Below are 60,948 nucleotides of genomic sequence, written 5' to 3'. Positions count from 1 at the left end.
TTGGAATTCTCCTGTATTTGTTATTAAAAAGAAATCTGGTAAATGGAGAATGGTAACAGACCTTAGGGCAATTAACAAAGTAATTCAGCCAATGGGTTCTCTACAATCTGGGATGCCTTTGCCTACTCTGTTACCAAAAGGATGGCCTCTCATAGTTATTGATTTAAAAGACTGTTTCTTTTCAATACCCTTACAAGAAAAAGACAGAGAAAGATTTGCTTTTACAGTGCCTACTTATAATAATTCTCAACCGGTTAAAAGATTTCAATGGAGGGTCCTCCCACAGGGAATGTTGAATAGCCCAACTCTGTGCCAATATTTTGTACAACAGCCATTGGAAGTGATACGTAAAAAATTTCCTAAATCTATAATTTATCATTATATGGACGATATTTTACTAGCTGACTCAAATGCAGATACTTTAGAAATAATGTTTGAAGAAGTAAAGAAAATTTTGCCTCGCTGGGGATTACAAATTGCTCCTGAAAAGATACAAAGAGGAGATTCTATTAATTATTTAGGATATAAAATAGAGCTACAAAAAATTAGACCCCAAAAGGTGCAAATTCGGAGAGATAGACTACAGACTCTTAATGACTTTCAAAGATTATTTGGAGATATTTCTCACCTACGAACTATTGTTGGGGTAAAAAATGATGAACTGACTAATTTGTTCAAAACCTTAGAAGGTGACAAGGACTTAAATAGTCCAAGAGAATTATCACCTGAAGCTGAGAAAGAATTAGCATTGGTAGAAAAGAAAGTGCATGAAGGACACGTGAATCGTATTGATCCAAAGCTGGATTGCATTTTGGTTATCTTACCTTCTAGGCGTTCTCCTACTGGAATATTAATGCAGAGGGAAGATATTATATTGGAATGGATATTTTTACCAAATAAACCAAATAAAAAATTAAAAACTTATGTGGAAAAAATCTCTGACTTGATTTACAAAGGAAAAATGAGACTTCGTCAATTAGCAGGCATAGACCCAGCAGAAATTGTCGTACCATTAACTAAGGAGGACATTGAAAAATTATGGACAGAAAGTGAACCTTGGCAAAGAGCTTGCAGTAATTTTTTGGGAGAAATTAACAGCAAATATCCCAAAAGCAATAGAATTGATCTTATAAAGAGAGCTGAATGGATCTTGCCTCGAATTGTACGGCAAAAACCCATATCTGGAGTTCGTACATTTTATACAGATGCCAACAAAGAAGGAAAGGCAGGTTACAAATCAGAAAATTTAAGTAAAGTGGTTCAAAGTCCGTATAATTCAGTGCAAAAATCAGAATTGTATGCTATTCTGTTGGTATTAATGGATTTTTCAGAACCTCTCAACATAGTAACTGACTCTCAGTATGCTGAAAGAGTGGTGTTACATATTGAGACTGCAGAATTTATCCCTGATGCTTCAGAATTAACTTCACTATTTATTCAATTACAAGATACAATCAGGAAAAGGAATCATCCTTTATATATAACTCACATTCGATCCCATACTGGTCTGCCAGGCCCTCTAGCACAAGGCAATGAAGAGATTGATAAATTATTGATAGGAAATGTGCTGGAGGCCTCAGAATTTCATAAAAAACATCACGTTAATAGTAAAGGTTTAAAAAAGGATTTTTCCATAACCTGGCAACAAGCCAAAGAAATAATAAAGAAATGTCCTACTTGTTCCTTCTACAATCAGACGCCATTACCAGCAGGATGTAACCCAAAGGGTACTCAGAGAAATGAAATCTGGCAGATGGACGTGTTTCACTTTGCAGAATTTGGAAAGTTGAAATATGTACACCACACTATCGATACTTATTCAGGATTTCAATGGGCAACTGCTTTGAGTTCTGAAAAAGCTGATTCTGTAATCACTCATTTGCTAGAAGTTATGGCCATCATGGGTATACCTGCACAAATCAAAACTGACAATGCTCCATCATATGTCTCTGTTAAAATGAAACAGTTTTTTGCTTATTACAATATAAAGCATATTACAGGCATACCACATAATCCTACAGGTCAAGCAGTTATAGAAAGATCAAACAGAACTCTAAAGGATATGCTAAATAAACAGAAATGGGTAACAAAAACCCCCAGAAATAGACTGCATAATGCTCTTCTAACTTTGAATTTTCTGAATGCCAATGAGAAAGGAACAACAGCTGCAGAGAGACATTGGATAATAGAAAAAACTACAGAATTAAATCAGCCTATATACTTTAAGGATGTGCTGACCTCAGAATGGAAACCAGGGTATGTATTACATTGGGGACGTGGTTTTGCTTTTGTTTCTACAGGAGAAGATAAGCTGTGGGTACCATCAAAATTGATAAAGGTTCGATTTGAACAAGAGAGACCTCTTAATTAGAGGAGGTGATAGTTCATCAACCAGCATGAACATCCAATTTAAACTAACTTGTATCAATAACACATGCCTTTTCATTTCATCAGATAATAACTTGCCAAAAAAGGAACATCCCCAAAATTAGTCTTGGGGAAAGGTTTTTGTTTTTGTCTTTTAGGAGAATGAAGGTTAAGGAATCTGAAGAACACTGGACAAATGAGACAACTGAAGAAAAGGGACAAATCATCTATCCCAAGAAACAGAGTGAAACGGTGTATGGGTATATATTATCTAAAAAAAATTTTATGTCTTCCTAAATGTTTGTTTCTGCTTTTCTCTAAAGATTTAACACTATTGGTCTTCTAACAGTCCCAGTTCAATTAAAATTTAAAGCTGACTTTGGAGTTGGAGAATGGCTCTCTCCTTCTTTAAAATCAAGCATGTTGTTAAAAGGAAAATGCAAACTCCCTGTATCATGCCAGAATAAGAGCCATCTTCTGCTATGGTACAGGACAAAAGCAAAATTAATTAAGGGACTATTCTATTACTAATCTCAACTCTTTGATTCTATTCTGATTCTTTAAACTTTTCTCAAAGTATAAATTTTATATCAAAATTTACAAGATTAATATATATATATATACATTTTAAACTTTGTTAAGATATGAATGGTCACATAGAGTACTAACTAATTCTAGAAAAAAGGCTAGCTGCATATATATGTTTTTGTGTTCGAGTCTCTTATCAGTTTTCTGCAGGAAATCACGGCCAGGCCTAACATCAACTGAAGTCTCCAGAAAGAAGATGGGGCCCCACAACAACAACAATTCCACGTGGACAATAATAATATCATTAAGCTGACAAACATCATCCATAGATCAGCTTTGAACTACAAGGTGCTCAGAGCAAATTTGAGATGACTAGCTGAGATGATCCAGTCTCAAAGACTACTTGAATAAGGACTTGAGATAAACCCTGAACTTTGGCATTATACACAGACTGGATAGTGAAGGATATAGTTACCTCTCTTAGAATTTGACAATTAACCTAAAATTTTTCTTTCAGGATAAAGAAAACTTCGCCCATACCCAGCAGGAAGCAATTTTAAGAATACGACGCCCACATTCCCAAAGAGGTGGTGTGGGGCAGGTGGTTTTTTGGTCTTTTTAATGGGTTCTGGGTCTGGGATAATTTTCAGTATTTAGGGGGGTTGGTTACAAGTTATTGTCAAGGGTTAGGAAAAAGGCTAAGCAAAGGAGATTAGATTTAAGGTTCTTGTTTAAAAAAAAAAAGAAAGAAAGAAAGAAAGAAAGAAGGAAAGAAAGAAAAAAAAAGAAAGAAAAGAGAAAGACAATTACTAGTTTTAAATACTTTACATTGGATTGAATTGTTTTATATTGTACACAAATTTGAAACTGATATTGTTAGAAAATGCTATATGTATATTTCTAATTGTATTTATTCCATCCATTTAACAATGTAATGCAAATTTCTGATCCTTGAATGTTATTATTATCAACTATCTGGATATAAAGAAATGAAAGCTAGTAGTTAGACATTATCATAGAACTTGTAGTCATATTAGATATGTTTTAAAAATTGAGCAGAGATGTTTTAGACAGGTCATCTTCAAACCCTTCAGAGATCTACAGAATATGGCATTTAAAATGTTTTAATAACTTAGAAAATTTTTCTTTTTTGAGACATGTCGGCTCCTGGCAGTACCAATCTACTTTAGAGAAAATATGGGCATTGAAGAAACTGCATATGGAGTCAACTTTCATTCTGGCAAAAGTTAGCCACTGGACAACAAAGTATCCTCGAATCAACAGGACAAAATGGACAGACAGATCACGAAACAAGGGACTACTGATTCTTGCCAAAACAAGTGTGGTTATGGCTTTATCAAAAGGCATCTTCTGAGGCCAGGACAATATGGCCCCATCCCTGAAGTGGCCTTCGCATCCGGAAAAGGTACGGTGCCCTTTTCTTCGAAGGCAGCTTAACAGGCAGAGGGCCGATGGATTCTGTTGTACAATGGAACAGCAGCTGAAAGCTCATGCCTCTCAAAAGTAGACTGGCATTTAATAGAGGGATGTGGAGAAGAAGGGGATGCTGAGATGAAGCCATATATACACAGCCAAGAAGAATGGACAGCTGAATTAAAAAACTGTCAACAATTTCCAGAATTTAAAATCCTGAATCATGACAGGACACTAGTGGAATTCAGGTGTTTCTGGTACGTGGACTGCTCTCACCCAATGTGAGGTTGAACTGTTGACCTTGTGTACATCCTACTTCACAAATGAGTCTGTCAGATACACTAAGCCTATAGGCTGAAGATGATGCCCCAACACTGCGGAGAAACCTCAGGTGACTGCCCAGGCAGCTGGCTGTTTCTGTCAACTCACAAAATTTTTTGGAAGTTGCTTGCATGCACTTCCTGTTTTTATTTTTGTTAGCTACTATTATTCCCTTCTTGGGTCTCTGAGGGAGTTGAAGATTAGTTAGTTATGGTTGAAGATTAGTTAGTTATAGTTGAAAATTAATTAGGATAGAAAGTACATTAGATACATCTTGGATTTACCAAAATAGGATAGATAATGGAATTATTTTCTCTGATTTGTCAAATACCTGTTTAGGTATTTATTACTTGTATATATTGTATATAGTTATTGTACTTTTGTATATAGTTTTTCTTTTGTTAGTCATAACCTTTTGCTTTTTTTCTTTTTATTAAAATAGAAAAGGGGAAATGTGGTGGTAATCTAATTGTATTGAAATATTATTTTGATTTGTACTGAAATATTAATTTGATTGTATGTTAATAAATAAAGTTGTCTGGGGGTCAGAGCTATTAGAGCCATAGCAAGAGTGTGGCGGTGGTGGCACACGCCTTTAATCCCATAGATATCTGTGTGTTCAGGGTCAGAGCTATTAGAGCCATAGCAAGAGTGTGGCGGTGGTGGCACACGCCTTTAATCCCATAAGATCTCTGTGTGTTCAGGGATACAGCCAGCATTGGAGACATATGCCTTTAAGACCTAGGGGGCTGTACATTCAGACAGTGACGAGGCAGTCATGTGTTTGAGTTTACAACCAATGAGAAGGCAGAACAACATACTTTAAAAATACGAACCGAGAGGAAGTAGGTCTCTTTTCGCGAAGCTGGGACAGCAGAAGGAAGGGTGAGATTTTAGCTCTGAGCTCTGACCTCTCGGCTTTCTCTTTTACATTGTTTCTGTGTTTCTTATTTAATAAGACGGTTGGTTACATCTACAGGGTTTCTCTGTGTGTAGCCTTGGCTGTCCTAGAACTCACTCTGTAGACTAGGCTGGCCTTGAACTCATAGACATCCACCCACCTCTGTTTCCTGAGTGCTGAGATTAAAGGTGAGTACCACCATACCCGACAACATCCTTATTTTCCATAAGGAAGTAAGAAGCTGCAACTCAGGGAAAGCTAAAGCTCAGTAGGGGTTGGAGACTTTCCATCCCTGCATTTGCTGAAACAGGAGGAGTGACATATCTTCTTGGAATGGGCTTTAGTGCTCAGGGTTGGGCTAAGTTCCTTACTTTCTCACACCGTACTGACAGTAGACAGACACTTGGACACAGTCAGATGCCAGTTACAGAAAAAGAAGTCTCCTCTGTTGAGAATTCTCTGTTTAGTGGAGTTCTTGAAATCATCACATGGAGGGTAAGAGATCCAAACAAATCCTGTGTGGATCTGTATCACATAGGGCATGGTCTTATACTGTGGAAGAAAATAATCAGAAAGGAATTCAGCTCAATCTCTGTGATTAGTGATACTTTAAATAGCCTATTACATATTCTCAATGTCACTTGAGTCCCCACTCCATAAACTAGGAGTCTGTTCTCTGCTCTATCCTCCTCCCATTTCATATCCTCTATCACGTCAAAGTTTTGCCCCATAAAAATGTATCAAATCCTTGGGAAGTATCTTGCGTGAGGCAGAACAAAACAAGACCTGGTTAAAGGGGCTAAGGTAGGAATTATCAGCTAGCTGAGCTCCTCCATGTACTTTATCTCCCACCATACTTACTGGTATCCTAAGCATATCTGTGTCTTCTTCGACCTGTGGGAAGAAAGCAATTTATGAGAGGCTATGGAAGCAGCAGGGCCATTAGGGTGTAGAAAAAAAATCCTAGTCCTGACACCAGGGAATTTCAGAATTCTGACTGTAGATCCAGAGAAGAATGAAGAAGCAAGTGGAGTGATGTGCAGCTGCCCTCCAACAGTCTGTCCTCAGAGGGACCTTCTCTGACCTCTGGCATCTGGGAATCAGGCCCACAATATACATGGTGATAAATCTGTCCTGTATTTTTCTATGTTATTTATGATAGATTGTCTGCACACAAGATCAAGTTTGCACATGCATATGGTGTTGACTTTACATCCCAGTCAGAGATGACCATAATTCTGAAAGACACCACTGAATACCACAAACTCTAATACAAAACATTTATGTATTTTACTTTGTGTGTGTGTGGTGTTTGTGCATGTGCACATGCCTGTGTGAGTTAATGTGCACAATGAGTCTGCAGGGCCTGTGGAGAGAATGGCATTGTATCACCTGGACCTGAAGTTATAGGAGGTTGTGAACCTCCTGGTGTGGGTGCTGGGAAACAAATCACAGACCTCTGCAATAGCAGTAAGCACTCTTAACCAGCTCTTCAGCCCCAATACTAAACATTTTTAAGGTTTTAGAGTTTTATGGGTCTGAAGGAACAGGTGAAGTCTGTGGTTGGTTGGCAAACAAATGTGTGCATAGAAGATGTACTGGCTGTTTTTTTGTGTCAGCTTGACACAAGTTAGAGTCATAGGAGAGGAGAAAACTTCAATTGAGAAAATGCTTTATAAAGTCTGGATGTAGGGCATTTTCTTAATCAGTGATTGATAGGGGATGCTCCAGTCCATTGTGGGTGGTGTCACCCCTGGGCTGGTGGTCTTAGGTGCCATAAGAAAGCTGGCTGAGCAAGCCAGTAAGCAGCACTTATGCATCATCTCTTACCTGCCCTGTTTGAGTTCGTGTCCTTACTGCTTTTGATGATGAACTGTTATATAAAAGTTCAAGAGAAATAAACCCTTTCCTCCCCAAGTTGCTTTTTGGCATGGTGGTTCATCATGGCAATAGAAACCCTAACTAAAACAAAGGATAAGAAAGAACATGCAGAATAACCCTTCCTCCACCCCAGACTCTTTATGCTGACTTGTGGCCTATGTATGCATGCAGAATAGTCCTCTACATATGTAGAAGTGTGGCATAGCAGACTGGTAACTATAACAGGGCATGCTCAGCTCAGGGTCTGTCAATCATACAAGCACTTGAAACTGAGAAAGACCACTTGGAAGTAAATGTGAACATATTCTCTAAGGATAGCCAGATCAAAGAAGAAAAAGCTGCTTTTCATTTCTGTTGGCATGCCCCATGACTAGGTCTTTGAGGATCAAAGGATATTGAAAAGACCTATGTGGGGAACCAGGGGACTTCAGGTATTTGCAAGTAGTAGTGCAAACAAAGCACTTTTCATTTTTATTATCAAAGCAAGCAAAACATGATGTGATGTTTACAGTTAGCTTAAGCAAATTCAAGTACTGTGAGGGACTACATCTAGTGTTATGACTTGTCATCTTTGACCATGTGAAAAGAGACAAGAATATTTCTCCCAGGTCTTTGCCTTTCCCACAGAGATAATGTGGACATATCAGGGCATTTTATTTATGTCTTGCTTTGAAAGATATTCCCTTATCACATTTTATGCAATTCTTTCTAGAAGGCCACTTCGTCAGAAAAACATTCTGCATTCTGTCTGCCTCATCCATAGTTCACAGTAAGTTCACAGCTATTTTACACAGACTTCCACACATTATGATTCAATTCTTCGAAGTATAATTAATCATCGCTAAAGCCCACCAGCTCTATGGATTGTATCCATGAACTGTTACTGATCTAGCCCCGTGATATATTTTTTTTTCCACATCAAGTTTAGTTTTAGTTTTATTTAAAAAACCTCAGGATTAAATTAAAAAATATTGTGTATTCCATTCGTACAGCATTTCTAACAATGGAGGTTTAATTGTATAAAGGTTTTCTAAGGTCTGTAATTCAGTTTACATATTTGGCAAAACTGAGTCTGTGAAGATGCATCACAGTGTGGAGTTTGTGAGCATGGTATAAGTATGCAAGACTGAAATATCTTCAATAAGTGGAGGCATCCTTTTTGTACATCTGCATTGGTATAAGATAAAATTTTTCAAGATCTTAGGTCTTTTGGTGACTGTATATTGGTGATACTCCACTGTGGTTTTTTTTTTTTTTGTTTGTTTTTTGAGACAGGGTTTCTCTGTGTAGCTTTGCGCCTTTCCTGGAGCTCACTTGGTAGCCCAGGCTGGCCTTGAACTCACAGAGATCCACCTGGCTCTGCCTCCTGAGTGCTGGGATTAATGGCGTGTGCCACCACCGCCCGGCTCATTCCACTGTGGGTTTTGATTAATGTTCTAGAAGACTTATATTGTATATCCCAGTATTTCAGACAACTGTAGGTGTACTGTTCCTTACATACAACTGACAACCGTAGGGATATACGTTTACACATTCTGTCTTTGTGAATATGGTTTATCTGCTCACAATGATACATCAATGTGACTTTTATGAGTGTATCTGAAACTATACACATGCAAATGTGTATGCTATTACTGATTTTATTGAGTAAAGTGGTCCCTGTTCTATCATGCTTTTATGTTTTTCATTTGTTTGTTTAGTTTTTAGTAAATATCTTTTAAAATGTAACATTGTTTTTAGCTAAATTAAAATTAATGACAAAAATATTGTATTTTGGGGATTTTGGTCTTTTGAGATTTGGGGTTACAGCATTCAGAATTGAGCCTTTGGGAAGTAATGGGCCACACCCCTTCCTATCAAGGAGGCAGAGAAAACTATCTGGGTCTTGGAATCCCCTAGTTCTTGGAAAGAAAGCCCAGGCTGCCCCTTTCCCTACCTGAGCTCTTCTTCCACATTACAACAGCAGCCACCAAAGCTCCCAGGAGAACCAGGCCAAGGACAACTACTATGATGGGGGTGAAAGACTGGGGAGGCCTGCCTGGAAAGAAATGAAAAATGTAGGATCCTGACCCCAAATCTCAACCTTGACCCTGCTCAAGGTCTCCAGAAGGACTTCTGCTTTCCCTGACAACAGACTCTGTGCCCACACCCTACTTACTCCATCTCAGGGTGAGGGGCTCAGGCAGGCCTTCATGGTGCACAAGGCATGTGTATTTCTGTTCCTCTCCAGAAGACACCACTACAGCTGCCCACTTCTGGAAGGTTCCATCTCCTGAAGGCCTGGTCTCCACAAACTCCATATCTTGAGTCAAGTCTTCCCCATCCTGCTGCCAGGTCAGGGAGATCTCAGCAGGGTAGAAGCCCAGGGCCCAGCACCTCAGGATGATGTCCCCTTCAGGTCTGGGATGATGAGTTACATATCCTTTTGGGGGATCTGAGGGAGAAGAGTTAGAAAATTTGCACATTTACATTTTGGGGTGCAGTGCTCAGTGGTATTCTTGTGACCATTTTGGGAATAGTCAGTAGAATAGGGTGGGAGGGGTGTGTAATCCCACACAGCACTCTGTACTCAGGCATCTGGAATAATAGATAACTTGTTTTCAATTCTAGAATCAAGGTGAATCAGCCTAGGGTAGGAGACTAGGTTATCAGGGAAAAAATACCTCTTGTCCTGACTGAGTGGGGCTGAGAAACTCTATATCACTGAAACCATATTATACCATTGAGTGAGAGCAGAAAATCTAACTTGAGAGAGGCTATGGTTCACAATGGACTGCAGATTGAAGGGAAAGGCAATTAATTTTAGGGATCTCCTCTTCTGTCCTGAGACAGACTCTGAACTGAGACTTTGAGAGAAGAGTGAGCCCTCGGGAGAATCATTCTCTGATGTTGGACCAAGAAATCCAGGATCATGTGTTCCCCCCCCGCCCCCCCCCCCGTGTGTATGTGTGTGTGTAAGACAGAGACAGAGACAAAGAGACAGAGTCAGACACACACACACACACACACACACACACACACACACACACACACACACACACACACAGACACAGAGAGAGAGAGAGACAGAGAGAGAAAATTACAGCTGATCCCATTTTCCTCCCTTCTCAAGTTCATTAGGATGAGTATCTTTGCCCCTAGTACCTGTGCGCAGAAGAGTCTCATTTCCCATCTTCAGGTATTTAAGGAGCCACACCACGCAAGGCCCCTGCAAGTAGACCCTCCAGCCCTCAGCCTCATTAGTTGCCTCCCACTCTTGCTTGGTGATTAGAGCTGCCATGTCTGCCGCGGTCCAGGTGCTCAGATCCTCATTCAGGGTGAGGTAATCTTGCCCATCATAGCCAAACTGACGGTATGCATGAAGTAGGTGCCCGTCTGGTCCAAAGTAGCAGCCAGTCAGTCATCCTTTGGATGGTGTGAGAACCTGGCCCAGTCCCACAAGTCAGTCTCACCCACTTGGCCCAGGTCTTTCATCCTCCCTGCCCACCCAACCAGATTTGGCCCTAAACTGAGAATCATAAAGAGCTCATAGTCCCCTCAGCTCTTCCAGGACGAGGTTCTGTGTGGTCTCATACCCTCAGGCTGAACCTCGGACCTGGTAACATGAGGATGTGAAAGGGGCTTGGCCACTACCTGGGCCCAGGGTCAGTCACTTTTCTCGCTCTGGTTGTAGTAGCCTTGCAGTTTCTGAAAGTATGCTCGAATCTGCAGTTCTGCTGCTTTGCCAATGTGTGTCTGGTCATCCCAGTAATCCTGTCCCACCTGCTCCATCCAGGGCACCCGAGGCTCGAACCTTGGATTCACTGTCCCACTGTTGAAGTGCACGAACTCTGTGTCGTCCACATAGCCAATGGTCATGTAGAGGGTCTCCTCTAAGCTAGGTCTTGACATTGCGATGTCAAAGTACCGCAAAGAGTGGGAACCTGGGGGGAAGCGAGAGTTTGATGTCTGGCTTGACCCTCCTTCTATGGGGACCCAGGGCAAACCGTGGAAGGGGAGCAGGAGGTGCAGGGCTCAAGGGAGTGGGGTATGGGCAGACCCGCTGGGAGCGGCTGGCTGGGCAGGCTTTTCAGGTGTTCTCCCTGTAAAAGACTTCCCCTCAAGACCTGAACTCACCTTTAAAGGTCTGGGTCAGGGCAAGGGAAGCCCCCAGCAGCAGATGGAGAGTGCGGAGTAATGAAGTCTCCATTCTCTGGATTTGGAGAGAGGCAAGTTCCTGTAGGTTCACAGTGACTACATACCCGGAACTACAACAGCAGGGCTCTTGGAACCTGATAGCCAATAGGAATGAGAAATGGAGCCTAGTCATCAGTATTCGTGCAGAAGGTCTTCATTTGGCTTACAAGAAAAGAAGGGAAACTGCAGGGTTGTGAGAAATGCCTTTGCTCCGCTACCCAAGGAGACTCCGGGAGCCTCTCTCTGTGTACCCTGGCCTTTACCCGGACCCCTGACCTGCACCCAGTGCTCATTGTTACATTATTTTTAAGGTTTTAGTGTCTCTGTATGGTTTTAAGAATTAGGGTGAATTCCTAATTGTGGTTCCTCTCTTTCAGTATTTATCACGTTAGAAATAAAACCTTAAAAATAATTCACTTAAGTGATTATACTAGCCTATTATAGGAGTATTGTTTTATGAAAGACAACTATTTTCCAAAATATACTGAGACGAGTGTTTTTTGTTTTTTTTGTTTTGTTTTTAATCACACACTACAATTCTTCATGTCTTTTACTGCTGGATTTTCTTATCTACTTCTGCTTTTAACCTGTTATGTTGGTTGAGTATGTGAAAAAAATCAGCCTGAAAACAGTATGTGTGGAGAATTGTTTTTAGGAATGTGAATGTCCATCTTTGTTGTAACAGTGAAAGGACACCAGTGTTAGCTTCTTCAAGGCTATTTGCAACTCAGAGCCTCAAATTTACTACCCTGTGAATCCATCCAGGAAAGGTGGTGGCTCATAGACACCTGGAGTCTGAAAATGAATGTGAGGTGTGCACGAATAGTGTGGAAATGTAGGGAAGGAAGCAGTGAAAAGGAGGAAGGAAGTGAAATCCAGATATACTGCCCTTAGATTTGTAAAAGAAATTAATGTACCTTGACACCAGGCAGTAGGCAAAAGCAGCAGAGAAGAGGAAGATACCCTTTGGAGAGTCAAAGAGAAAGGCAAAATGTTTCTAAACTCCACAGGTACAGTATTTGGGACTCTGCAAAAATATGGTTTAAGATCTGGGCAGCAAGCAGACACTGGCGAGGGACTCTCTGCAGCTCCTTGCATGTTCACAGGTGGGAATCGTTTTCAAAGAAGACTATAAAGTCAACCCTTTTGGCCATCAAGAGCAGAAGCCCACACATTTTTATGCCTTGAACCATAAATGCCTCCCATCTACAGTCAATAAGCAAGTGAGCACCCCTCCTCCAAGAAGCACTGTGTCCACTGATTTGGACTCAGATTCACAGACACATCAGGGGGAGTAGGCAGTGCTGCGGCTGAAGCTAAGGATGCGGCCATATGGGAAAGGCTGAGGTACCCCTGGGAAAAAATTACTAGCTGTATTTGAAGAGTGACAGAGGCAGCTTCAGGCAGGTAAATTCAGAGTGTATACTTTGTGAACCAGGAGAGATTACCTTGGTTTCATTGCTTTCTGTACTCTCAGAGTCCTAGAAAATATTTAGTGGAAATGTACCACTGTTGGGGAATTTCCCAAGCCCACACTCTTAATGTCATGTTCCTGTTAGTATGTGGGTGTGGAAAGTGGGTGATTCATGGGAGAAGGGGGAGGGTGACTTCTGAAGTTGTAGCATTGCTGAAAGAGGAGCTGGCAGGAATTCAACCCAATAATAGTAACCTGTCACCTGCATCAGACAGTACACTGGGCAGAAAAGTGAGAAAAATGTCCCTAGAGCCCTTTCTGATCCAACCTGTTAAGTCATCAGAGGGAAAATAACTCCATCAGGGTTAGGGTGAGGGTGAGGGTGAGGGTTAGGGTTAGGGTTAGGGTTAGGGTTAGGGTTAGGGTTAGGGTTAGGGTTAGGGTTAGGGTATGTTAGCCCATGTAAAAGTAAGCTATAATAAAGGTTACATATGACAAATGTATAGCCAACATTATACTAAATGAGAAAAAATGAAAGCATTTCTTCTAAAATCGAGCACAAGACAAGGTGTCTCCCTATGTTTATTTGACATAGAACCTGAGGTTGTAGCTAGGTCAATAAGGCAAGAGAAAAGAAGGAATTACAAATAGGAAAAGAAGTCAAATTATCGTAATTTGTAGATGACATGAGCCCATGCATAGACGGTCCTAACAATTTTGCCAGAACACTCTTATAAACGCTTTTTTAAAAAAAAGTAGCAGAACGAAAATGAACTAGCTGACAAATAAATCATGAAAAATATCTCATTTACACTGGTTTCCTAAAGATGAAACATGTAGGAATGAACCTAATGAAGGAAGGGAAAGACGTTTAAAAAGAAAAATTTAAGATACTAAAGTAAGAAACTGAAGGAGATGCTAGGAAATAGAATGCTCATATTTTGGCAGAATTAATGTAGTAAAATGAACATATTACCAAAATTGTAATGATGTTTTTAACCAAACTATAAAAACATTCCCAAGGTTCATATGGATATGCTAAATACTCAGAGAGCCAAAGGAATTCTAAGCAGAAAGACAATTCTGGAGGCATTACAACACTTGATCTCAGTTTATATTACAGAGCCATAATTGCAGACACAGAACGGAACTAGCAAAAATGCGTTTGGGACATGAAATAGAACTGAGGATCCAGAAGTTTACTGACATAGCTAGAGTCATATAATTTTTCACAAAGGTATAAAATATATAAAAACATATTGAAGAAAACTTTTTAACATATGAACTATAGGAAATTGGATTTCTTCACATAAAAACTACAAAATCCATATCTCATATTCTTGATGGAAATCATTTCAGAATGGAACAATGATCTTAATATAAGATCTAAAACTTTGAAACTGGTAGAGGAAAAAAAGCTTCAAGTTTTCTGAAAAAGACTGTACTATTACAAAAAGAAATCCCAAGAATTGATAAATGCAATTACATGAAATAATAGAGCTTCAGTATAGCAACAGTAACTATCACAGAATGAAGAAACAGCCTATAAATGGAAACTTTTATCAATTCTGTATTAGATAGAGAATGATACATAGCATATATAAGGAACTGCAAAGAAAAACATTCCCTTCCAATTGTGCAATCAATAAACAAGTGAGCCAAAAGAAGAAACAAAAGTGGACTGGCCAACAATAATTGAAATAGTATTTCACATCCGTATCCTGGGAAATTACCAGTTAGAATTGTTTTGAGATTCCATTTTGCCCCAGTCAGAATAGTTATCATAAAATATATGACAACAAATGCTGCTGGTGGTATTGTAAACTGTTGCAGACACTATGGAAATTGTTATAGAACTTTATCAAAAATCCAAAAATAGAACTACTATATGACCCAACTGTATGTCTCTTAGGTATATGTCAGGAGAATTTAAGGTGTCATACCAGATATTTGCATCTTTTGTTTGTCTTTTTGCTGCACTTAAAAAAAATAGCCATGAAGTAGAAACCTCTTAAATTCCATCAACAGATGAATGAGTAGTGTAAATGTGATGCATATACATGGTGGACTTTTTACTTGAAAAAGAAATTAGATCACAGCATTTGTAGAAATGTGGTTAGAACCAGAAATCACCATGTTAAGTGGAATCAGACAGACTTAGAAAAACAAAAGTTTTGTCTCATATGCATAATATCTCTCCATATTTTGTATGTATGTATGCATGCATGCATGTATTGTATGGCCATAGATACACATGGGTCATGAAACTAGAAATGAGTCTATGAGAAACAAGAACATTTTCTTAGAGGAGAAGGAAAGGAGCGGGGAAGGAGGGGAGAGTTGGTAAGTTGGTAATGGATTGCATGTGACATAAATATGGAAGATGGGACTATTTTGTGGAGAGGAAGTAGATCAGCAGGCTTTGGGTATGAGGGAAGGGAGTATAGGAGGGATGATAAGGTGGAACAAATGTGATACTTATGTCTCAAAAATGTAAGAATGCATAAATAATTCTCCATGCTATCATAAAACATTAATAAAAAAAGAACAAAAACTAGGGTCAATAGGGAGACCAAAAGGGAAAAAGAAAAAAGAAAAACTAAGGAAATAGAGGATCTTCTTTCTAGGTCTCTAACATTGGTATTTACCTGGGCAGCTTCAGTAGTAAAGGGTCACATTTGGACCGCACTGTGCTCCCTCTGCTCTCATTATACAGTGAATGCTGTTTGAAGGCTGACGGTAGATGGTCAAAAGCATGTTAGTGTCAGGACTGCATTTTCTTTATACCAATGACTACCGCTTGTTACCAGTGGGTTTTGCAGCCCACAGGTTAGGCAAATTTTACCTGCTCTAAGGTCCCCCCTTACACACCCAGTGGGAACAAATGTCCAAACCAAGGCTATATAAAATAGGAGATCTTTTATGCATGTATTTTAGGGGGATAAAACTGGAACACTGAACCTGGTATTGGATGGAAAGATAAAAGATCTGGGCACTATGTTAAATTTTAAATATCTTGTAAATTAACCCTTTAACCATACTTTAAATGTAAACAAACCCATACCCATATCTTTATTTTCAACAAGGAACATTTCATCAGAGTGGCAGCTGGGGAAGAGAAAAAGGGAAATGTGCAGAGGGGGATCAGTGCTCAGTGTTGGCCTGGTTTTCTCACTTTCTCACATTGTACTGAAAAGAGACATATACTGGGCACAGTCAAGATATCAGTTTCAGAAAGAAGTCAGGAGCTCTTGAAGTCACAGTAAGGAAGAAGGAAACTAGAACAAATTCTGTGCTGCTCAGATCCACATAAGGCAACTGCCTCATCCTGTGGAAGAAAATAGGAAAAACAAAACAAAAGCAGGATGTGAGCTCTTCTGTGTCTGGAGGGCACTGTCACATGAACTGGCCTGCAGAGACTGGGGCTGCTCTCCACACTCTAGGACTCTCTAGGGATATTACTCTGCACTCTTAAAAGCACTTCTACACCATCTCTTGGAGTCTGTGTGGTGATCCCTGCTGAGTGCTTTTGATCATAGCTAAGTAAGTAGTTTTTATTTGCTTAGTTATAACTCCATTATTCTCAGAGATAGACTTTTTTGCCTTGATCTTTTGATGAAAGACTGAGTCCTGGGAGAGGAAAGTGTAAGGACCAGAGGGCTTCTAAGGTGAAGAATCCAAACATTCTGTCCCAGAATGAGAGGGGCTGGAATGGGTTGAGTGTGCAAACTGGGGAGATTCTTTAATGTTGGTTAATTTCTATGTAATGGGTCTTTGCTGGCCTGCTGATTCCTTATTCAATAAACGGCACTAAACTACTGATTGGATTGCAGAGAATAGTCAGGAAGATACTTTGAGTTTCTTACAAGAATCATCTAATACTCTTGCATCTAGCTCTTATTGATTGTTGGGCTTTTGTATGACAATTTTATATGATTGTTATGTGCTCTCAATTATAAGTAACAGATGATACACCCCCCCAGTGCTCTGCAGAAGATATAGTTTTGATGATCTGTGCTATATAAAGATTCTGCATTTCTAAGGTTGTTTTCTTGAGTACACTCTATAAGGAGAGATATTAGATCCCTTAGAAATGAAAGTTCCCAGAGAGGCAGTTTTTTCCCCATGAATATTTTTAAAAACTGTCCCCATGGGTGCTTAGAAACCATTCTTGAGTTCTTAGCATGTAAGATTCCTAAAAAATTTCTGTTTTTTTTTCTTGTGTTATATTGTTTCCTAGTTTTGCAAGAGAAATAGGTCATTTCCCACGTATCTCTGAGTGAATATTTGCTCTTTGATTATTGAGCACAGATTGCTTGGTGGTGAGCTAACCTACTTCATTTGGGACCACTTACAGGATTTGGTTCTATTTGAAAATGGAAAGACTGTTTTTCTGGTTTTAGTGTGAATTTGTTAACTGTGTGACCTTAGTACTTCTTTATAATAATACATTTCTTAACTCCTTTGATTTCTATGAGAATAGTGATATGTTTGTTAGGAACTTTTCCCTAAGTGCATCAGCATTCTGACCAGGTATAAGAGAAGTACATTTCTTTCTTTCTTTCTTTCTTTCTTTCTTTCTTTCTTTCTTTCTTTCTTTCTTTCTTTCTTTCTTTCTTTCTTTCTTTCTTTTTAGCCTTTTTTTGGGGGGGGATTTACTAAGATTTGACATTCTAACAGGTTTGGGCTATTGTTGAATGTTTTAAGACATATGTTCATTATTCTATTAGAAAATACACAAGACAGAGTATCTATTCTGAAAATATTAATGGTCAGAATAGGTGATAAAAGTAAAAAATAAACAAATTGTGTTTAAATTTTGTAGATGATATTGAAACAAAGGTCCCTAGAGTTTCCAGGATGGGAGTAACATCTTTTGTAATTAAAGAGAAAGGTGACATTTAAACTGAGGTTTGAACAAATAAAGATTGGCAGACAGAAAGTGGGTCAGGAAGAAACATACAAGTTGAGTATCTATAAATACTAAACTTATGAAGCCTAGCCTGAGAAAACTTTATTGTTTCAAGGCAAGTAACCCTAGAGAGAAACATTCATGGTTTTAGTTATTCTATACAGCTACTTTACCACCTGAGAGCTGATGGTCTGGAACAAATAAGGATAGGAGAAAAGATCTCAGGGCACAGGAGTCTTGGGTGTTTTCCTAGGAGTCAAAATATGTGCCTTGGGGCCTTACTTGGAGAAAGCAGTTTGTTCTTGAGTGTGAAGCTGACACTGAAGTGGGAGGTGGAACGGTGACCCAGCTGCTTTCTCTGTCACTCATCTGTAGGTAGATTGCTGATGTCATGTCATCAGGCCTGTCCAAGAAGAGACAGTCATCAACAGGAAAAGTACCTCATGAGAAACAGTCAAGAGAGATAACTAGGGCTTTTCCTGTATTTACAAACAGCTTCTGTGTTCCAGGCTTTATACTCCAACTTCAATTCAGTGCTTCCCTGGATTTCTTCATTCGATTATTTTTTCCTTGTCAGTCTTTTTGTTTACTTAATCAGTGTGGCAAATTAATTGAGTCCTTAAAAAATGTTCAACTCCATGTTACTTTTTTTCTCTACTCATCCTCTCCCATGCACATGCATGTTGGTGTATTACAATTTATCTCTCCAGTACATACATTTTTTCTGAAGTTCAAGTACCAATTCTCTCAAGAAATATTTTCGTGGATATCTTAAAGATGCCTCCAGTTTAACATGGCCACAACTGAACCATGATCTACCCCATCTCTAGAATGCTTCCTGATGTCTTTGTTTCAGTGAGCAATTCCACAGAGCATTTGTAAAACCAGGAGCACAGTACACTCATTATGGCTTCAAACTGATAAAATGCACCTCTCAATATTGTCATTTTTATCAATATCATTTTAAGAAAATTATTTAATCCCTGTAATTTATTTAACTTTTTTCTTTTAACCTGGCATATCCTTTTATATTTACTTTTGTGTGTGTGTATGTCAGAATGAGATGCCATGAGACTCATCACATGACTCTTTTAAAAAGTATTTAACATATGTCAGTTATTATCCTAAACTTGTCTTTCTTGCTCATTTTGAATTTTAAAGACTGCATCCCCTGATGTCACCCAGCTACTCCATTTCTTTCCAACCCAATTATTTTATGCAAGACAACCTTCAATATACTGTTTTAGTGCATGATAAAATGTTGTCTTATTTGTCATCTTTAGTAAACATGCCCATATGCAGCAGGCAAAAAGTTATGAAAACATGTTTGCTAAATAAAATGAACAGAAAACATGAACCTCCAGAATTGGCTTAAATTTTCTGTAGAAGTACAAAAACTTTTTAAAAAATAACTTGAAAGCAGAGGCAGTGATAAGTACTGGGATAAGATATGGACCAGAGAATAGAATTTAGACATTTTTCTGTTGTGGAATGAATCTTGTAGCATTAAATTCATTTATTTTTATGAGAGATATTACATTATGAAAATGAAGATCTTTATCCAATTTGCCTTCCCCACCACTGAAAATCTTCACAGTAGTTCACAAGAAGTGAAGGAAACAATTAAAAATACAAACTGCTTTTCAAACTTGTAAAATTTTTTTTAATTTATTTATTAAATTTAATTTTACATATCAGCCATGGATTCCCTTGTTCTCCACCCCCCCCCCCCCCCCCCCCCGCGCACCTTCCCCCCAGCCCACCCCCCATTCCCATCTCCTCCAGGGCAAAGACTCCCCTGAGGATTGAGTTCAACCTGGTAGATTCAGTCCAGGCAGGTCGAGTGCCCTCCTCCCAGGCTGAGCCAAGTGTCCCTGTATAAGCCCCAAGTTCCAAACTGCCAGTTCATGCACCAAGGACAGGACCTGGTCCCACTGTCTGGATGCCTCCCAAGCAGATCAAGCTAATCAACTGTCTTATTTATCCGGAGGGCCTGATCCAGTTGGGGGCTCCTCAGCTATTGGTTCATAGTTCATGTGTTTCCTTTCGTTTGGATATTTGTCCCTGTGCTTTTTCCAACCTTGGTCTCAACAATTCTCGCTCATACAAACCCTCCTCTTTCTCACCAATTGGACTCCTGGAGCTCCACCTGGGGCCTGACCGGTTCCCTCAGTCTTTGGATGGTGTTTCTAGCATGACAATTAGGATGTTTGGCCAGGTGGCCTTCGAATACTTCAGAGATCTATTCAGAGGGCTGATCCAGTTGGGGGCCCCTCAGACTTGTAAAATGTGTAAAACTGTGTATAGGTCAGGGTAATCAACAAAATACATAGTTTGAATAAATACAAAATATTATCTTTTATTTAAAATGACATAAAATAAAATTACATTTTACTTATCTTATTTATATAATTTATGTGATAAACATCATAAACACACATATATGGTATAATTTGGTAATTGGGTTGTTATGTAGTAATTTTCCTTATAATTAAAAATATTTTCATTAATTGACTTAGCCTAGACTCTGGAAGAGTATCTTTTACCAACACAAACATAAAATTTGAAATAATTTTCAGCTTGGCCAAGAATTGCACAAACACACTAGGATTTGATTTTTTAAAATAAGTGTTCAAGTAGAAGAAGACTGGATGTTTGGTAACAATTAGGCTTTAATTGTTGATTCAGTGGGGCTGGACACAGCACATTAATAAGTAAAAGAATAAACTATAAAATTGTAATGGTGTAGTTAAAATATCCAATTGTATGATCTTTAATTGTCTTAAAAACAAAACAATGTATTTTTAAAGAACATTCTGCGGTCACTAAGTAAAACAAATTAAAATTTCTGCCACCAATTTTATGTACATCCTTGTGGGAGAAAGAAAAATGTCTTTTCATCTGCTATGTTTGTTAGTTATTTAGCTGCGTTGTGTTCTTACCCTGCAAGGAAATGTCACGAAACACGACAGGATCCGCTTATAGAGTTTATTAGAAATAAAGGGTCAGGGAGTGCTCAGGCCTGTGGGAGAGACACGTGCGTGGAGAAGAAGAGGGACTGGGAAGCATGGTGCTCCACTTTAAAACCGGCTGGGGTCGTGGCCAGGTCATGTCACTACTCCACGCGTGTGCGTAGATCACGTGGTCATGTTGTGCGCTTACGTGGCCATGTAACGTCACGAATCCTGGTCACGTGAGACGCCTTGACCCGGAACTTGCTAGGTGGAGGTGTCCGGGTCCGCTGGGTATCCTGGTTACGAGAGACGCCCTGACCCGGAAATGCCTATCCTGACCTGGAATTGGCTAGGCGGAAGTGTCCGCCTGGTATATGCGACCGTGGGGGCGTGTTGTGAACCCTTCATTCCCGACTCTTTTATTTTTTAAAAAAGAAAAAATTGTGGTTGACTGGGTACGGGGGCGACGTTTCTCTCAAAGACTGCTTCCAGCTGAATAGTGGGCATTGGTTGGCTCTTGGGGGGATGAGGGGTATCTTGTGAAGTCCGGGGATGATGGTGGAGGTCCTGGAATGACGTTCTGCCGTCTCCTCGTGCTGCTGCTGGGGACCTTCCGTTTAACAAGATACTGTTGACATAGAAAGAGCTTAGAGAGAAAGAATCATTATTATTTTATTTTGGAGTTGGCATTTGTCTGAGGTAGATTTGGCCTGTCCAGATAGAGGCATGTGACATTTGGAGGAGAAGTAGGAGAGCTCCTGGCGTGTCTGGGAGAAGGCGAATGTGTGGAGCAAGAGAAATGGATGCTCCTACCTTAGCTAGGAGATCCCTCCCCATTAAAGGTACAGGGCAACTTGGCACCACTAAGAATGTATGTGTGAGAGGGATGCCTCTGAAAATACAATTAAATGGCAGTGTCTGCTGAGGTAGATAAGGCTGTTCCCCAACCCCGACAAAAAAGGAGGTGGCATCCCAAAACTCCCAGGACTGAGTCAATGGCTCTGGTGTCCAGAAGGAAAGAAACAGATCGCTTCCCTGCTGTGTTCTGGGTTCCCTGCCATGTCTGTAGCCAAGCCTAGGTCTGTTGGAGGTCTTAGCTTGATGTACCCATGCATCTTGGTGCCTGGGGGCAGTCAGCTGACTCTATCTTTCTAGGCGGCACTTTTAACAAGGCTGTTGATGGCCTGGCAGGGCATTTGCTAGCCTGTGGCCGTTTCCTCACTTAAAACAGGGACCCAACAGCTTTTGGAAGTCAGCGAGTGCCAGCACTTGGCAATTCTGTTTTCGGGCTTTTTTTCTTTTCCCTGGCACACCTTAAATGCCACAGATGACTCTTTTGCCTGTGGGGTCAGGAGCCTTGCTTAAGTTTTAGTCGGGGAGGTTTGGGGAACAAGAGACGGATTTTCGTCCTTATCCTGAATTATTTACTGGTTTTAGGGCAGCCTTACGGAGACCTGTCAGGAGACAGGTAATAAACCTATCTCTGGCTAGACAGCCACTCTGGGTGTTGTAGTCCCAGTGTGGCTCTTGGTCAGGAACCGCCTCAGCTCCTGGGGGGTGTGAAAGGTTAGTTTGATGAATTTCGTCTGCAGAGTCCTAGCTTGCTCCCATACACACCTGAGCTCCTCAGGAAGTCATGAAAGGTGAAACTATAAGATTGAGTTATATATTGAAACTGTTTAATAAAGGAAACAGAATTAGATGTATAAGAACCCAGCTTACTTTCTACCTGAGAGAGTTCTGTTAGAGAGAGGATGGAGCATGAATTTTAATTATTGGTTCCTTAGCAAGATCTAGAGTCAGAGATTCCGGAGTCAGAGAATCCTCTTGTTTACGTATAGCTAGGAGCATATGAGCAGGAGAGAAGGAAACGAGAAGAGATAGTTTAGCATTGAGAAAGAAGAAAGCAACTCTTTCCATTTGCCTGAACGCCGACAGTGATTAGAGAGCTCCCATGAAATATCGGGATCTAAGGAGCTGCTCGGCGGCCCTTTGTTATTTTTTAAAGCATACTTTGGCCACTTTTTTGAACATAAACGAGTTAGCTTAGAAATCTTTATGTAAGGCATTAAACTGAGAGGTTTTAAAGCTTCAACAAGACAGCCTAACGGAGAGGAAGGACTAACAGGGTTGGAAGCCTTGTTTCCCATGTCTGCAGCGGAGGCAGAAAAATAATAAAAAAAATAAAAAATAAACGTGATCCAGAGCCAAGACCTCAGGCGTCCCCAGGGTCAAGGGCAGATACCGAGCACGACCTGCTTCTCCACTCGTCAGCGAGAGGCAGTGGCCCCCTCCACGGTGAGGGAATGGAATTTCTGAGAATCCGGACGGCGTTTGCCTCCCTGTTGGGAGGATGAACCAGTCGACATCACGTGGCTCCCCGGGGCGCACCCCGACGGTGGCCCCAACGTGAGAAATATCTCAGGCTGCAGACGTGGGAGATGGCTAGAAAAGTTAGGCCTGCGATAGGGGCTGATCGTAGCCAATGAAGACCGTGGTCGGGGGCACCCCCAGTCTCAAGAACACGTGTGAGGCGCCGGACGATCAACGGTCATTCTCACAGATTCAGGAAACCGTTTACGCTGGCCGAAAAATGGGGGAACTCACCAATCAAAGAAAGCGGTGTTGGATGCAATTTGGATGTGATTCAGGCGAATGGAGAGCGGTCTGTCGCGTACGGAGCAGATTATCCGATTTGCGGACTTCCAGGCGCAGGACGCCGGGAAGTGCCCGCTCGGTTTCGGCACCAAAACGTTAGTTATTTAGCTGCGTTGTGTTCTTACCCTGCAAGGAAATGTCACGAAACACGACAGGATCCGCTTATAGAGTTTATTAGAGTTAAAGGGATAGAGTGCGCAGGCCTGTGGGAGAGACACATGCGTGGAGAAGAAGAGAAACTGGGAAGCATGGCGCTCCACTTTAAAACTGGCTGGGGGCGTGGCCAGGTCATGTCACTACTCCATGCGTGTGCGTAGACCACATGGTCATGTTGCGCGCTTACGTGGCCATGTAACGTCACGAATCCTGGCCACGCGAGACGCCTTGACCAGGAACTTGCTAGGCGGAGGTGTCCAGGTCTGCCGGGTATCCTGGTTACAAGATGCTTTGACCCGGAAATGCCTATCCTGACCTGGAATTGGCTAGGCGGAAGTGTCTGCCTGGTATATGCGACCGTGGGGGCGTGTTGTGAACCCTTCAATGTTACTTCTGCTGATTCTGTGATTCATAGAAAATGAGAGAGATAATGCTGTTGCATTCCACTGGGTTTGTGAACCAGTAGCTGAAGCCAGGTGTGATGGCACATGCCCTTAATGGTTTGGGAGCCAAAGGCAGGCTGATCTGTACAAATGCAAGGCCAGTCTAGTTTGCGTAGTGAGTAGTAATGCCAGCCAGTGCTACAGGGTGAGACCCTATCTCAAAACCAAACCAAATCAACCAACCAACCAGCCATCCAAATGAACAAGTAAAAAGATAGTGGCAGAAAACTCTATATGGTACTTAAAATGGTTCGCCAAACAGAAGGAATCTTGAATCAGCCAATGGCTCTTGAATTTCCAAGATTGGTATCATCTTGGTTAGTTTATTGTCAGCTTGACACAAGCTAGAATCATTTGGGAAGAGGGAGCCTCATTTGGCAAAATACCCCCACCAGATTGTGAGAAAGTTTCTAGAGCATTTTGTTTTTCTTAGTGATTGTTGTGGTAGGGTCCCGCTCACTGTGGGTGGCTCCACCTCTAGGCAGGTGGTTCTGGGTTGTAAGAAAACAAGCTGAACAAACCCTGGATAGCAAGCCAGTAAGCAGCACTTTTTCATGGCTTCTGTTTCATTTCCTACCTCCAGGTTCCTGCCTTGAGTTCCTGCCCTGATTTCCCTCAGTGATGGACAAAGCTCAAACAAACTCTTTTCCTCCCCAAGTTTCTTTTGGTTATGGTGTTTATCATAGCAATAGAAATGTAACTAAAACAGGCATCCATCTTTGAAAAATTTATAAAAGTACAAGTGACAAGATCCCAAACTCAGATAATCTAATTTAGCATGCTCACTATTGAAATTTATCAGGTACCAAGTAAATGAAATAATGTTATTAATTAATAAGAATGGGAAATAAAAAAGTTTGCCATATTTTTAATCACTTCTAAGACTGAACAATGGTTTTCAGTAGAATCAGAAAAATAGGTAACAACAGGATAAAAATAACCTGTACTTTTTACTATTTATTTAGTTACTTGTTTATTTATCATGTGTTTGGTGTTCTGTGGTGCACATGTGTGTGTAGGTCAAAGGATAACTTGAGGCAGCTGAACCTTTCCTTTTACCAGACGGGTCCTGAAGCCTGAACTCAAGTCCTCAGCCTTGTCTGCAATCTCCTTTACTTGCTGAGCCATCTCTCTGGCCTGGTACTTACTTTGTAAAACCACTTTCCTTAAATGACTCTAGCTATTTGCTGTATCTAATGTCAGACCAGCATTATTGATTTATGTCTAATTCAGGATTAAAGCATTTATATGGAATAATATTAACTGATTATTTACCATAAAATTTCATTGCATATATATATATATATATATATATATAATCACACTTAAAAAAATCCAATCATCAATCATCTGTTGGCAGATATTTAGGTTTGTTCCATTTGTAGTTATTGTGACAAGTACAGAAACAAACATGGATGTACAAATACCTATGTGGTATATTGACTTGAATCTTTCTGCAAACACATTAATTTTAATGAGAAAAAGACACATATTGTATGTTCTTATGCAATGATAGGAAGGAGGAGCAGAGATCGCTGTACTGTAGGATCTGAAGCCCAGGCATTCTATAAACTATACCATGCAATGTGTCTACACATTACCAAGAAAATGCAGAAGAGCTTGACCTAGCCATTATCAAGACAGTACCCTTCAATGACAGAGAGTCCTGCTGTGGTTTATTTTCAATTAAAAATAGTAGTACTGTGTATTTCATAGGGACTGGATTACTGGGTGAAACACTGGGAGTATGTATATATGTCATGAGTGGCAGGTATGGGTTGTGTCTTGCAAAGAAGTGTTCCACTTGTGGTTTGGTATCCAATGTAGTTGGTGGTGACATTATTGATAACAGCCCTTGTTTTCTTGGTTTGCAGGCTATTATCTATGCATCTTTTTGTAAAATTTACAAAGAGAAAGCAGCTGACATCATGGAAGGAAAGAATCAAACAGCTCCATCTGAATTCATCATCTTGGGGTTCTCCAACCTGAATGAACTGCAATTTTTACTCTTCACCATTTTCTTTCTGACTTACATATGCACTTTAGGAGGGAATATTTTTATCATCTTGGTGACCATGGCTGATTCCCACCTACATACACCCATGTATTATTTCCTAGGAAACCTCGCCTTTATTGACATCTGCTACACCACTACTAACGTCCCCCAGATGATGGTGCACCTTTTGTCAGAGAAGAAAACCATTTCCTATGGAGGCTGTGTGGTCCAACTCTTTGCATTCATTTTCTTTGTAGGCTCAGAATGTCTACTCCTGGCAGCAATGGCATATGACCGATACATTGCTATCTGCAAACCTTTAAGGTATTCATTTATCATGAACAAGGCCCTGTGCAGCTGGTTAGCAGCCTCGTGCTGGACAGGTGGGTTTCTCAACTCAGTGGTGCACACAGTTCTGACCTTCCACCTGCCCTTCTGTGGTAACAATCGGATCAATTATTTCTTCTGTGACATACCCCCTTTGCTGATCTTGTCTTGTGGGGATACTTCCATCAATGAACTGGCTTTGTTGTCCATTGGGATCTTCATAGGTTGGACTCCTTTCCTGTGCATCATCCTTTCCTACCTTTACATTATCTCAACCATCCTGAGGATCCGCTCCTCTGAGGGGAGGCACAAAGCATTTTCCACCTGTGCCTCCCACCTGCTTATTGTTCTTCTCTATTACGGCAGTGCCATCTTCACATATGTGCGGCCCATCTCATCTTATTCACTAGAGAAAGACAGATTGATCTCAGTGCTGTATAGTGTCGTCACCCCCATGCTGAATCCTGTAATTTATACACTGAGAAATAAGGACATCAAAGAGGCTGTGAAGACCATAGGAAGAAAATGGCAGCCACCAGTTTTCTCCTCTGATATGTAACCTCTCTTACCTGTAGTCAATAGTCTTACATTAGAAAGTTAACTTTTATACCACTCAGCTGTTGCTAGTCATGTTTCACTTGAAACCTGATTGCGATATTTGGACACAGATTGCAAGAGTTGGCACACTCAACCCTAAGTGTACATATCTGAGCTTTTGTTAGTCTCTTAAGTAGTTACTTCTTTTAGTTTTATCCTTTTTATTCGTCTTTTCCATTTTGGAATCTTCATCAAAAGATGATTCCCCTCTTATGCCATATTTACTGGGCAGATTTTATGGTTTACTACTTACCACAAATGACTGTCCTCCAAGCCAAGTAACTGCCATCTTTTGACATTCAACTGCAATTCCTTACAAAAGATCATACCATCTGAGATTGTTTACTGTTCATACCCTCTTATGGAGGGTTGAGAAGTTACAACATCCTAACTGAGTTTCCAGGTGCTCCCTACCACCTGTTGTATGGACTCAGGGAGGGGCTAGAGTATATAGGCCAGGGGAGGAGTCTCCATCTATGGGGCTCTGGAGGAGTCCTAATCCCCACTTGGTAATGCTTTTCAGATGCAGCCTATTGGAGGAGGAGCATCCACACTCTTGTAAGTTACCTTTCACCTATGCTCTGTAAGTAAGCTCAAAAAACTCATTCCCAGAGTGAACTTCGGCACAGTTGTGCCTTTGTTTGCCCTTCGGACTTAGGAGAAGGGGTAGATACTATTTACATCTCCCTGTGGCTAGGAATTTTAGCAACAGTACTATATTTCCTATGTCTAAAAGAATGAGCCTATGAAGTGGCTCAACAGGTAAAGGTCTCAAATGGTAACCTACAATTTATTCTCTGGCCTTCATTCACACACCAGGGCACATATGTGGACACACACACACACACACACACACACACACACACACACACACACTCACACACACACACAAGCACACACAATGAAAAAATAAAAAAAAATGTGAATGGCACTCCTTAATTGTTTGTCATACATTTATTCTTTTCTTTGTAAGTAATGCTTTCAAAATTTATTTTTTAAAATAAGGATAGCTTAGAATATAGAAGAAATTGTAGCTATTTTATTTCATCAAATAAGAATGTACTAATTTATGCACTGTATACCACACCACATTAGGTAAAATGAATAGCAAAGACATTCAACATTTAGTTTCTACCTTTCTCTCCTTTTTTAATTAAACATTTTCATGTAATATATTTTGATCATGTTTTTTTACTTCCCTCAACTCCTCCCAGATACTTCCCACTGCCCACCTACCCAATTTTATGTTTTCTTTCTTTCTTAAAAGCAGAGACAAACATCAAAATAAACAAACAGTGAGATTAAAAGGCCAAAAAAGAAAAGAAACAGACACACATACAGAGAGAGAGAGAGAGAGAGAGAGAGAGAGAGAGAGAGAGAAGAGAGAGAGGAGAGAAGAGAGAGAGAGAGAGAGAGAGAGAGAGAGAGAGAGAGAGAGAGAGAGAGAGAGACAGAGAGACAGAGAGAGAAAGAGAAACATGTAATTGGCTTTTTGTTGGCCAACAACTCCTGGTCATGGGGCCTGACCTAGAGTGTAGTTGATACACCCAACGTCACTCCATTGGGGAAAACTGATTTTCCCTTTGCAGGTAGCTCCTTGGTATGGGTGGGACGTTGTGTCTACATCCTCTTCTCTATACTGGGATTTTGTCTGGTTTGAATCTGTGCAGGTCTTCTGTACGCTGCCACAGTATCTATGGATTCATATGCTTATCTAAATATGAATACCACTAGATTATATTCAGCTTTTTCTTTGATTTTGACAGAGAAATGTAACTGTGATGATATGTTATTTCACTTCCAGATAATTGGGTAATTAATTTTAGTTTTGTCATCTGCTACATGGGCCAAATTGAACACCATCATGTTGGAAAGACAGTCAAGTATTTCAGATCATATTCCTAACTCTATCAAAATATGGAATATCCCAATGGGATTTTTTTAGGTTCACATAGCTATTATATAGACTTTCTTAAGCTTAGGAAAATTTTTCTAGAAATGTAGAAAACCATGATAAAATTAAAATATGTAGAAAATGAAGTAGGAATTTTGAGAGGGAGTAAAATTTTTTAGTAATATAACAACTGGTAAGGAAAGGTATTAAAATACTGTTTTTATATTTTATTACCAAGCAAGTAAGAACTACAGACTAGTTTTCTGGTGCACATAGACTCAAAAAGGCTATAAAATACTTGCGATCTGAACTCAAGATTAAATTAAATCACATTAAAATCATACCTTGTGTTCAAAGTTGTTTTTATCTGTGGGAGACAAGTTGTGGCAATTTGGCCTTTAAAACTAATAATCACAATGTGTAAATCAAACATGTAATATACAATATGAATAAAAGTAATGGCAAAAAATCATATAATCATAAGAGATGTAAAAAAAGCATCTGCCGGTGTGCAACAGCTTCATAATAAGTTGCCTTGAAGAAAATAGGAATTGATGGAACATACCTCAAAATAACTTTTATTAAATACAGCAAATTTGCTGTTTGACCACTAAAATAAAAGAGAGATACAACATAGATAAAAATTAGAAAGTAAGAAGTTAACTTTGCTTATTTGTAAATGACATGTAAATGACACTTGAAATACCCCACAGAGCCAACCAGAAAAATTAAATATGATAAACACTTTCAATAAAGTTGCCTGATAATCAATACATAGAGTCAATAGTTGTATATACACCAATAACAAACTTGGTGAGAAAATATTGGGAAAGATAACTTATTTATAATAGCTTAGGAATAATATAACTAGGAAAAAAACCTAACCAAGGAGGTAGATGATCTCTATCAAAGAAAGTTTTAAGCCACTATAAAAAGAAATTGAAAAAAAAAAAAAAACACTAGATGATGAAAAGATCTTCCACACCGAGAGACTGGCAGAAATAATATTGTAAAAACGGCTATACTCCCCAAAGCGATTTACAGAGTCAATGCAATTCTTTTATTTTGTGGAACAATTTGAGGAAGTGATGGTGTTAACTCTTCTTTGTTGATCTCATAGAATCCAGCAGTGAGTCCACTTTGTTTTGGGCTTTGAGATGGATCTTGTTATGTAGGTTAGCTCCAACTTACAGCATTTTTCTTGCCTCTGCCTACATAGTGTTGGGTTTTCAGATGTGTGTCATCACACCCAGCTCTATATGTCCTTCTGCATCCACCTATATTTGATTTATAGTCAGGAGTTTCACCATCCAGTTCCTATATACATATACATATATATATATACATACACATATATATCATATATATATATGATATATTTTCTTATATATTTTTCATTGAATCCTTATGTTTAGTTGACTTTTTATTTCTTCCAATCAATTTTGGTTTGAATTCTGCATTATCAGTTATCAGAATGGCTACATCAAGTTGGCTTCCATTTGCCTGATATGTTGGCTTTCATTCTTTAACTCTTGTCTGTGGTGTCTTCGGCAGTGAAGGGCATTTCTTAGAGACAACAGGTAGTTGGATCTTATTTCTTACTGTAGACTACTAGTCTACATCATTTAATTGGAGAGCTAAGGCAATTTACAACCAGAGTTACTATCAGAGATGTTTACTAAGTCCTGTGATTGCGTTGGTTATTTCTGTGGTTGGTTGCACTATTTTCCATTCTTTTGATTTTTTATTAGTGTTAGGAATTTTTATTTAGTGTTAGTAATTTGCTGGTTTATTGTGCTGGAGATGATGGACATCTTATCTCCCCTTTGTTTGCCCACTCCTCTCATAAAATATCTAGGAATAAACCTAACCAAGGAGGTAGATGACCTCTACAAAGAAATGTTTAAGACACTAAAAAAAAAAAAAAGAAATTTAAGAAGACACTATATGATGGAAAGATCTTCCGTGATGAGAGATGGGCAGAAATAATATCACTCTGTGTATAGGGGAGACAGAAGATGGAGAGGAGGAAGACAGATGAATATGAACAGGACTGTGATTTGTTCAGCTTCACTGTAATGGAAGTGTAGCTCTGTATTGTAAATTGATAGCTTCAACTCCTGAGTACTGTTCCCACTGAAATCCATGCTACTATTACCATGGAATTGGGTGGGCATGAAAACACAACACAACAAAACAACATCAATAAAATATAAATGAAAGAAATGGAACTTGAATTACAGCACTTTCTTTTCCTTGGTGTTCAAGCTGATAGCCTTTGGACATGTCTTGTGACATCAGCTCCTTCCTGAGTCTACTGCTTATCTGCTCTGCGGTTTTGAACTTGAGAATCTCCATAATCAAGTGAGCCAATGTACTAAAATATCCACTGCCTAATATGCACATGCGATTGTCTTCTGGTTCTCTTTCTCTAGGGAAACCATGACAGATACAACTTTTGGCTTTTATCTTTCTGCTTCTGAGTATAAGAATTACTTTTCAGGTTCCTTGACTCAGACAGAGTTAGAGGGCTCTTTCTAGAGTTTTCTTTCCCTCTGCTATAGAGCTAGCTGTGATGTTTTGGTGTTTTGATTTTGATTTTGTTAGATCCTGTCCTGAGAGAGGTTGGAAACCTCTGGTGGTTCTTTAAATTCTTGTAGTTTTCCTCAATCTGCCTGCTTATCTTTACTTTCCAAATTGCTTAAGTAGATTCTTTAGGTTGTTCAGGTTTTTATGGCTGCATTCTTTGGAGGAGGAGGCAGAGTGAGTGTGATTATGTTACTAATAATCAGAACCTATATTTTTTACATTTTAAAACTTTCAATGAAATAAATCAGTCAATGTTTACTTTCCTCTGATGTAGTGTCCCATTCTGTTTTAATCTCTGTGGACAAGGAAGGGATTGAGATCACTGGCCACTATAAATAAATACCTGTGAAAATAGGCACTGAAACCACTACCCTGATTAGACTTACAGTTGGAAGACATAGGATTTAACTTGGATAAAACATGACTGAATACCAGAACAATTTCTATAGTGACTTCCTTCTTGTAAAATGAAGTAATTTAAAAGGAAAATAAAATGCAAAATACTTTGAAAAATAACTTTGGAAAAGAACACATGGTTATTATGTTAGGTGACTGATGACAGCTGCTTCTAGAAGGTTTATTGCTTGTGACTCTACTTAATATCATTAATTCATACTTCAACCCACTTATCATCATAGCAGCAGGGAGGTCCTGAAATTGTCATCATTGATAAACAATCGAGTTCCAGAATTGTTACCCAGATCAGAATTGTTTCCTTTGGTCAATTTTTGATATGCACATCTTATTAAAAATCTGTAGTCTTAGCATTTATACTACTTTATATTGAAAATTATGAACAGAGATTATTGGTTTTTTGTTGTTTTATTGTTGTTGTTGTTATTTTGTTATTTTTAGATGAGATTCCTCTGTGTAACCCTGGTTGTCCTCGAACTCACTCTGTAGATCAATCCACCTCTGTCTCCCAAGTGCTGGAATTAAAGGCATATGCCACCATCATCTGGTTGATTATTATTTAATAAAATATTAAAAAACTGAAAAAGTCTATTAGAAATATTTTATTATATTATTTTAACCTATTTAAACACAAAATAAAGAATTAAACAATTTGGAACTCAAATTCTTTGATCACCAGCACAGTCTTTTTAAAACACAGCTAATCTGCACTGAGATTCTTCATTCTTAGACATTTGTACTGGGAAATAATACACTCACTGTATACAGAGCACACTGCAGCTGATTAGAGCCTTTGGTTTTCACTTTTCCTGCAACCGAAATGGTCTCCTGGAAATTTGTTCCTGTCAAGAAAGTTTGTTCTCTAGTGGGTCCCTTGGGGACTCATTAGGGAGCTCTCAAATGATCATGTTATTGAAATGCTATAAATATTTTAATAAGGTCAGCAAGTGCATAATTGCTAAGGTTCAAAACTCTTCTCTGAAGAGGAAGGCAATTCAACAGGTCACACATTAATCATTTCCTAGGTCATCCCCAGGGGCGGCTTCCTTGTTAAGTAGCCTCTGTCTCAACTTTGCTTTATGATTTTTAGCAATTATTCTCAGAAGAGGCCGTTAGGGACAAGCCACTTAATAACAATAGTGAGACAAACTCTTGGAAAGTTTAAGTTCTCCTCAGAGAAAAAGAAATAGGTGACTGTGCACAAACCTCCAGTCAACTATACACAAGAGTTATTTCTACTGAAAAAGAAAGAAAATGAAAGAAACCTCAAAGCTGCCTACTCTTTCATTAAGGCCACTTATCCCAGAATGTATAAAAATTGGAACCTCATTAATAGCAAACACATAGATGTATATAGATGTGTGTGTAAATATATGTATATATCACTATAACAAATGAATAATTTATATGTATACACATATATGTCTATGCATATGTGTACATGCACTTTCTCATTCATTTACTCATTTTGTTTGTTATTTATTCACTCATCTTACTTAGTTCATTATTTAGCTATACTAGAGAATCACTATAACAGTTATTTTCTGTTACTATAATAAGGTACCCCGAAAAGAGCAATTTAAGGAAAGAAGGTATGTTAGTCAGGGTTTTTAGAAGAATATAAACTGAAAAGGGTTATTAGATTGGCTTTTATGGTCTGAGTAGTCCAACAATGGCTGTCTTCACACTAGAAAGGCTGAGATTGGTACATGCTCAGTCCAGGAGGCTGTGAGATTGGATGCCTCAGTAGTCTCAGTCTGGCAGTGAAGGCCTGGAGATTCTTGGAGAATCAAATGTCTTCAGGTCATGTTGGAAGGCCAAGGAGGCTGGGTTTTGATGTCACCAAAAGATGACAATAGCAGAAGCAGGATAGATGAACTAAAAAATAGAGTAGTTTAATTCTAGATAAAGTTAATGACTTAATCATCACAGAAAGGTTTATTTTGGCCACAATTCCAAGCTATAGTGTATCTTGCTCAGGAAATGATGGTGGTGGAAGTTTGGAGCAGCTGGGAACATTGTATCTACAGTTAGAAGCAGGGAGTGATGAAACCTTGTGCTCATATCTCATTTTTTTGTGGTCCAGGACCCAAGCCCAAGAAATAGTGCTACCCAGTATTAGAGTAGACCTTCCCACCTCAGTTAACTTAATCAAGACAATCTCTCACAGGTGTGCCCAGAGACATGCCTCCTTAGGCAAGCCTATTAAGTTCATAAATATTAGTGATCATGTTTTAAGTTCTAATTCAAGCACAAATAATAATTTAAGAAACATAACACTGAAGAATTTCACTTTATATTCATATTGAAATGTTTAAAATTATGTCTTAATTCTACAATGTGACATGCTTTCCTGCAGTTTACTTTTATGTTATGGGTTTATTGTCTGTGAAAACACAGCCTTATTTCTAATATTTGTTACTCAATCATCCATAAATTATTTTTATACTGCTATGAAAATACAGATGCACATTGTAAGCTTATTTATACTTTTAGATGCACTATAACACGGTGTACATTTATAAACACACTCATAGACATGCATAATAAAATTATAAATTTTGTATATTTTATTAGATTAATTCAGCCCACAAAACATGAATCACCACACTTAGTAACCTACAAAAGTGATATTCTGGTGCAGAATATAAAACTTTATTTGAAAAAAATGAGAGGTATGATGGTTTCCTCCTCCTTAGAAACATTTCATTGCATAGTTCAGTTGCTCCACTATAGAAATTCTGTAGTTGCATTTGGAACAGCCAAATTCATCCCTGTGACTCTTTCCCTGGCTTTCACTGCACCCAGAAACTAGTGACAGTGTTCTTTTGAAGAAAATGGATGGAGGCAGTAAAAGATGAAAGCAAGATAATTTCAGTGTATAATCCTTTGTGTATTTACACTTTACTTTCTAAGCTATATGAAAAATACTATTAAGTTATCCTAAATTATGAATACAAAGAAGGATTTCATGGGGCAGAGTTATATTGTATCTGAACATTTTGATGTTACTAATTTACTTGTTTTATAAGTATTAAAATTATGTAAGTTATTAAAAAATTTAAAACTGATCTGGTTTCGTTTCACACTTATAAATCAAAATTTAAATTTCCTCTGACTTTCCAGTTGTATTCTCCCCCATCCCATTAAAACATTTTTCTGGTAAATAAAGAGGTGAATATACTTAATATGAATAAAAATCAAAGCAGTGAAGAAAATCTCTTACTAGTTTGTATTAGTGCATTTGAATAATTTTTATAGCAAAGTATTAAGTTAATGTGACTAAGAATTAAATCTTGTTTTAAAATTAATTGGTACAGTGGGTAGCTCACTCAGATCTCAGAACAGTTTCACTACTGTTCTGTTTGATCCTTATTCAAATGCATCCATCATCATATCAAATAAGAAGAGACATCTGGATAAAACATGAGTTGTTAGTGCAGTGACCATTATTTTGTATATCTGTATAATATCCATTTTCAAACAGCAAATACAATAAAGTATTTCAGTTTTTAGCTTGGAAATGTTATTAGTCATTAAAAATGAGATTTATGTTATTTCCCAAAACATGAACAAAATATGCTAAAAATAAACTAATCTCAAAGGAACAAATGCTGTGCAATTCCACAGAAAGAAGACATCGCTAATAGTAATATTCAGTGTACATTGAAATTAGCAATATGTCATGTAATGTCAGAGAACGAAACAGTGATTGTCTTAGATAAGGAATGAAGAGATGTTTTATAGTGTTTACAATGTTTCTGTTTGAAGAACAAGCTCTAGATGTTTCTGCACCACATAGTGATGGTAGTTAACTACTCAGTACTGTGGATGTCATAGTTTATTTAGAGGGTGTAGCTCACAATAAAGCTTCTTGACATGCACACAAACACAACAGCAGAAAACTTTGGGAGGTGATAGATATATCCATTACTTCAATTATGCTGATGATTTGTGGGAATGTAAATCATTATAACAATTCTGAAAAACAGCATGGGGGTTTCTTAGAAATTAAAACTAGAATTTTAATTTTATCAAACCACCCCACTGCTGGCTATAGGAATCCAAAAGAGGTATATTATATAAAAGGAAGTAAAACTATTATATCACACATTATATATATGCACATATATAGTATTTGAATATTTACATATATAACACACATTGTATATGCATATATAAATATATTTACATATATGTAGTGTTGTTTATAACTGTCAGGATATAAAAAATTGTTTTCATCAAATGAATGGGTAAGTGAAACATACTGTGGATATGCAACAGAATGCTATCCATGTATAAAGTAGAAAGAAACCCTTCCATTTGTCATAATAGAGATGCATCCAGAGGCTGTGATGTTAAGCATTAACTGAAATAGATTATCTACAGAGAGATAAATACCTTACCATCTCCCTCATTTGTGGGAGTTAATTTTGTAAGTGATAAAAATACAGTGTTAGTTATTATTGACTGGAGTGGTTAGAGGAAGTATTGCAGAGATGCTGGTCAAAGCATACAAAGATTCAGGTAGACGGCACAAATTCATGTCTACTGCACCACATACTCACTGTAGTGTATAGTGATATACTGTATTCTTCAAAATGCTGAAGTGAAAGTTACATGATAACTATGTGAGGCAGTTTAGATGCTAATTGGGAGGACTTAGTCATTTTACAAAGCAACTATACTTCAAACATCATGTAGAACATCATAAGTATATACACTTCCATCATTTTTACTCAGCACAGGGCCAGCACATGGGATGGTGCCACCTACCTTCAGAGTTCATCTTCTCTCTTTAGTTAAACCATTCTAAAAATACTCTCATAGGCACACCCAGAAGTGGTTTTTGTTTTTATGGTGATCCTAAATCCAGTCAAATTGACAATTAAGACTACCTATCATAGATCTTCCTGGAAACCCACTGGCCATACCAGCCAGGGAAACAAGGTAGTCTTAACTCTCTTTCCCTTCCTCGAGTTTCAGTTTTCCAATCTTATCCTTAGTTTTGTAGAAGACCATCTGTTGGGGCCTCTCCTACCTCCCTGCCCTCATTCTGAAGGGACTAAGCATATCTTCTCCTACAACCTTCCTTCCTCACCTCATCCCTTTGTCTGACCCATCAACACCAGAGGCATTCTCCCTGGAAACCCACTGGCCACACTGGAAAGGGAATCAGGTAGGTGATCTTCAGTATTCTTCTTGTCCTCTAATTCCAATTCTCCAATCTCATCCTACCCCTGCAGCAGACCACCTGCAGGGGCCTGTCTTCTCTCTCTTCTTCCATTCCTTGGGGACTCCACAGATCCTTGGGGCAGACCCAGTTTCCCCCTCTCTTGTGGATCTTCTCACCCCTCATCCTTCCAGCCTATCCCCATTTCTTCTTGTCAGCTCTCAACACCTAGAAACAAGTTCTGAGAATTCCTAGTGTCCCCACCTGGCAGGGACACCGAAGCACTCTGAATCAGGCAACCCACAGCCACCACACGCTCCAAAGATCCAGTGAAAGTGACAGAAACCAAGGAGTGGAAAACTCACCCAATAAAGACAAGGCCTAGAATTACAATCATCCTAAACTCAGATGCTTAGATGCCAGTGTAAAAACATAATCAAATAGCAAGCACTATATGTCTCTGCTAGAGCCCAACAACCCTACTAAAATAGGTCCCAAGAAAGTAACATATCTAAAGCATAATAAAGGCAGTTTACAGGAAGCCTGCAGTCAAGGTCAACTTAAATGGAGAAAAACTCAAAGCAATTCCACTAAAATCAGGAACAAGGTAAAGTTGTTTACTCTCTCCAGATTCTTGTATTCAATGTAGGATATGTAGTCTTAGCAAAAACAATAAGGCAACTGCAGGAGATCAAGCGGATACAAATAGAAAGGGGAAAAGTCAGATTTTCTTTATTTTTCAGATAATATGATTACATACATAAATGACCCTAATTTTTTTTCTTTTCAAAACAGAGTTTCTCTGTGTAGTTTTGGTGCCTGTCCTGGATCTTGCTCTGTAGACCAGGCTGGCCTGGAACTTACAGAGATCTTCCTGGCTCTGCCTCCCAAGTGCTGGGATTAAAGGTGTGTGCCACTGCCACCCGGCAACCCTAAAATTTTTACTAGGAAACTCCTATAGTTGATAAACACTTTCAGCAAAGTAGCAGGGTACAAAACTAACACATAAAAATTAGTAAATCTACATGCAAAAGACAAATGGATTAAGACAGAAATGAGAGAAACAACACCTTTCACAATAGCCTCAAAAATGTAAAATACCTTGACTTAACTAACCAAACAAGACAAGAGCTTTTATAACAGAAACTTTAAGACATTGAGAAAAGAAGTTGAAGATATCAGAAGATGAAAATATCACCCATACTCATGGATCAGTAAGATCATTATAGTAAAAATGGCCATCCCACCAAGCAACTTACAGATTCAATGAAATCTCCATCAAAATTCCAATGCAATTCTTCACAGGAATTGAAAGGACAATTTTCAGCTTCATATGCAGACAAAAAAATAGGATAAAACAGTCTTGAACAACAGAAGAACCGCTGGAGGCATCACTATCTCCAACTTCAAATTTATTGCTATAGGGGAAATAGTTAAGATCTCCTGGGTAAACTGGGAGGGGGTAAAAAGGCGAGGGTGGGGGATGGGAACGGGAGAAATAGAGGTGGCCGAGTTGGGGGAGAGATGGAGAGGGAGAGCATGAAATAAACATCTTGATAGAGGGAGCCACTATGGGGTTAAGGAGAAACCTGGTACTAGGAAAATTCCCAGGAATCCACAAGGATGACCCCAGCTAAGACTCCTAGCAATAGTGGAGAGGGTGCCTGAATTGGCCTTCTCATGTAATCAGATTAGTGACTATCCTAATTGTTATCATCGAACATTACATTCAGTAACTGATGGAAGCAGATGCATAGATCCACAGCTAAGCACTGGGCTGTGGGAGTTCACTTGAAGAGGGGAGGAGGGATCATATGAGCAAGGGGGGATCAAGATCATGATGGGGAAAACCACAGAGACAGCTGATCCAAGCTAGCAGGAGCTCAAGGATTCTGGACCAACAGCTGAGAAACCTGCATGGGACCAAACTAGGCTCTCTGAATGTGAGTAACAGTTGTGTGGCTTGATCTGTTTGTGGGGCCCCGGCAGTGGAACCAGGACTTATCTAGGGTGCATGAACTGGCTTTTTGGAGCCCATTCCCTATGGTGGGATACCTTGCTCAATCTTGATGCAGGGTGAGGGGCTTGGTCATGCCTCAACTTGGTATACCATGCTTTATTGACTTCCAGAATGTCTGGCAGATTCTTTTATGAAGCAGGAACTCTGAAACACTGTCTCACCTTGTTTTGGAAAGTTCAGTATGGTGGTATTTTATTTGTACTGAAATGTGATTTTCATTGTATGTTAATAAATAAAGTTGCCCAGGGGTCAGAGCTATTAGAGCCATAGCAAGAGCATGGTGGTGGTGGTGGTGGTGGTGGTGGTGGTGGTGGTGGTGGTGGTGGTGGCACACGCCTTTAATCCCAGCACTTGGTAGAAGAGCTAGGTAGATCTCTGTGAGTTCAGGGATACAGTCAGCATTGGAGACGTATGCCTTTAAGACCTGGAGGGCGGTACTTACAGGCAGTGACGAGGCAGTCATGTGTTTGGGTTTACAACCAATGAGAAGGCAGAACAGAAAGACTATTTAAAGATAGACACACAGGAAGTAGCTCTCATTCGGGAAGCTAGGAGCACTGCAGGAGGTAAGATTTTAGCTTTGAGCTCTGACCTCTTGGCTTTCTGTTTTCCATTGGTTCTGTTTCTTATTTTAATAAGACAGTTGGTAACATCTACAGTTCAGCAATCATTTTCTTGTGGGTTCTGCATGTCCAGTTTATACAGCATGTTGTCAAGCAGTCCAGGCCAGACCAGTTTCTTGCCCAAATGACTAGCTGTGCCACATCAAAAACAAACTTCATAATGAGTTTCTTCAATGCCCATCATCCTTTTGAAGTAATTGGTGCTACCAGGAGCAGATGTGTCTCACTTTTGAGAAAAGTCTAAGTTCTTAAAACATTTTAAATGCCATATTCTGTAGGTCTTTGAAGTATTAGAAGATTACCTCTCCATCTGAAATATATCTCTGCATATCTAGAAAACCTGACTAACATGACAATAGGTTTGACTATTATAGATGACTGTTAATCTGTATTTCTTTTTTCTTTCTTTCTTTCTTTCTTTTTTTTTTTTGGTTTTTCGAGACAGGGTTTCTCTGTGTAGCTTTGCGCCTTTCCTGGGACTCACTTGGTAGTCCAGGCTGGCCTCGAACTCACAGAGATCCACCCGCCTCTGCCTCCCGAGTGCTGGGATTAAAGGCGTGCGCCACCACCGCCTGGCCTAATCTGTATTTCTTAATTATACATTATAATTTTAAATGAGTTACATAAACATAATACCTTAAACAAGAGTAGAAATACACATATAGTATAACAAAATTGACCCTAAATCTGTATTAATAAACCAAAATCCACATCAATGTATTTTGAGATTAACAGTTGTTTTTGGATTAAAGTAGATTCAATAATATACCTTTTTTCAACATTTTTATATCATATCCCCCTTTTTTCTTTAGAAAGAGATTGACTATGACCATTAACCATTTATAACCAACAACCTTTAAATGAAAACAAACATTCATAAGCAATATTTTGGGAATTTGGATGTAGTTTTTTTAGACTAGTTCCTGCTGATTGGTGGATGCTGGTAATCTTTGAGGGACCCTGAGAAAATTTAGAATTATGGTTAAATCTTGGCTGCAGTAATCTGTGAGGGTGCATTGGCTCAACCAGTTGCCTTGAAGCTGTTCTGGATGTTGGATCATCTGGGCCCACTCGCTCACTGAAGACCTCTCAGGGGATCTTCCTTGATGGAACCATAATAACCTGGAAGGAATCCACAGTTACTCATCTTCTGTGGAAACAAAAGCAGAACCTCATTTCCAAAGTAACATATCTTTTGACTTAAACCTTGGAAACAAGGTATTTCTAAAATATATAGGTTGGTTTAATTTAGCAGCCTTTATAATCAAATGTCTCATAGTAGTTAAAAATCCCAAAGACAACATAATAATATACCGTATTCAGACTCTCTGTGTATTTTCCATCTTTATGTGGCTTATTTTATTTTTTATTATTCTATTTCTTTTTTAAAGATTTTCTCTACCCATTTCCTTTTTCCTTCCAAGACTACATATATTTTTAAACACATCGTAACACATTTAGAGTTTTTTTCCCCCATCTAAATCTGTCCTTATTGTATCTGTAATCCTTTTCTGACCAGAAGAGTTTTTAAGCTTCTAAGCCACATGGCTAGGACCAGAGTGGTGGCCTTGACTGCTGGATCTACCCTACCTGGCTTTCCAATATGATTGGAGATACCAACGAGTCACACTTACCTCCTTAATTCTGGGAAGCAGTATTAAGTAGTGTGTAGCTGTGTTCTTAAGCCTACAGCTGTGCTCCCAAGCCCATAGGCAGTGGCTGGGAGAAGCCTCTTTGTATTAAGGCTATGAGAGACTTTGTGAGTCCTCCATGTTGTTGCTGAAGCCTGCTGTGGCCAGGGGATTCAGTTCTGCCCTTAATGAGAGACATGAACTAGGAGCTATTCTTGGCTCTGTTTTAGAACAGTTTTTCAAGCTCTCAGGTTTTATGTGGAAATTCTTGCCAAGCATCTGGGTGTCAAATGTAACCAAAAGCTTTTCTATGTGCTGCCCAGCCCCACAGCAGCTTATAAAATAATCACTTAGAGGCTTACTATTAATTATAAACTGTTTAGTCTATGGTACAGGCTTATTGCTAGCTAACTATTAAATCTTAAATTAACATATTTCTATCAATCTATGTATCACCATGTCTCATGGTTTTATCTATGTTCTGTTACATCTTGCTCCCTGGCAGCTCACAGTGTCTCTCCTGACTCTTCTTTTCCTGGTATCTTTGCTTGGATTTCTTGCCTGGCTACAACCTGTTTCACCATAGGCCAAAGCAGCTTCTTTATTAACCAATAGTAACAACACACATTCACAGCATACAGAAAGACCATCGCACAGAAGCTTGCTGCTACCAAAGGAGAAATGTAAACAACCAAGTCAGTCACAAACTCTATGGTCTACATTGGTGTCCAGCATGCAGTATATGCCAGGGCAATGGTACCACAAATCTTGTATGAATAACCAGCCAATACCTATTTTGACTTAAGGCCTTTTCTCAAGATGGAATCCATACATTTTTTTGGGTGACTAAGAACCAGAGACTAGATAGTCCAGAGGTCTAGGGTAAATTAATCTTGGTAAGAACTGTTTTCTTTTTTTCTAGTTTTACCACAATGTTGTAGGGCAACTTGAAAAATTATTTCTCTGGTATTCAATTCTGTTGTCTGAGATGCCTAAGTTTTTTGGCTAAAGCTGTAGGCTCTTTTCCAGTTCTCACATATAAATTTGGCACACAATGGGTACTCGTCGAGTAAATGCTGACTAATCCTGGTACTCATAAACCTATGTGGTTTAAGAAAGAAAAATGATCCGGTGGGTTGGCAAACAAGTTTAGAAGATTGTGGGTGAATAAACCTACAAATCAAGCATATCTCTGAAAATAAAAGATTACTTCTTATAATTCTTTTGCATTTTTAGTATGACAATTCTGATATGTATGTCTTACATTTCCTCCTGAAGGGTTTATAGTGAGATTAAGTTGTATTTTTTCCACACCAGTAGCACATTCTGTACATCTTTATGAGTGTCCTCCTTTGCCTTCGTACATTCCTACACTCCTACAACGTTTCCTGGGGCTTCAGTAGCTCATTATTACCCCTGAGGAACATAGATTCTTCATTTTTAATTATTTTTTGAGAATTTCATATAATTTTCTTTCTTTCTTTTTATTTATTTATTTGTTTATTTTGATTTGTTTTACATCTGAGCCTCTCCTGCCAGTCTCTCCTCCTACCACCCCACCCCTGTTCTAACCCCCCAATCCATTCTTCCTCTGTTTCTGTTCAGGAAAGGGCAGGTCTTCCATAGATATCAACAAAACATGGCATAGCAAGTCGCAGTAAGACTGACTCACTTCCTCAGGCTGGGCAAAGTGACCCAGTATGAGGATTAGGATCCCAAAAGCCAATAAGAATCAGAGACAGCCTCTGCTCATGTTCTTTCCCTTCCTTCAACCGCTCTCAACCAGATCCTCTTCCACCTCCCTACCCCCGCCCCAACTTCATGTTTATGTTCTCTATTAAAAAAGAAAAAGACACAAACAAAAACAAAAAAAATAAAGAAAATGCAACCACAGAGTCTTATTTGTGTTGGCCAGCTACTTATGAGCATGGAGTCTGCCCTGGAGTGTCATTAATATACCCAGTGTTACTCCATTGAAGAAAACTGATTTTCTTTCTCCCAGTAGCTAACAGTTGCAAATAACTTCCTGACTAGGGATGGAGTTTAGTGTCCACTTTTCATTCTCTGTGGTCTGGGGTTTTCTTTGGCTTGAGCTAGTCAAGGTTTTGCATATGCTTTCACCATCTATATGAATTTATATGTGCATTAGCCCTGTTGTGTCTCGAAAAAGCTGTTTCCATGAGATTGTCCACCACTTACGGCTCTTATAATTTTTTTGGCTAATCTTCCACATAGATCCTTAGTCCTTGAGGGGAGGGATGTCATAAAGACATCCTATTTAGGGATGAATGTTCCAAAGTCACCTTGCCCAGCCTTAATACATGGGGAGATGAGTCAGTCTTACTGCAACTTGATATACCATGTTTTGTTGATATCCATGGGTAACCTGCCATTTTCTGAACAGAAACAGAGGAGGAATAGATGGGAGGATGAGAACAGGGGTGGGCTGGGGTGAGGAGAGACTGGCAGGATAGGAGGGAGGGGAAACTGTGGCTAGGATGTAAGAGAGACTTTGTGGCCCATTTGGTCTCCATGTTAACTACTATCTCCTGTAAGAAGAATCTTCTCTAATGAAAGTTGAGTGGTGCACTGATCTATGGGTAGACCATATGTCACTAGGAATCATTTTATTGATATGGCCATTTAGCAAAATAATAGTAGTAGGTTTTCTTCTAGGGCCCATGATCTATCTCAAGTTCTTGTTGGGCATTAGTTTCATCTCATGAAACAAGCCTTAAATCTAAGAAAAAAGTAGTTGGTTTCTCCCAAAACATTTGTGCCATTATTGCACTAGTTGTGTATGTTGCAATCAGGTTGCTATTGCAGCTTGAAGGGTTCATAGCTGGGTGTGATTAATGATTACTTTCCTTGTCTGGTACAATATATAGCAAGTTCCAGCACTATAGATGCTAATCAGCAGGGTTAAGAACACAGATTTTTTTCATTTCCTTCCTTCCTTCCTTCCTTCCTTCCTTCCTTCCTTCCTTCCTTCCTTCCTTCCTTCTTTCCTTCCTTCCTTTGTTCTTATTTATTTGTTCATTTCTTTACTTTTTAAACACAGAAAAATATTTTGTAGAACTCAAGTATGATCTATTCAATACAAAAAAAGAAGTGCAATAAAGCCCAAGTGCATTGAAGATATTTTATTCCTATTTTTCTTTTATTGAAAATAGATTTTTCACACAATATATTCTGATTATGGTTTCCCCTCCCCAACTCCTCCAAGTTTCTTCCCATCTCCCCCTAGTCTGAATCCAACCCTTTCTGTCTCTCATTAGAAAATGAACAGGCATCTAAAGAATGTTAGTAAAATAAAATATGATCAAAAAAATAACAGAACAACCAAACAAACTGAAGAAAAACAGCCAAAGAAAAAATCACAAGAAACACATCAATGCAGAGATACACATGTTCACACACACAGAAATCCCATAAAAAATAAAAACCAGAAGCCAGAGTGTCTTAGTTTAAGGTTTTTATTGCTTCTATGAAATACCATGACCAAAAAGTAGGTTGATAAGGAGAGGGTTTATTTGGCTTACACTTCTGTGGGAGCCCATTTTCAGGTCCCTAGTGGCTTTATCCAGCAGGTCTGCATGGAGAGGATGATTGGACCATGGGCCTGAGTGCAGGTGCCTGAGATGGTCTGCAATTGGCTGTGCTGGGAGGATGTCTTTTGCTCCACCCCTTGGCAATTCTATAAATACACTAGGGCAGAGACAGTCGTGGCCCATTGGAATAGGTTCCAGGCCCTCTTGAGGCTATCCTGTATTTTCCATCTGTTTTTCCTTCCTCTAAATCCTTCTAACTAATATTTCCCACTGCTCTTAATCAAGAGCACTCTGCAGAAATTTGGGGGTGAGTGGGTAGCCCCCCCCACTTCCACATTGCTGTTCACCACTAAGTCAGGACAGGAATTAACAGGGAAAGATCCTGGAGGCAGGAGCTGATGCAGAGGCCATGGAGAGGTGCTGCTTACTGGCTTGCTTCCCATGACTTGCTCATCCTGCTTTTTTATAAAATCCAGGACCACCAGCCCAGGGATGGCACTACCCATCATAGATTGTGCTCTCCCGCATTGATCACTAATTAAGAAAATGCCTTATAGCTTTGTCTCATGGAGGCATTTCCTCTATGATGACTCTAACTTGTATCAAGTTGACACGCAAAACCAGCCAGTACACAAAATATATATATGCAAAGGACCTGTAAGGTTAAAAAAATTCCCTAACAAAGCATAATGGGACAAAGAACCTCCAAAGATGCCATTGAGTTTGGTTTATGGTGACCATTTACTGCTGAGCTTGGGACCTGCCCTTAAGAGTGAGACCCCATTGGAGAAAACTAATTTTTTGTTTGCAAGAAGTTATCAATTGGAGATAGCTTCTCAGTTAGGGACGGGGACTGTGTACCCTTCTCTTCTCAGTGTTGGACCCCATTTGGTGCACCTGTGCAGTCCTCGTGCATGCTGCCACAGTCTCTGTGAGCTCATATGTGCATCAGTCCTGGTACGTTTAGGAGGCTTCATTTCCTTAGTGGCCTCCATTCCTCCTGACTCTTACACTCTCTCACCCCCTATGGTTATTACATTCTCCTGCCTCCTTTTTTGTAGGATCCCCTGAGTCCTGAGGGGAGAGATTTGATAGAGACATCCCATTTAGGACTGAGTGTTTCAGAGTCTTTCATTCTCTACACATTGTTCAGTTGTCGATCTCTGTGTTTGTTCTCATTTACTGCAGGTGGAAGCTTCTCTGATGATGGCTGGGCAAGGCACTGATCTATGAATATAGCAGAATATCATTAGGAGTAATTTTATTGCTAAAATTAATTTTCTTTAGCAAAACAGTAATATTGAGATTTCCTTTAGACCCCTGGCCTATCTAGTCGCAGGTCTTTGGCCATCCAATCAGTGTCTGGGATGGGTTCCATCTCATGGAATGGGTCTGAATTCCAATCAGATAGTGGTTGGTTACTACCACAACTTTGATGCCACCACTGTGTATCTTGCATGCAGGTCACCATTGGAGGTGACCACATACAAAGGTTTGTATCTGGGTTGGTGTTTGCCTTTTTACTCTGGAAACTATTCAAAATACCTTCCAGTACCATGAACATTAGCCTCTAGGGGTGAAACTCCATTAATGTAACCTATTCCTGGTACTGGAAGCTCCATTTTGTGATGAGAGATGTCTAGTCTGGGCTCTGTTTCTCCTGTTATTTGCCAATTTCATTAAGATTGCCTTCATATATGTATATAATTTAGGAAGCTCCTACTGTACTAGGTTTTCATTCAACATCCCAAATGGCCCAGATTTTTAGCTGTCCCTCCCTATAGTTCCTTCCTCTCCCTCCTTTTCCCCCTTTTTCTCCATTTGACCCTCATATTCCAGTCCCCTCTATAACCACCCATGACTATCTGTTCTATTTTTCTTTCCTAGGGAGATACATACCTCCACCACAGTACATTACTCTATACCTAGCTTCTGTGGCTATATGGATTGTAGCTTGCTTATCAATGATTTAACAGGTAACATCCACCTACAAGTAAATACATACCATACAATATTTGCTTTTTGGGCCTGGGTTATGTTACTCAGGATGATTTTATTTTCTAGCTCCATTCATTAACCCATGAGTTTCATGATTTCACTTTTTAAAAATCCTGATAAATATTTTATTGTATAAATGTATCACTTTTTTATTCATTTATCCATTGACAGACATATAGGTGGTTTCCAATTTCTGGTTGTTATGAATAGAGCAGCAATGAACATGGGTGAGCAACTGTCTTTGCAGTACAATTTACAGTTCTATGGGTATATACCTAAGAGTTGTATAGCTGGACCTTGCGGTATATCTAGTCTAACTTTCTGAGGAAACACCACACTGACTTACATAGTGGATGTACAAGTTTGTATTCCCATCATCAGTGAATGTCAAAACACTCTTCAGATCTCTAACTCCCTTTGGCTTTGTTAACGGCAACACACTTCTGTGTCTTGGGCTGTTTCCACTCCCTGTTAGCAGCTCTCCTTGGCAGATATCCCACAGTTCTGGCATCTCAAAGGCAATCCAGGCTTCAATGTTACAGCTTCACATAATGGCCTCTCCAGGACTCCATTCAAGGATACCCCTAACACATGCCTGGCCTCAGTGGCTTTCCTTAGACTCAGGGGCAAAATTCAAGAGGTTTCAGAGGAGAATTTTAGCATGCTGCCTAGAGATCATTCTTGTGATATTTTGGTGAAGAAAATGGCTGCCCTTTGCCCTTTTAGAAGAGTCTATCTGAGGCTAAAGTGAAGAGTTTTGGATTAGTTCTATTGCAGAAGAAATCTCAAAACAGCCTAGTATAGACTCTATCATTTGGTTATTAGTGATAACTCTTATGAATATTTATAATGAAAAGGAGCAAGCTGAGCAGGGTAAATTATAAAATGTAAAATTTGAGAAGAAAAGGAATGTAGTTAAATGGAATGGAGCTAAGTCCTGTGTTCAAGGAGATAACTGGATTAAGAAATGGAATAAAGGGAGTGTTGCACTCAGGGCAAGATCCCACCCAGCTAAATTCCAACTCGTGAAAAAGAATTATTAAAGAGAAGCTTAGAGCTGGATGTGGTCATGCATGTGTTTAATCCCAGCACTCAGAAGGCAGAGGCTAGTGGATCTCTGAGTTTAAGGCCAGCCTGGTCTACAAAGCAGGTTCAAGGGCAGCCAAACTTAGTCAGTGAAGGAAGACAGAAAGCTGAAGATGTAATTAAATGAGGGGGCCATGTTCCAGCACCAGTAAGCAGCAGAGCTTGGAAGCTTCAACCATATGGTTCTGGAGTCAAGGATAGAAAAAAGGCATGTTGGAACTTTCCTCCAGGACTAAGGAAAGCCACTGAGGCCAGGCATGTGCCAAAGATGCCCCTGATAGGAGGCCTAGAGAGGCCATTTCTTGAAGCTGTGAAGTTGAAGCCTGGGTTGCCTTGGAGAACCCAAGATGTTGGAGATGCTAGAGCTGTGGGATACCCACTGAAGAAAGCTGCTAACAGGGAGTGGAGCCAGCCCAAGAGAAAAAAGTATGTTTCAATCAGCAGAGCTGACAAAATTGAAGATCCCAAGGGCATTTTGACATCAGACACACAGTTTGGAGTTTGCTCAGCTGGTTTTCTGTCTTGCTTTTCTCCAGTATTTCCTTGCTATGCTCCCTTCCCTGCATTTTGGAATGGTAATGTATATCCTGTGCCATTATATGTTGAAAGAATATGGTTTGTTTGTTTTTATCATTTTGATTTTATAGGGGATTACAAAGTTAAAAGATTGTATGAGTCTTGGAAGAGACTTTGAACTTTGGACTTTTAAACATTGTTGAGACTGTGATAGACTATGGAGACTTTTGAAGTTGGACTAAATGCATTTTGCATTATGATATTGTTAAAAACTTATGGGGGCCAGAGAGTGGAATGTGGTAGCTTAAATGTAATTGGCCCCCATAAACTCATAGGGAGTGGCACTATTAAGAGGTATGAATTTGTTGGAGTAGGTATGGCCTTGTTAGAGGAAGTGTATCACCGTGGGGAAGGCTTTGAGGTTTCCTATGCTCAAGATACTGCTCAGTGTCTGATAACATTTCCTGTTGCCTTCATATCAATATGTAGCCAATGCTGTCTGCCTGCACGTTGCCATGCTTCCTACCATAATGATAATGAACCGAACCTCTAAAACTGTAAGCAAGCCACCCCAAGTAAATATTTTCCTCTGGGCAGTGGTGGCACACACCTTTAATCCCAGCACTTGGGAGGCAGAGCCAAGTGGATCTCTGTGAGTTCGAGGCCAGCTTGGTCTACATAGTGAGATCCAGGACAGACACCAAAACTACATGGAGAAATCCTGTCTCAAAAAAAAAAAAAACCAAAACAACAACAACAACAACAACAACAAAAGGTTTTCCTTATAAGAGTTGTAATGGTCATGGTGTCTCTTTACAATAGAAAGCCTATGACAAAGTACTTTAGTATTACTGATATTCGGTTAAATGACTAACATTCTGAGCAGGATGAAGTGAGATTGTGTAAGATTTCACCTCTCAGGAAGGTGTGCAGCCTAAGACTCGTGACATTTATGTGATCATACAAAAATGAGGACCAAATTAATACTCAATGTATCAGAAAAGGTACAGTATATATTAACTTCCTTGAACTCAGACGGTCATGAGAGTGTCATGTCCAAGTGTTTGTCCAAGGTAGTGCATGTGCATGTTCATGTTTTCTGCAGGCAAATCCCCACTTTTTGATAAAGGAAAAAAATTAAGAAGAGAATATTGTATCTTCCAAAGCAATACATGAAACACACAAAAACTTGTGATTTATTTATTTCTTCAATTTCTGTTTAATAATTTTGTGTCCAAAATGGGTTGTATGGGCTAGTTTGGAGGGAGGAAAGGAAACAGAGAAAAAAATGTAATTTTATTATAATCTCAAAATGGGAAATAATTAAAAAAAAATAAAACTGAGGAACATGAAACCAGGTAAGAGGAAGACACCTTCCAACTCACTTGTCTATACTCAGACTAGCATCTGTTTCTGAGAGTAATCCAACCTAGACAAAAAAAATAATGCTTTCATTTAACTTTTACAGAATAAGTGGGTGTTCACAATAGCATCACTTTAAGTTTGTGTAAATGATGTGTTTTAATGGAGAAGTGTGACAGGACACAGAAGTAAGCAAAGTGAGTAAAATGTGTGTGCATGGTCAAATTTCTAAGTCTAAGAATGAGTCTGAGCAAGTTGTAATATAACATGTGGATAAATGAATTTAAAACATCTCATTGTAACTTAAGCTTCTTCCAGCTCCTCTTGGCCATTGATGCATCACCAAACCCTGGGATTATTATTAGATTATACAACTAATTATATATTGGTCATTTCCTTTTTCTATTTGTATCAAATTTGAAGATATTTCTTCTTTTTATTTTTCTTATTTAATTAAGCAGGATTTTTAAAGAATGCTGGGTACCTCACAGGTCTCTTTGGAAAGCAGGTAACCAAGCTTGGAAAAAAAAGCTCAGGGCCATTAATGGCCCAGCGTAGACCTGGACACTGACATATCTGGCTCAGATAATGATTGTGATACTACTACTGATTCAGGGACCAGATTCTGGACTCCAGGAAACTGCTTTCCAAAGCTGAGCACCTGAGTCACCAGCTTTGGTGGAAATGACTGCTGTTTATAGTCTTCTTTCCTACAATGTTTTTCTCTAAGCTGGTGTCTGCAGCTAGAGCATCTAATGTTGAAACCCAGGTCTTGTACTTATGTTCTAGATATAGGGCAACCAGACAAGGGATTGTTTTGTCACTAGGAAGGAAGGTATAGTAATGTCAGAATTCTCACATTTATGGGATTCAAAGGTCATTGGTTGTTTATCACAAGGTTAGTGTGAATAGAAAGTAAGTTATATTTAAATGAACCACACAAATGCAATTACATAACAGATACTGAGAAATTTATTATTTTAAAAAAGAATTACATTTTTAAAAAAATTTGGGGTCTATAACAAAGCTTTTTGTACTTATGAGTAAAAGCAAACTGTCACAGAGCACAACATTCCCAAAATTATTTTATACATTTGAAAGGTCAATGATTACAAAGAAAACAATTTTATTAACTAAAATGAAGACAGTCAATAGTATAGAAGACAATAAAGTACTTATAAAACAAAGAATAGCTCTTTACCACAGTCATTTGGTAATGATAATCCAATATTTTGTTTTCCAAAACTTATATTTGGATGCTAATATAAATAAATTTAAACATAAAGTTAAAAATGGAATTGATTTGCTTATGTTGTAATTCAATCAACTAATAAATAACAGGCTAGCATAAGAAGTATTTTAGAAGGTGTATAACTCAAAAAGAATCAAATGTAATTTATGTGCTTCTGAAGATGGATTGAACAGTCCAGTTTCTGAGGAGGTAAAAGGTCTGATGATCAGTTGCTTTTGATATCTTGAAAATCTAGACTAAGTTTTGTTACTACAGGTGTCAAAATCTAAAACTTAATATATTATATACAAAATTTGAATAAAAAATGGCTGGAATAATTGAAATAGAGACCAAAGAATTGTTTTACTACTATAAGATAAAGGATTATCATTCTTATGAAGCTTCTTACAAAAATAAGAGAAAATATATAAAATTAAAGTAGTATGAGAACTAGCAAATATTATCAATGTCTTTGATCTCTTGAATTATCATACATTTGAAAAAAATAGTAAAGGTGGATTGTTGCTGCTATGTAGATTCTAGTGCTGTTTATCATTATGTTTCAGCATCTAACAGGACTTAATCCAGCTCTAAGTTTCCCTATGCATAGTTCTTTATGAACTAGTAAAATCAGGTGAGTTTTAGAAGGGAAGCACTTTGGCCCTGCACTGTTAATTGACACATAAATGATTTATTTTTTAAAGTAATATGGTCATACCATTTAAGAGAGTTGAATATTTTGTACACTTGGATTCAATAAGCCTATTTTTTTTCGAGACAGGGGTTCTCTGTGTAGCTTTGCGCCTTTCCTGGAACTCACTTGGTAGCCCAGGCAAGCCTTGAACTCACAGAGATCCGCTTGGCTCTACCTCCCGAGTGCTGGGATTAAAGGCGTGCGCCACCAACGCCTGGTAATAAGCCTATTCTTTAGAAATATAAAGACAAAACTTCAATTTTTATTATTACTTACAATAATAATTAAATATTGAAGGCATTTAATATAGGCAAAATGAATGACTATATACAGATAAATTTTGATATAAATTGAAAACTGTACTTTTGATATAAATTGAAAACTCAAATGGCTGAAAAACATTTAAGAAATTGCTCAACATCCCTAATCATCAGGGAAATGCAAATCAAAACAACTCTGAGATACCACCTTATGCCTGTCAGAATGGCTAAGATCAAAAACACTGAAGACACCTTATGATGGAGAGGATGTGGAACTAGGGGAACTCTCCTCCACTGCTGGTGGGAATGCAAGCTTGTACAACCACTTTGGAAATCAATATGGCGCTTTCTTAGAAAATTGGGAATCAATCTCCCCCAAGATCCAGCTATACCACTCTTGGGCATATACCCAAGAAATGCTCAATCATACCACAAGAGCACTTGCTCGGCTATGTTCATATTAGCATTGTTTGTAATAGCCAAAACCTGGAAACAACCTAGATGCCCTTCAACTGAAGAATGGATAAATAAATTGTGGCACATATACACAATGGAATACTACTCAGCAGAGAAAAACAATGATCATGAGGTTGGCAGGCAAATGGATGGATCTAGAAAAAATCATCCTGAGTGAGGTAACCCAGACTCAGAAAGACAAATATGGTATGTACTCACTCATAGGAGGATACTAGATGTGGAACAAGGATGACTGGACTGCTACTCACATCACCAGGGAGGCTACCTGGAAAACAGGACCCCAAGAAAGACACGAGGATCGCCCAATGACAGAGAAATGGCTGAGATCTACATAAACAACCTGGACATGAGTGGGAGAAATGAAGGGCGAGGGTCGAGGGAAAGAGAGCCTGTGCGAATGGGAGATCCCAGCTGGATCAAGAACAGAGAGGGAGAATAAAGAATAGGAGACCATGGTAAATGAAGACCACATGAGAAAAGGAAGAAACAAAGTGCTAGAGAGGCCCACAGAAATCCACAAAGATATCCCCACAATAGACTGCTGGCAATGGTCAAGAGACAGCCAGAACTGACCTACTCTGGTGATGGGATGGCCAAACACCCTAATAGTCGTGCCAGAAACCCCATCTAACGACTGACGGATCTGGATGCAGAGATCCACGGGTAGGCCCCCGGTGGAGCTCTGGGAGTCTAATTAGTGAGAAAGAGGAGGGTTTATATGAATGAGAATTGTTGAAACCAACGTTGGATAAAGCACAGGGACAAGTAGCCAAATGAAAGGAAACGCATGAACTATGAACCAAAGGCTGAGGGACACCCAACTGGATCAGACCATCTGAATAGGTGAGACAGTTGATTGGCTTGATCTGTTTGGGAGGCATCTAAGCAGTGGTACCAGGTCCTGGGCTCATTGCATGAGTTGGCTGTTTGAAACCTGGGGCTTATGCAGGGACGCTTGGCTCAGTCTGGGAGGAGGGGACTGGACCTGCCTGGACTGAATCTACCAGGTTGATCTCAGTCCTCAGGGGAGGCTTTGCCCTGGAGGAGGTGGGAATGGGGGGGTGGACTGGGGGAATGGGGGGTGGACTGGGGGGAGGTGGGCAGGAGAGTGGAGAACAAGGGAATCCATGGCTGATATGTAGAACTGAACGGTACTGTAAAATAAAATAAAGAGAAAAAAAAAGATAATTGAGTAAAAATGTAAATAAAAGTAAAAAAAAAGAAAACTGTACTTCAGGAAAATTGTATCTGTAAAACTATGCAATTGTACCTAGTGATATTGTATAAGTTTATATCAATATGCATATTGATAGACAAAAATGAATTTTATGGTAATACTTTATTTGTCCCGAAATGTGATTTTATTTGTATGTTAATAAATAAAGTTACCTGGGGGTCAGAGCTAATAGCAAGCCATTTAGCAGAAGTCTGGCAGTGGTAGCACATGCCCTTAATCTGATCACATGGCAGGCAGAGTCTGTGTGTTCAAGGACATAGCCAGCTTGGTGATACACGCCTTCAATCCAAGTACCAACCATAGAGACCTGGAGGTCTGTATAGACAGGCAGTGACAGAAAAGTCCTGTGGTTGGGTTTAGAACCAATGAGAAGGCAGAACAGAAAGTCAATAAAAAATACAAACACACAGGAAGTAGGTCTCTTTTCTCAGGGGAAGGACGGCAGCAGCTGGTAAGCTAAAGGTTATTTGCTAGTGCTCTGACCTCTTGGGCTTTTAACTCTTTATGTGGCTTTGTGTTTCTTATTTAATAAGACTGTTTAGAAATACATCTACAGAATTTAAAGTAAAAATTTGAAAGTAAATGGTTAATTTGAAAATTATGACTTGGTGGGTGGAACTGGGGTTAATAGTATCTTTTTTTATTATTAGCATAATAATATTGCCTCTGAAAAAGTGTTAAGACATGTACTGATATTTTCAGTGTGTCTGTGCATTAGAAGGTAAGAAGTAGTTAATCTATATTACAAGGCTTTTAATTTTTCTTAATTTGAAGGAACAACAGTTTTAATAGTAAAAAACAAAGAATTCAAACAATGAACTTGCATAAGGATGATGGTTATATAATGTAGTTTATCTACAGAAAAAATTACTCTTCATTAATATTACCGGTTAAAGGAATACCAATGACTAAAAACATTCCTGCATATAACTGAACAGTTAGTAACAACAGGACAAAAATGATTCTAACCACTGAACTTTGTATTCAACAGTAACTTCCTTATACCACTCCTTATGGTCTCATTTCTCAGACTGTAGATAACAGGGTTGAGTGTTGGAGACAGTACTGTGTAAAAGATAGAGAACAAGAAATCTAAAGCAGTTGGAGACTCGGAAGTTGAGTTTAGATATGCATAGGAGCCTGTGGAAAGAAACAATGAGACAACAAAAAGGTGGGGCAGGCAGGTAGAGAAGACCTTAGACCGGCCTTCAGCAGAGGGCATCCTGAGAACTGTGGAGAATATGTGGACATAGGAGAGGACAATCCCAATGAAGCAGGCAAAGGCCATTGCAGACAGGAAACCAGCCACTCCCATCACTCCAAGGTAATCATTAGAGCAGGAGAGCTTGAGCAACTGGGGGACATCACAGAAGAACTGGTGGATTATTTTGGGCCCGCAGAACCTGATAGAGGATATGGTTGCTATATACAAGGTTCCTGGGATACCACTGCTTAGCCATACAACTGTCACAGCCAACCTACACTTTCTGGGACACATGATGACCTCATAGTGCAGTGGAAAGCAAATGGCCACATAACGATCATACGACATCACTGTGAGAATGGCCAATTCACCCCAGGCAAAATCTGTGAAGAAAAAAACCTGCAGCATGCACTGGCTATATGAAATGTATCCACTGCCTGCCAGGGAATTCTCAATATACTGGGGAACTGTGACAGAAAGGGATGAGAGGTCCAGAAGGGAAAGGTGCTTCAGGAAGTAATACATTGGAGACTGGAGCTGCCGGTCCAGTGTGGTGATGGTGATAATGATGAAGTTACCTGCTGATCCCAATAGATATGTCACCAAGAAGAGCAAAGCATGCAAGATCTGTACCTCATGGTTGTCAGAGAACCCCATTAGGAGGAATCCACTCATTGTGGTTATATTTCTCACAAGCATCTTAGGACCAGAAATTGTGGTAGAAGCTGAAGAATAAAATGATATAGTAAATGCAGTATACAGATACTGAGACATTATTTATTTGTTCATTAGTATTTTCTTCAATAATATCTCTCTCTCTCCCTTTCCCCATATATATATATGTATGTATGTATATATATATATATATTCTATTTGTTGCAAAACTTAAGTGAGAACACATTTTTTCTCATGTCCATAGAGTTCACACTATCTACTCATAAACCAATAGTTACAGGTAAATATACATGTGGTCCATCACTGGTTCTCTCAAGGAACATAATTGTATTTGCCCTATGAAAAAGCACTATTCCATTGCCACAACAGAAACCCATTGCTTTTATCTGAGTCATCAATAGACAGTGATGGGCTGTGGATGAGAGGTTTTTGAACATGGGACTGGTTATGTATAGACAGGACAGCGTACTATTTTAGCAGATGGAATAGGCATTTCAAGGGAATGTGCCAGGAATTAAAATATAGTTTGGTTGTTCACTGCTATTTTCTTTAGCAAACAGTACTGTCATTACAGAGAGCCTGTTATTGTAGAACCAAGTGTAAAAATGAATATATGTATTGCTCTTAAATAACCATGCAGTGGTTATTGAAATCAAAAGCAGCAAAAATACTTGTGCAGGGGGAATACTCACATACCACTCTCAATTTAGATATCTTATTTCATTTATGGACTGTTTTAGGGGACAAGCAGCTTCTATTTGAACTGCTGTCTATACTAATAGCCTTCAGATGTAGCCATCAAATAGCACTTACCACAAAGCAAGGACAATTGCAGACACACAGTGAGTTCTTGGGGTGCTTTAAGATGTGAAGGAAAATGGCCAACATCCAGTGCCTAATTTCAATAAGAGACTGGAAAATTAAAGTCATTTATGTTTCAGACAGAAGAGAAGTTATGTTTTAGTCCATGATATTTTGCTTTGATAATTGAAAGATTGAAAATGACATATCATTCTCCCCTTGCAAGATGTATGTTGGTGTTTGAAGGTTGATAAGAATATGAAAAAGTGTCAGCTTTCTGCATGTTTTTCTCATTAATGAGTTCTAGGCAACAAGAGCAAACACACTCTGCCAGTCTTTTGAGGTTTTAAGTCCTGTGAAGTATCACCATATATTTTCTTGTGTTTACTTAAAGTTCGTATGCTTAGAAATGCAACCACAGAATAAAATTCGAGGTCACCTTTTTCAATCTTGAGGCAATTCCCATTTAGTGACATCTCCCTTGTGACAGAACAAACTCACTCCACCTCCCTCATATCTCTTTTGCAAAGAATAAACTTGATACCAAATCATTCCAACCCTACATCAAATTACTTGACAGGATGTTTAATTATGAAAATGGTTTTAGAGCCAAGCATGACATGAGAAAAAGAATCTCAGGACCTGTGGCAGTAGTGTACTGAATTCAAACTGGTGTGGGCTCCATAGAAAAATCCTCCATCTAAAGGAAAATAAAACACCATTAAATAAACTAGATAACTTGTTTCATATGATACAATTCTTGTGTCTGAAAGTCTGTTTCCTGCTCTGTGTACCTCAGTCATAATGTTAATCCTTTTAGAATATTCTCGTACTGTGTGATTTCTTCAAAACCTCATGTCCTACAATAGAAATCAGTGCAAGCTAGAGATCTCACTTATATTTCTCACAGTTTTCTTCTTTCCAAATTCTGCTTCTTTGATATTATTTTTCTTTGAGGTTGGTAAATGATAAGTATGTTTATAATTATTGTTCACAATAAGTTTTTATATTCATTCATTTAATCTTAATATTTTAATCTGATAAACCATACAGTACACTGAGAGATAAAAAGGCTGAGTAATACTGATCATTCATATATATAAGACAGGAGGCATGTTTATATCCTTCCTAAAACAGGTTTCATTTGATCTACACAGTTTCATCAGCTTGGAGTTAAGAATTTTAACAGGAAAAATTTAAGAGTTAGTAGCTTAAATAACAGAATTGGCATCTGAGCTATAAAAATTTACACATATCAAAAAAGACACAGGGACAGGGTCACAATCTTATTGACAATGTTCATCTCAGGCTGACATCTGAGAGCTTTGAAGAAGTGCTTTAATAGTTTACAAAAGTGTCACAAATGCAAGAATGTAACATGCTAACTTTTCTCATTCACTGGTTTTCTCACATGGCCCCTTATTATATCTATATGAACTTAAAAAATCTGTTTATTTTCAGTAAGGTGTCCTTACTTCCTTGTTATAATCTCAACCGTGCTTTTCCAAACTAAGTAAGATTATAAGGTTGTGTTAGAATTCCCATAAAATATTTATCTTTCCTCATTCAAGTTTGTAAAACTCACTCCAGAATGTCCTCTTGTGTGTGCAGCTCCCCAAGCTGTTCTGCGCCTTCTGATATTTCTTGTCCACAACTGCAGATTGTTATGTCCTTGGAGAGCAATTGTGTTGAACTGCTTTTTTGTGGGGAGGGGTGTGTATGCGCACTATCTTTTGAAATGGAAGTTTGGCCTTACACAAAGTCATTTCATTTACTTTGTCCTTGTTCCACCTGGGACATGGAGTCACTCAAATTTCCACACAGCTGTTGAGGGATTTTGTGAGCTTGGGGTTTAGTGTTCTGGCTCAGTGGATTTAGACCTTAGACCTTTAGTCCCCTAGAGAGCTAGTTACAGCTGAGAACCCTGGGCACCACACTGAGTGTTTCTGATTTGGCCATTGCTGGCAATAGCTCCCTGACCTGCTAGTCTGAACACAACAGGTGTTCTGTGTAGCTAACATGTGCATTTCTGAGAGGACAAAAGAAAATGTAAATATTCATAAAAATACTTGAATCTCTACAAAGTCTCTTGAAAGTTTAGAAATCAGATTAATCTTTACCTTTCTCCTTGAAATATAAGCAATACAAAGAATTTCATGTTCTTTTTCTTTTAATATTTTTATTAATTCTTTGGGTAGTTTACATCATATACTCCAATCCCACTCATTTCCCAATCCTTCCTTGTCTGCCCTCTACCCTTTAACCTCCCTCACAAATAAAAATAAAAGTAAAAAAAGCATCTCATCAACCCCTTTGGGCAATGACCTGCTCCTCTGTTAACCACAGCCTTCTCCCATATCAGTCTAGTCTCCAGTTCTGCCGTGTATGTGCCAGCCCGCTCCTCCTTCTTTCACATCTCCCTATCACATATTCATTCATTGTAGTGGCACTGGGAACTGTGGTGTGTCACCCACTATACCCTTTTGTCTAAACAGCTTTGCTTGCAAATATTCATTATAATGAGTTGTTGATCTGTTTCAAGGCCCCTGGCTTCTGTTGCAGCATCAACACTGGACCCTCACTGAGACTCCTCTCTGTTGTCCTGCTGTTGCCCTGAGTCATGGAGATCCTGTGGCTATGGTTCTGCCAGTTCTCTGTTGCCCATGCCAGCTCCCATGTCTATGCCATCAGGGTTAGGTCTCCCACACCACCATGGCCAGCTCTCCCATGATCATACCACCTCTGGCACTGCTTTGTGGTGCCTGGTGAGGTGTGAGACCAACTCCCCTGTACCCATACCATTGCAGTGTCTGAGTGGACTCCACTAAGATGAGAAAGTATGTGTTGGAGATATGGGAGAGAAAGAGAATCTGAGTGGTTCATGTGCTGTGGATAGAGGTGGAACTGGAGAGGGTTCAGCTGTGAGGAATAGGCTGATGTGGGTGACCTGTGCTGCCACCAAAGGCCATGTCTGGGTCCATGGCCTTGCCATAGCTGGGTACTGCATTTATATCCATGGTCTTGTTACCACCAAAAGCCATGCAGATGCCTGTGGTCTAGGTTCATGCCTGAGGCCATATTGATATCAGAAGGACTTGCTGAGCTGGCCCCATCCCACTTGCTGGATATCACACTCAGGAATTTCATGTTCTCAACACCTATTTTAGCCATCAGTTATGACTACTCAGGATAGCAAAATGTCTAGGAAATCCTAAGATATATTTAATAGCAATGCTTAAAATTCTCCAAGGTAACATTTATTATTAATGTTTTACAAAAACTTTTAATTGAAAATAAAGTAAGCTTACAATACTGTTTAGGAAATTTTTAGTTCTCATCACTTTAACAATAGACACTGTTACTATTTGCAGCAACAACGTATGACTATGTTTCCACATGTTAGAACAGAATTACTCCAAAGATTTCATCTGAACTGTATGATTACATACTCATCACACATTTTTAAACCTTTACTTCTTTTTAAAAAATTTAAACTATAGTTACATTAGTTCCCTTCTTTTTGTTCCTCCAACCTCTCTGCACCTCATACCACTTTGCTTCCTCTGGAAACCATGACCTCTTTTTCCCTAGTTGTCATTGTTCACACACATAGACAACTAAATATATAAATACAACTTTCTCAGTCTGTTTGGTATTACTTGTATGTATATGATTTCGAGGCTGACCTCTTGGCTTTGGATAACCACTTTCAGAACTCCTTTGTTGCCTGTAGTTCTTTGTCTATGAATGGGTCTCTTTAAGATTGCCCTCCTGCACTTTAATATGCCGATTAGTATTGTAGCTCTTTAAGTCTTGTTTAGACAGCCCTATTATTGTATATCATGGGTAAAGAGTCTCTGTCATTTCCAGAAGACACAATCTCACAGCAGCTTTCCTGGTATTCTCTGTAGTTTGCCAGTTGTGTTTTTCTGTAATGGTTTCCTTTGTTACAAAGAGAAGTTTCTTTGATGAGAGTTGAGAGCTACACTTGTCTGTGGGTATAGTAATAGTTATTTGGAATGCAGTTAGGAATTATGCTAATTTAATAAAGTGGTGGTGGCAGATTCTTCCCCAAAATATGACTTCACAACCCCGGGGTCTTTGCTGGGTTTTCAGTATCAGGCATGATTTTCCTCCTGTTGACTGGGTCTTCTCAAGTTCAATTAGAGAGCTATTGATTACCACCAAGATATGAGTGCTACTGTTGTAACTTAGGATTAGTGTGCCACGTTAGTTGTCCTTGTTGTTCATAGACATTGTAGCTGGATAGGACTGTTGTTTGCTTCCCTCCCTTGGAAGCTTGCATAACTCCTCCCCCATACTGTGAAAGCTATCATAGGAAGCTTTAGGTCAGATGCAACTCAGATTCTCTGAGTCTTGAGTCTGAAGTAAATGGGTCCCTTCAGTAATAGGGATTTACCTTCAGCCTCTGGGAGGTAAACATGTG

General features: G+C 39.1%; 2 protein-coding genes and 1 pseudogene across 3 annotated transcripts; 1 reads left to right on the top strand and 2 right to left on the bottom strand.

Moving 5' to 3' along the window:
* Positions 1-5,625: 5,625 nt before the first annotated feature.
* On the bottom strand, positions 5,626-11,669 carry LOC102921945 (saoe class I histocompatibility antigen, A alpha chain-like; annotated as a pseudogene). The gene is made up of 7 exons (XR_013046812.1): positions 11,549-11,669; positions 11,086-11,355; positions 10,577-10,856; positions 9,591-9,866; positions 9,369-9,470; positions 6,413-6,445; positions 5,626-6,103 (listed from the first exon to the last, which is right to left on the bottom strand). The product of XR_013046812.1 is annotated as a saoe class I histocompatibility antigen, A alpha chain-like (transcript).
* A 4,758-nt stretch (positions 11,670-16,427) lies between these two features.
* Or5v1 (olfactory receptor family 5 subfamily V member 1) lies at positions 16,428-27,926 on the top strand. Its single transcript, XM_006998344.3, has 2 exons — positions 16,428-16,565; positions 26,020-27,926. The coding sequence occupies exon 2, from the start codon at positions 26,074-26,076 to the stop codon at positions 27,025-27,027; it is 954 nt and encodes a 317-aa protein (XP_006998406.1). The 5' UTR covers positions 16,428-16,565; positions 26,020-26,073; the 3' UTR covers positions 27,028-27,926.
* Positions 27,927-54,785: 26,859 nt separating this feature from the next.
* Positions 54,786-55,724, bottom strand: LOC102907414 (olfactory receptor 14J1-like). Its single transcript, XM_006996850.3, has one exon. The coding sequence runs from the start codon at positions 55,722-55,724 to the stop codon at positions 54,786-54,788; it is 939 nt and encodes a 312-aa protein (XP_006996912.2).
* Positions 55,725-60,948: the final 5,224 nt, after the last annotated feature.

The sequence above is a fragment of the Peromyscus maniculatus genome, chromosome 21 (genome assembly GCF_049852395.1).
Source record: "Peromyscus maniculatus bairdii isolate BWxNUB_F1_BW_parent chromosome 21, HU_Pman_BW_mat_3.1, whole genome shotgun sequence".
NCBI classification, from domain to species: Eukaryota; Metazoa; Chordata; class Mammalia; order Rodentia; family Cricetidae; genus Peromyscus; species Peromyscus maniculatus.
This window is presented reverse-complemented; position numbering and strand designations above follow the sequence as displayed.

Excerpts from the sequence above, each read along its gene's own strand:
- Or5v1 (XM_006998344.3), top strand. The coding sequence starts at position 26,074 with ATGGAAGGAAAGAATCAAACAGCTCCATCTGAATTCATCATCTTGGGG.
- LOC102907414 (XM_006996850.3), bottom strand. The coding sequence starts at position 55,724 with ATGCTTGTGAGAAATATAACCACAATGAGTGGATTCCTCCTAATGGGG.